Here is a 72,089-nt window from a genome sequence, read left to right as displayed (position 1 = left end):
AACGAAAGAGAAAAGAAAAAAAAGAAGAAAAAGAAAGAAAGAAAAAGAAAAAAAAAAAAAAAGAAAAGAAACGCAAAAAGCCAAACCAAAAAACACCAAAAACGCCAACAAAAATGAACAAAAACAAACTACATAGCACTTCACCACACCACAAGGCAGAAAGATACACAAATCTGAAGTATATAATTCAGCGACTCAATGTTTTTTTGTTTGTTTGTTTGTTTGTTTTACGCCTTAGCACAGCTCTGCCCCTTCACTTCCGCTCGGCTGGGTCTGGAGCGGCCATTAGATGTTTTTGTTTTTACGCCTTAGCACAGCTCCGCCCCTTCACGCCCGCCCGGCTGGGTCCCGGGCGGTTTCGCAGTGGATTTCAAGATGACGTCTGCGCGCCCGCACAGCTCCGAGGGTGGTGGGGATCCAACCTCCGTGCTCAAAAAGGCGCGGCAGCCAGAGGGCCAGAGGGCAAAGGTGCCCGCCGAGGCTGTCCGCCGCCGGAAAAAAAAAAGAAAAAGAAAAGAAAAGGAAAGAAAAAAAAGAAAAAACCCCCCCAAAACAAAAACAAACACAAACACAAACAAACAAAACCCAGAAGAAATTTACCAAGAATAAAATATACAGTTCGGCGAGCCTATTCTTCTTGTTCGTGTTTTTTTTTTTTTTTTTTTTTTTGCCTTAGCGCAGCTCTGCCCCTTCACCCCGAGCACGGCCCGGCATATCCCGTACTCCTGGCGTTGGTTCAGAGACCAGCGGAGGGCGCCGGGCAGAGAGAGCCGCTCGGCACTTTATGGCTCCCGAGCGGTTTCGCCCTCGCTTTCAAGATGGCGCCTACAGAGCTCCGGGGCTGGAGGAGACCGGCTCCTCGGCAGGCAGAGACCACCACTGCCCGGGGGCTGGCGAGCAAGAACGCGCACCAGGGGGTCACCGGCTGGAGAACCGCCGAAAAAGGCAGCACGGGCAGAAAGAGCCGCTGGGCACTTTTTGGCTCCCGAGCGGTTTACAAAAAGTTTTTCATTTCAACAAAGTCCAATACTTACTTTTTATATGTTTTGTTTTTCATGTTAGAGCTAAAAATGAATTACCAAATTAAGGTCACATAGTTTTTCTCATATATTTTCTTCTAGAATCTTTTTTGTCAGAAAAAGATATTGCTTTACATTGAAATGTCACAAAATTTTTAAGAAAAGACAAATGATACCATAGAAACATAAGCAAATGATGTAAAATGAGTCACAGAAGTAAAAAAGCAAAAGATAGATGAATACTTCAAAAAAAGTTCATTGTCACTAGAAACCAAAATAATTAAATTAATAATACAATTATGACAGAAGGATAAGTTAAAATGTTCTTTTTTTTTTTTTTACATATTCCCTGAATCTTATGTTAAAGAATCTTGGAGTCCTGTTAGTCAATATTTCTTTCTATTCACTAACATTTATATTTGTCCTGCCCCAAGGTGGGTAGGAGGGGCAAGAATAAAATGATCTTGCCCAATTTTGTCAAACATTCTTCCTAAAGCTGCTTTTAATTTTCACACTTTTATATATTTTTAAAATTATAAAGTTTTTCAAACATAAAGAAAAGTATTGGATAATAACTTTATAAGCATCTATGAATACCCCATGCAGAATTAACAGATATCAACATTTTGTTATAATTGAATTCTTATATATGGTTGGTGGGAGTGCAAATGTATATAGGCATTTTGGTAAATTGTTTGATAATGTCTACTAAAGCTGATCATATGCATATCCTGCAATCTCACAATTCCTCTTCTAGGTATATACCCACCCAGTAGAAATGTACACATATGTTCATTAGAGACATGAACAAAAATGCTTATAATGGTGTTCATAATAGTTCAAAACTGGAACCCACTAAATGTCTATAAAAAGAAGAAAGTATAATGAATTGTAGTATGTTCATACAATGGAGTGCTAAATAGCAATGAAAATAATGAACTATTTTATACTCACAATTAGTGAATCATCTCATACCTTGTGTGATTCCGTTGATACAAACAACAGGCAAATAATAAATGGTGATATAATTTAAAATGTTACTCTTATGAGGTATTGGAAATGTTCTATATCTTTATGTGGGTGGTGGTTACATGGGTGTATATACTGTGCAAAGATATCATTGAGCTCTATGCTTAAAATTTGTATACTTTATATTATATATGTTATATTAATACTTTAAAAGTTCACCAAAAAAACCCCAATAAGATGAATGACTTTGGGCTTCAGGGATTTTTAAGTTTTTTTTTGTTTTTTGGTTTTTTTTTTTGAGACAGAGTCTCACTCTGTTGGCCGGGCTAGAGTGCTCTGGCATCAGCCTAGCTCACAGCAACCTCAAACTCCTGGGCTCAAGTGATCCTACTGCCTCAGCCTCCCGAGTAGCTGGGACTACAGGCACACGCCACCATGCCTGGCTAATTTTTTCCATATGTCTTTAGTTGTCCATATAATTTCTTTCTACTTTTAGTAGAGACGGGATCTTGCTCTTGCTCAGGGTGGTCTCGAACTCCTGAGCTCAAAGGATCCACCCGCCTTGACCTCCCAGAGTGCTAGGATTACAGGCGTGAGCCACCACGCCCCGCCGATTTTTAAGTTTTAAAGAGAGTAAATAAAGAGAAGTCCAAACTTAACCACATAATAAAGAAACTTAAACACACAAAAAAATAATTAATCATACAAAGCAAAGCAACTTTTTACATCAAGTTGCCTAAGATATTTCCAAGCCATAGGATAATGGTTAAGTAAACTATGAAATATGCCAAACAACAGAATACTATATGGGTATTATTTTACTTTAACAAAGTCTTCTACATTTATGTAGAAGTTCTCAAAAAATATTAAATTATATTTACATAGAAATTAGAAATAGAGGTCAAAGGATATAATAATTTTGGAGCTTTTGATACATATAACTGAATAGCCTACAAAAAGATATATTTTAATTTACTTTATCAGCAGAAAATGAGCTAGAAATAGCACAGCAGCCAAGGAATGAGCTGAATTAGACGCAGGCTGTGTCCTGGTCTAGGCTAACCTGAACTAGTTAAGACCAAAACTCTGACGTATCCCCCTCCCCATGGTTCTGGTAACTGTAAGAACTGAACTATGCCTCACCTTGGTGTTATGAGACCCTGGAGTTCCAGTGTTTCACATGCTTCTCATGCCTCAGGGTGCAGATATCTTTGGGTCTTTGGTGAAACTGATGGCCCTTGAAATCTTAGGATGATTTTTTGAGATGGTTCCATAGGGAGGAAGGGCAGAAAGCAGGGGTCAGTTGTACATGGCATACTTTCAAATCCTTAGATGCCATAATGTTTGAGATGCAATAGTGTAACAAGGGTTTTATGCTAAATTTGTGTCTTTTATAAAGTAACTTGATTTGATCATGTAAACTAAAATTCCTTTGTTTTTGTTCAAATCATACTTAAACAATTGATAACAGGAAACCAGATTGCTGGACTCCTTGGAAACCACAGCACAGTTACGAGAAATGCAGGTGGGCGAGCATGGCGGACACTTTAAAAACTAGATTTATTACACGGCCAATTTTAAGGCTGAAGTATTCTCCCTTGGGTTGAAATTCAGTTTTTGTTTATTAAAAACCCATTTATCTAGGTTTCCCGCAAATCTGAAATGTGAGCACTTGCAAGAGATTTTGGCATTCTAAAACCCAGGCTGCATAGGAATTGGTATTTTTATTTTCAGAAGTTCCCTTGGTCTAGACCTCCTTAGGAGGAAAATAAGTATATAATACAGACAACATAAAGCCCACGTTAGCCTCTGAGAAGATGAATAATTTTTGAGGCAAGGGTATATCACCATACTAATAAATCCTATCCTAAATTATTTTACCGTGGATGTTTGAAAGCAGTAGAATATTATGATAAATTAAAGCTCCGACACCAGATTTAAGAGTTTGTGTCTCAGTTCCAAAAATGACTAGATCATTGATCTTGTATAAGTTACTTAATCTCTCTGTGCTTCATTTTTCTAACTTATATGTAATCATAGTGAGTCTAATACTGCCTCTGCTCACAGGAAAATACCTCACTGGTTTAATTCAGTGCTACCTTGGTAGGTGTGAGAGTCTTCCTTCAGCACTGTTTTAATCAGGGTGTCCAAATTCCCTGCTGTCTCTTCAGGGGGAGCTTACAAGCATCCAGGACTGTTGAAGATCGGGTTGTTCACCACTGAGGGACTGGGGGAGGGTGGTCTACAACTCAGCGCAGTTTCAATTTGGAGGTTGCTCCAAACCAGCCAGTCTTTTCTGTTTGATCTTAAGTGTGACATTCTTTTTTTCCTCCTCATTTCCACAGATCAGTTTTATTTAATAAAAAGTCTGTCTATGCAAAGAAATCATCTTCTTCTCTTTAGCTTGGCAATTTATTTCAATCTTTTTTCTTGACTGTAAAATGGAAGGAGGAAAAAGGACCTTTGGGTTACAAGTCTGAGAGAAGAGGGCTACATAGAAAATTAGAAAAAAAATAGATTAATTAATACCTTAATATATAATTCCACTGTAGGTATAATGCACAGAGCCCAGTGGCTGGCACATAGTAAGAGTTCAATAGACTCATATTACTACCTGATCATAGTCACCATTATGATAACCTCAAAATTTCCCTAATTTTGAAGTTCAGAAAAGATCATAAGTAAGAGCTACTGGTTGGAGAGACAAAAAAATGGAAAACTGTCCTGACCATTGGAAACAGCAACCAATAATAAAGAAACCAAAACGGAGAGTGAAACAAGGGATGGAAGGAAGGAAAGGAGTCAGGATTTTTCTGAATGCATCCTTTGACTGACTTATATTTCACACTAAATAGCAGTACCTTGATCTCTCGTCCAGGAAAAATCAAACTAGCTCTTTTCAGGAACCCACATACATTTTCGCAAGTGTCCCTGGAATGTTGTTTGATGAATAGCAAGATAGCAACTTACATCTTTACATCAATTTTGACATTGGGTGTTGGTTTCTCCAGAGCCTGGAGCTGCTTCTGGATGTTCCAGAAGGTGCCTAGTCAAGGGCTTACTGCAGGAAACAGGTGAGGTAGCCTCTAACATGTTTCCTTTCAGCACAAATGATTTTCACGTCACTTGTGGGTAGAGCAAATTTAATAAAGGAGAGAGAAACTCTCTCACCTATTAGCTAATGTTTTTTAACAAGAAAAATAATGTAGCTAGAAGAATGCTCCCCACTCAGGAATTTAATCAATTTAGGAAGTAATCTATTTCTTTAAACCATACTTGGGTAAGTTTTACATATTGTGTCCATAAACTAGAGTTATTCTTTTTATTAAGCAAATTTTCAAACCCATGCCTTTTCCTTCAATTTTTATGAACCTCTGGGATATCTCTAAAGCTACCTTGAGGATATAGTGACTTAATCATATTTTTTATTTGTTTTCACTAAACATGCAGATTTTTAGCACTGAAACTCAGCTTGACTTTTACATAATAATAGTATATTTGCATATGCTTTACATGTTAATTATTATACCATTATTCTCTTGCTATTCTCTTTTCTATAATTAAAGTTAGCATTTTAGTATAAAATCCTATTTTATAAGTTTTATAGCATGATAGTAAATATTCACTGAAGCTAATATTAAAATATTCAATTATTTGCATTCATTTTTTATATATTGAAGTATATATTTGTTTCTTTCTGTGTGTGTGTGTGAGTGTGTGTGTGTGTATGTGTGTGTGTGTATTTGTATCCATGTGTATTTTCCTCCAAGTATGAGGACGGTGAGAAATTTAGAAGTTTTGTATTTTTGTTTAATTTTCATTTCTCAGCCTCAAGTTGAAATTATTAAACATTTTTAATAACAGTTATTTTATATTTACTGAAAGTAGTTTGGGTCACATATATCTGAAGCAATATTTTCTGTAATAAAACCCGTCATGTTAAATCATCTCTACCATCTTAAGATTTGTGTGGGTTCTGAATAATTCAACTAGTTCTGAGGAGTCTTCTTGCAATGGAAATAGACCTTATCAGAACTTTAAGGCCCAATACCAGAATTCACTCAGTCTTAATAATTCTACAGACTCAAGGAGAACTCCAATGCACAGATATTTCTTATTTTCCAAAACACAAACCATGTCCACTCTCTCTTCTAAATCCACCTTCCTTACTTTTGAAGGAAATATTTTAAGAAACATTTATGACAAAATGAATTGGTTGTCAAGAGACTTAAGTCTTAGCTGGCAGTCTGACCTTCTCTGGTATTCAGTTCATAATAGGGTTTTAAGAGATCATATCTAGAGTCTAGTATTGTTTTAAAATTTTGTTATTCTGAGAGATGACATTTCAATGTCAAAATACCTGTGCCTAAACCTAAAATTTACTCTGATTAATTCTGTAAACTGGCAAATTAGGTTTCTCATCTCTGAACAAGAAAGAGTATTAGATTTCCATAGGTTTTTCTAGGTATAACATTAAAGGATTATAAGTTATTAACTTTATATATGATAGCATCAAAGTAAAGAATAAAACCACAAATAATGACAAGTCAAATGCATATATTATGTTCTGCTCCTTCCTAAAATCCTGTTAAATGACACCAAAAGAAAGTTTATAAGGTAGAAAATAACAAGGACGAAGAGAATAGAAGAAAACACAAAAGCAATGAAATTTGGAAGGGGTGACTGACTTGGTAATCCCAAGTAAACTGAACCCTAAGCCAACAGTGGGCAAACTAGAGAAACAATCATGTTTATACCATAGATCCTTCAAAAGGCTCCTGAATGCAGTTTAATAGTAACCCTTGGAAATGGGGCAGAAGGTAGGACTATAAAAAGCTGATTGGAAATCTCTCTGAGGTTCATGTAGACATCCACATTCCCTTTCCACTCTTGCAAGCTGGGTAATGGCTTTTGCTCTATTCAGAGTAAGAATGAGTTCCTAAGTTTTTGGATTGGGTCAAACTAAGAGTTTCTGCACCGGGAGAAAGCAGACCAAGTTGAAGGTCAGGGTACATACAGAAAACAGGAAGTAGGTAAAAGTGCACATACTGAGTGTGGAGTCCCCAAACTTACTTTCTCACATGGCCCCTAAAAACTACCAGCCAGGTAAGAAATTGAAAGAATCTTCAAGTCTTTTAAGGATAGCCTGACATTTTAGGGCTGCATTTCATATGAAAGACAGAGGCCAAAATAAACACAAAAAACAGAGTGAAAAGATTACTTAGAGAAAATGAACACTAAATTATGAGAAAAACCCTTCATAATGACTATTTTTAAACTCTTTAGAGAAATGCAAAAAGGATACAATGTTCAGTAAATAAGAAAAGGATGCTGTAAAAAAGGAGTTTGCAGAGGAAGAAAGAGTTCTTAAAAATTAAAAAGTAAATAGAAGATAAAATCTTAATGAAAAAATTGGAATTTAAAATGTAGGTCATATATTAAGATATAGAGCAAAAGGGCTAAGAATTATAAAGAGACAAAAGATATAAAAATTAGATACCCCAGGAGTTTTGACATTTAGCTAATGGGAATTCTAGAAAGAAAGAGCAGAAAGAAAGCAGCATCAACAACATAAAACAAACAAACAAAAAAAGAAGAAATCATCAAAGAGATAAATCAAAATAATTACAGAACAGAGATACAGAATTTCCTTTAGAAATGGATCATACAGGATTTATCACAATGAATAAAATGACTAACACCAAGACACATGATTGTGAAACTTTAGAATCCTGAAAACAAAGAAAATTTTACCAGTTTCTAAAAGAGGAACAACAAAAACCAAATAACAACCAACCTAAGATAAAACCAAAGCAGATTTCATAGAAGAATCAAAATAGTATTGGACTTTTCAATAGTAACAAGGGAAACTAGAAGAAAAGTAATGCTTTCAAAGTAGTGTAGAAAAGAATATTTCTAACCAAGAAGTCTATGTTCAGATAAAATTTCAGTCAGCAGGAAGCATGTTTGAATGGGTGGAAGCAGGGAGAGTGACAGCTAAACTATCTTCTATAATGAGAGTCAACTAATGATGCCTAAAACTGATAAAATTAACAAGTTGCAATATATGCATGCTGTTTTGAGATTTAGAAGTAAATTCAAAGAAAATCAGTTAAAAGATTTAAAAGTAGTTGTTTATAGTGTAAAAGAAATTAGGTGGGAAGGGAACAAAGTTTTTATATAAAAAACTTGATATAATAGAACTATTTAATTCTTTAAATCATGTGCATGCTTAACTTTTATAATTTAAAAAATGACTAAATTCTTTTTAAAAAGTAAGATGATAAAGTTATCAAAAATATTCAGAAAGATGAGGGGGAAATATAGAATGGAGGAATGCAAAGGGAGAAGAAAAAGGAGAAACAAAGAAAGGGAAAAGAGAGAAAAGAGAAGGAAAAGAAGCAGGAAGAGCAGGAGGAAGAGGAGGAAGAGGAGGAGAAAGACTAGGGCTGGTCTCTGGAGTAACTGCTGTAGTAAACTGGGCCTAATTTCCATCAACCAATAGCCCAAAAAGAAAACTTTCTCAGTTTTTAATCAACTCTAGATGTTATGTCTTTCTTCAATATGAAGAAAGCAACAATCAATATAACTAGGAAAGTAAAATTCAACCTTAAGGAAAATTCGGGAAACTCCTAAAACAAGATGTTATAATGAACTTTTATCAAACAGCCTCGTTTGGTTATGGTTATTTGTATTCATGGCCTCACTTTTCTGTTCAATTTTACTAGCAGAATTCTGGCTGCCGTGGCATCAATATGCTGAATTCTTTCTTCTTTGCTTGTTTTGGGATACAGAGGAAAGCCCCACATAACCCTCTTATATCTCTAGAAATCCCGGATCTGCAAGGGTGATCCCTGAGGCTAGAGCCACAACTATAATGGAGCCGTCACTGATGCACTGCGTGTCATTTGCAGATCACTATGGTGAGGGAAGGGGACATGTTGGATGTGTGAAGTCAGCAGAGGTTGTGGCAGATCTTTCCGAGATAACAGTATAGTCACTGACGGCAAGGAGGAATGGTAGGGGGAGATTCACTCCAAGAGTGGAACCTCAGCAGGAAGACTCTAGCTGTGCTTATCACAACAGCCCTGTGTTTGAGCTTCTTCTCTGTGGCATTATCCATGGGAGCCAGGTCCCATGCCCAGCTCAACACTCGCCAATCTTCCTTTAATACAGGCCCCTGCTAAGTGTGTGCAGGTCCACAAGCTGAATTGTTAACATCCCTGTCTACTTTGTCAATACTCGTTTTCCAAATTTTGAGTCAGTGCTTGGTTAGGTCCAGCAGCCCCCAGGTTGGTGGAGGAAGGAAGGCTCTGCTTTTGTGAAGTAGATTTCAGAACAGTAGAAGAGGCAGGGGATAGCTATTCTAATATATTTTGTGAAAAAAGGGAATCAATACCTTTCCTATGTTAGTTTCTCTGCCACTGGTTTTTGATTAGTATGCAGGAAGGTAATTATTCTTTCTTAAAATACCAAGTTTTAATTGATGGGTCTTTATCTGATATTTTTAGTTGTGGAAATACTGTTTAGCTATATAGCTTGGCCCTGATGTCTCCTTTTGTTCCAACATTTCCTACTCACTTCACAGAGGTGGAAGAGATGGTTACATTTCAATGAAGCATCCTTCATAAACTACAAGTGCTAGTTTGAGAAAGCTGACATTTGAGAAGCCATGCTGTGTTTCCATGGAAACTACTTGCAGTTATAAGAGCAACTCTTAGTGCCAGATTTTAATCTCAAATGCAAGAAACACAGTACTATGCTTTCCAAATGGAAAAGAGGAGTGGGGTAATGGAGGAAATGTTGATTTGAAGACACAGAGTACTTTTTTTTTGTAAATTTAAAGCCTTATTTTAAAGTTATATGTATTCTTTATGTATGTAGATTATAAATAGTGTGTTCAAGTTTGATTTTATCAGAGGTCCAGGAATACTGAAAATAAAGCATTTTTAATTAGAGACTCTCATCTTCATTTTTAGAGGGAATTTGAGAAAGCCAATTAAAAGTAAGACTACAAAGAGACAATTTCACGTTTAACTTATGTGCAGTGGACTTATGAAAGCTTGGCACAGACTCATCTTTGCAGAAGCATAACACCATTCCTGGGCACTTAATGATAAATTGGCTGTGTATTAAAAACTTATAATGAGGATGACTGGTATTTGAGAAGTATATTAAACAAAGACTCAGAATAAATGAATAGGAGTCTTTTGTAATATTTATAATGAAAAAGCAATGGAAGAAAAGGGGAAGTCTTTATGATAGTCTCAGAAACATTCTTGGGTGAGTTGGCACATTTAAAAATTAAGTTGGAAGGAGGTAGGAGGTATTGCTAGCTGGCACACAAAAAAAAAGTTCTTTAAAAAGTTTTGAAAGATCTTTTTAATGTTTTCACCATCTGGGAAAGATCAAAGCCAACTAGAGGATTACTGATTAGGTAATGAATTTTACAAAATTTTCTAACAATTATTTTTCTTCAGTGAAAGTCCTGGAGCACAAAAGGATCAATTGATGACAATTTTTTAATAGCCCTGATATATACAACTGTGATAGTTTGCTGAATTAAATGAAAGGTTATTCTAAGTGAATTGTGGTGGTCAGAGACAAGCAGAATGGAGACATGGCCTCTTTTTTCCAGAAGACAAAAATGGAATTATCAGAAATGTGATACAATCATGAGAACTACATAGATAGCTACAAATAAATTGTGACACTTAGGTGATGGATCTATTGCAGAGCAGCAAATCCTTCATCAAGCTATAAAAATTTTAAAAGAAAACTATTTTTTCTATAACTCAACAGATGATAGTATTTTGATATTTCCATTTTCATGATTTGCCTCCATGCTCATGTGTCACCTACCCCCATGAACTTGTCTTTATTGTGATACAGCGGTGAGTAAAGAGGGGACCCAGAAAGACATGGAGGTAACATTCCAGAGGAGATGACAGACTCTAAAAATGTAGCTATATAATATTTTCATTTGATGAAAATCATCTTGAAGAAAAGTGAAGTAGTGCAAAGGAAGAAAGAGCAACAGTGCTGCTACTTTACATTGCATACCTGGGGAAGGAACGCCAAGACTTTCGAGTAGAGTCCTACATGAAATAAGGGAGCAGCAAGCCTTGCAAATATCTTGGAGAAGATCATTCTGCAAATGGGGAACAGCCAGAACAATGGAAAGAGGAATTTAAGGAACATCTGCCTAGGAATGTTCTAGGGACAGCAAGAAGGTCTATGTGGCTGGGGTAGAGTGAGCAAAGGAAGAATGAAGGGAAAATGATCAGGACAGAAGCAAGCTCCAGCTCACGTGGGCTTTGTCATTTATTGTAAATACATTGAATATTATTTCTGGTGTTGAGGGGAGTCATTGGATGGTTTTAAAACATGAAATATCATGATGTAACTTAAGATTTTAGAAAGGATTACACAGCTGCTAAGATGAGGAGGAGCTCTAAGCATCCAAAAATAGAAACAAGTTGAGAAGCTATTACTACAGCCAGAGAAGAGAAGATGGTGGCTAGAACCAAAGTGGTGCTAGTGAATGGAATGAAGAAGGTTCATATTTAGGACACATTCTGAAGGCAGAACTGAAAGATTTTAACACAAAGTAGATGTGAGATGTGAAATAAAGAGGGGTATTGAGATTGATTCCAAGGATTTTGGTACGAGGAACAGAAAATATGCTCATGCCACTTTCCTTGGAAAGCAAATATTTATGGGATGTGTAAATTGAAGTTAACAGTTTGATTTTTAAAAACTAAACTTGAGTTACCTATTAGAAACCTAAGTGCAGATTAGATAATGAGCCTGCAGTTCAGGCGAAAAGTCAGGGCTATAGATATAGTTTTGGAAGTTAAATGCATATCCATGGGCCGGGCGCAGTGGCTCACGCCTGTAATCCTAGCACTCTGGGAGGCCGAGGTGGGAGGATTGCTCGAGGTCAGGAGTTTGAGACCAGCCTGAGCAAGAGCAAGACCCCATCTCTACTAAAAATAGAAAGAAATGATTTGGACAGTTAAAAAATATATATATAGAAAAAATTAGCCGGGCATGGTGGCGTGTGCCTGTAGTCCCAGCTACTCGGGAGGCTGAGGCAGTAGGATCGCTTGAGCCCAGGAGTTTGAGGTTGCTATGAGCTAGGCAGATGCCACGGCACTCTAGCCTGGGCAACAGAGTGAGACTATGTCTCAAAAAAAATAAAAAAATAAAAAAATAAAAATGTATATCCATGATAGTTAAAGCCATGGAATTAGACAAGATCATCTAGGGAGGAAGTGTGGGTAGAGAAAAGGTGTACAATAACAAAGTCCTGGAGCATTGCCAGCTTCAGTGGTTAAGAAAGGCAGGAGGATGCAGCAAGGAAGACTGAAAAGAAGCAGTAAGTCTCGGAAGGAAGACTGAAAGTGGGTGGTGTCATCAAAAGTAAGGAAGGAAAGTGCTTGGAGTGGGGAGCACGTGATTGTGTCCCCACTTAGAGTTTCAATAGGTGTAGAATGAGAATTACCTTTTGAATTTGGCAATTTGGAGGTCATTAGGAATTCCAATAAGAACATTTTTAGTGGCGTGGGAGGAAAGAAAGATCAGAAAGAGAATGGCAGGAGAAATTGAGAAAAGAGTACACACTACTCTTTTGAGAGATTTGCTGTAAAAGGGAGGAGAGAGTTGTATCTGGTGGGAGATGCAGTTAGGAAAGATTCTGTTGTTGTTTTATAAGAATTTTACACATGCTTCTATTCAAATGGAAAATATTCCATAGGGAAACATGTACTACGGTGAGGATGATGGTGAGGAAACAAATAATTCCAGGAGCAAAGTCTTTCATAAGGAGAGCAGTAATCGGATCAAATGCACAATTCAGAAGATGGTCTTAGGAGCATGGAAAGTTCACCCACTGTAACAGAGAGATGGTTGAATAGTTAAGAACAGAAAATGTTGGGAGATTGGAATACTTGCTGATGGGAGGATGTTGAAATTCTCTTCGGATTACTTCTGTTTCCTCAGTAAATTCCAGTGGGCATAGATGGAGTTTCAGAGTGTATGAGTTTTATGTCACTAGGTAACAATATTATCACAAATTTAGCAGTTTAAAATAATATATATTGGCCAGGCATGGTGGCTCACTCCTGTAATCCTAGCACTCTGGGAGGCTGAGGCGGGAGGATTGTTTAAGCTCACGAGTTCGAGACCAGTCTGAGCAAGTGCGAGACCCCGTCTCTATTGAAAATAGAAAGAAATTAGCTGGACAACTAAAAATACATAGAAAAATTAGCCAGGCATGGGGGCGCATACCTGTAGTAGCAGATACTCGGGAGGCTGAGGCAGAAGGATCGCTTGAGCCCAGGAGTTTGAGGTTGCTGTGAGCTAGGCTGACACCACGGCACTCTAGCCCGGGCAACAGAGTGAGACTCTGTCTCAAAAAAACCAAAAACAACAACAAGAAAAAAATATACACTTACTATCTCCCAATTTCTGTGGGCCAGGAGTCCAGGCATGGCTTATCTGGTTTGTTACAAGGCTGCAATCAAAATTTCAGCCAAAGATATGTTCTCAAAAGTTGACTGGGAAAAGATTCACGTCTAAACTCATGCGGTGGTTGTCACGATTCAGATCCTTGTAGACTGCTTTCCTTAGTTTCTTACTGGCTGTTAACTGGAGGTCACCATCAGTTCTTTGCCATGTAGGTCTCTCCAGTAAGGCTGTTAGTGTTACCAAATACAGCAAGGGAGAGAATCTTCTAGCAAAATAAACACCACAATGTTATGTATTATAATCACAGATGTGACACACAGTTACCTTTGCAGTATTGTGTTGGTTAGAAGCAAGTCACAGGACATGTTCACAGTGAAGGGGAAGAAATTACACAAGAAATTGAGTACCAGGTTCAGATAATTGGGGGTTATTGTAGAGTTATTGCCTGCATGAAAGAATGATTAAGATTATGGATTGTTCAGTGCCATTTGGAGATAAATTGAAGAGGGATGTGTGGGTTCTGACCTCTTGTCGGGGGCTAAGGTAAACAGGATTATATAACAGGACACAATGGTATTAGTCTTGATGGTAGCGAACATAAATGACATTACCAAATTAATTTTTACATTTTATAATCTGCCTTCAACTTTGTCAGTTTTGCAAGTAAACTGTAGTTTTATGGTATTAATATATTAATATCACATATTTTCATAAATTACAAACTCTAAATAAGATAATAGCTTGAAAGTACATCATTCCCTATATATATTTTGATTAGAGCATGTTGATTACTGACTCATTATAGATGCAGATGAAATTCATGACTAATATTTTTTGAGTACCTATTAACTTATAACTTTATTATTTCTTTGGCCTTCAAAACATCCTATAAGGCAAGAGAGTTATTAATTTATAAATTGAATAGAAAATTTTAAAAGATACAACATCCTGTTTTGCATTCCAACTGCTCTGCCTATAAAAAATCTGTTCTGAAGAAATGTCATTCATAATACTATGCTTTTTTAAAGAAAGAAATAGAGGAAACTGGGTAAGCAGAAAAGGGAGAGAAGAAGAGAAGAAGGGGGGAGGCAAAGAAAAAGACAGAAAGCAAGGAAGGAATGAAGAGAAAGATGGAAGGAAAAGAAAAAGAACCCTAGAGAGTTTTTAGTTTGAAATAAAGTGCATTTAAACCTATTCCCATGGTGTATATCATTTTTTAGGTGAAGTGTCACTGCTAAATTATCAGCTCACTCGAAGCTAGTTAGGTAAAATAGAATGTTTCTCAAATTCGTACTTTAAAATGTTTTATTTCTTACAGCAGAGTAATTAAGAAGACGTGACGCTTCTAAATGGTGAATAAAAACACATTTCTCTAGAGTTCTTGAAAATTTGTGCACAATAAAGAAGAAATATTTCGGCTTGGGAATTCTTGGACTAGCGCCTACAAAAGTTAAAATTTGAAAAAGACCAAAATGTTATAGGACATAATTAAAGAAAATCAATATTTTGTCAGTTATCTTAATAATATATGATGATGCTATAATGCTGAACAACAAAAGAATAGTTGTCAATTAGTGAAATATACCTTAATTAAAGAAAACATTTTGGGTGTTTCATTAATATAAAGAGGTGACTGAGATCGATCCATGGTGCTATAATCACATCTGTAGCAAATCAGTTATTATTTGAATAAAACGAATGGCTTATTTTGTAAGAGGAATAGTTACAGAGGAAAAGTTAAAGAAGCCACAAGAGGCTGCAGCATATAGAAAAAATCTATAGCAACTGGTATTAGATGTCACTAGATTTTGTGAGAAAATAAAAGAAATATGAAGTTCTTTCAAAACTGTCAGTTCTAATAGTAGTATTCATACATCTTCAAAAATATTTGCCACTTTTCTTTATAGAAATTAATATTATTTTGTAAAAATATTCTGTTATCACTCAAACTATGTAAAAAGTATCACCCTAAAGTTTCTCAAAATTTTTTTCTTTGTTTGACTAAGTTGCACTCGTGGTCAGAAACCCCACTAACACATCCAAGCGGTTTTTGTCAGCTCCACGTGACTCAATATTTCAGCCACACTAGAGAAAATGCTTGATTCCCATAAAAAATTTGACATGATTGCACATGCTCAGCAATAACTGCTCCAATCAGGGCTTAGAAGCACACATGTCGCAGACCATCGTCAATTAACTGATAATTTTTCTCTCCTTAACTATGCAACATTTCTGTTGTACCCATTGGTCTTCAGTATATTCATCACCTTAATTAAATGACAGTTAAATAGCTTCTGTTCTCAAATAATCTGCCTTATAGGAAATCTCAATTCATGATAAAGTTTTTGTGTACTAGTTTAATGATTTATCAGAACTCAAGGGCAAACCTTTAAAAACTACATATCATAGAACTTGTTTTCATGGATAGAACACCCTATAGAATTCAGTTGATTAGAATTTAATTCTCAGGTATAAACTTAGACAAATTCACTGACCTGTCTTCTCCCTCAATTAGTAAACTGATGAGAATAATAGCATCTATTTCATAATGTGTCTCACGTATACTTGAAACATTTCCTGGCATGTACTATATTAAGAACTCAATAGTTCAATCAGGTTGTTGCTGTGCTTGTCCATATGTTCTTATTGGGACTTTAAAACTTGAGGGTGGCTCCTCTTTGAGTATTTTTTTTTTTTTTTTGAAGCTTCCAAGAGTACTGACTCTCTCTTTCTTATGCCTCTATAATATTTACCTCTGTTTGAGACATAACACTATAGGCAATTTTATTAATAAGGACTCTTTCAGTTCCATGACATAAATCCAACTTAAATTAGCTTAATCAAAAAGGAATGTATGCTGGGTAATGGATTGGAGAAGCCAAAAGGATGACAAGGTTTAGGTTAGAATTTGAGGGTTCAAAATATGTCATCAGGGGTCTTTGCCCATCTCTTGCTTTTGCTTCCCTCTGTGTGTTGGTTTTATTCTCAGAAACTTTCCATGTAGGATAAACTCACGAGGAATGTTCCCTTATTTCTCTATATTATGGTAGATGCATTTGTAATATCAAAGTAATTAATTTTTAATGAAATATGTTATTTCTTCAGTTTCTAATTTCAACATTTAATGGTTCTTTTCTCTGGTCAATGAACATTTTTTCTTATTTTCTGTATCTCTCAAGATAGAAATAAATAATTAAAATAGCATGTGTCATCCTTCATACTAATTTGTTTTTACATATATAAAAGTAAATGCACCATATTGCTATTTCTTTTGAAATTGTACTCCCATTTGGTTTCTGACCTTAAAAAAATTAATTGTACAAGGAAAAGAATAATATTTCAAGAAGCTTTTCTCTTGAAATATTTTTAAGTGCAATTTTAATGAAGAAATATTTTTATTTATCAAAGGTAGGCATGAGTAGTCAACACAATTCCATTGTGTTAAAAATTATATAAGAATAATTTATTTGGCATTTTCTTAATTTTTCAGTCTTACAAGATTAAGGGTTTCTGTTAAATTTGTTTCCTAATTCCTAAGAGATGCACAGTATTTTAACAGAGTGAAAAAACTGAACATCTTATCTAATATCTTCTTTTTAACAATTGTGACATGATACTCTTCTAGGTGACTGTGCTCAAACATATAAATTTATGAAGTTTGCTGCATGCATTTCAGCTGAATTTCTTCCATATAGTTTTTTTTAATTTGATATTTTCAAGATCAGGGGAAAGATTGTATTACATTAGACTTTATTATCAAATTAACATAGCAATGTAGTGTTTTGATAATGGTTTTCGGTAAAACGGACTCAAAAACACATTTATGCATGGATATAATTATAAAATTAATGTATTTATTTTAAATGTGATTGAGTGGCTGATGATTTCCACTTTGTGTTGTTTATGATGATCTTTACTTAGATTTTTAACCTATTGTTTTTAAAAACCAAAATGACAAAACCGTAACTATACAATCATGTAAGTTGAACTGTATATACTATTACTAACCATGGTACATCATTGTTTTTTGTCATGAAATATTTATTTCAATAGGATAGTTTCGAAAGACTTTTAACTTTATGGTTAAATTTATAGATAATTTTATATAAGTTGAGAAAACTGAAATTCAGTATAAAAGATGCTTTTAAATGAAATCTAGAACATTCTACATATAAAAGTGCCACTGTTTTGATTTTCATAAATTTTACACCTATGACAATTTGCTTATTAGCCTTAAATTATTTTGTCTTGATAAATTAATCATAATAAATAATCATTTTTAAAAACGCCCTTTGCTTCATTGATAGATGCAATATAACAGTACTACTATTCACTTCTCTGATATGACTAAGGATGAATGAGTCTCTATATAGTAATTAGGCCAAAGTAGTACGTAAATTATCAAGAATAATCTTATGATAAGCACACAATAACATTTAGCCTTTACGCGGACATATAACAAAGTAATATAAAATTTAATTTGGAGTACATTTTTATAAAGGAGTATTCTGAGCCATAAAGCTCTTTTGCTTGTGGCTATGTCAATTTTTCATTTAGAAACTATAAATATTTATGAAAATAACTGATATTTTGCTGGTCATAAATTAAGTATTGCTTTTCTACACTATGGGATGAAGAAGTGTTTGACCGTAATTAAAAATTTAGACATAGATTTTTAAGAACTGTTTCTGTAGGCACTATAGAGTTTAGGAGCAGTCGTGTTTAAATTGGGTAACTGACCAGTATGAAAAAGCGCAGGTTGTGAACTTGGTAGGCTGTCCGATGGCTTGTTACTTTGCTGTTTTAGGAGAAGCTCAATTTCCTAATGGATGTCAGAGCTAATATACGATTATATCCAAAGAAGAAAATAATGGAAAAACATCTCTTATATTTTTAAAAACTTTGTGTGGGGGAGTATATATGTATATATAACACAAATTCACAGATTTAAAAAGGATGTACACTTAAAGTATGTACTTTGTAACTGCTACATATCTCAACAGAGAAAATATATAAAGAATAATGACTAAATATTACTTTTTGTCTGTTAACCAGGAATGAAATAAAACATATTTCATAAAAAGAAATGAATAGATTTTAATATCTAAGATACAATGTATTTCATGTATGCTTTTATTAGATAAAAATTAACTACTCCATGTAACAAAATAGTCATTTCTTAAATTACAGTCTTAAAACAGAAAATGTTAACATACAACTCAGATAAATATTAATAGTAGTTTTTGACAATATTAGTTCTTAAGGAAGCAATAAAAGATTTGGTTTATATATAGTCAAAACAATTAGACTGATTAAACCATAAAAAATGAATAACTTATAAACGAATCCTTTATGATTCAAGCATTGCATACATTAAATCACTTTGTGTTTTAACAGTTATTGTAGTTTGTTGAATTCAAGCATGTACAATAGTTTTTCGAATTAAGAAATCAATTCTTTGCTCTTATTTACTTGTCATCATAACAATCTAAACTGTGTTACAAGTCAAATGGTAAAGGCAGCTGTAATGAATACCTGAGGAAGATTTTTAAAGCATTCCTAAGAATTAACAAAATTATTAGAGATAATTCCTAATGCATGGTCCTCTGTATCTGTGGGTTCTGAATCTGCAGATTCAAGCAACTGCAAATTGAAAATATTTGAAAAAAAATTGTCTGTACTAAACTTGTGAAGCATGTATAGACTTTTTTCTTGCCATTATTCCCAACAACACAGCATAACTATTTATAGTATTTACATTGTATTAGATATTATAAGTAATCTAGAGATAATTTAATGCGTATGGAAGGATGTGCATAAGTTACATGCAACTGCTATGCCATTTTATATTGTGGCCTTGAGTATCAGCAGATTTTGGTATCCACAGGAGTTCATGGAACCAATCAATCCTCCAGAGATACTGAGGGATGACTAGAATTATTTTTTTTCAAAAGGAGAAAAGAAATAGACATTCATATATTAATAATTATAATCTAGTAAACAGTGATCAGATTCTGCACATCCTTCCTTTGAGAATAACATTCTGGAATGAAGACAGATTCTGTTTTATCTTACTTTGAAATCTGAGTGCTACTGGCAGGTTGGAGTAACATACTGGGGAATTACAACAAAGCTCACAGGTAAAGTATGCAGTAGTGAATTATCTCCATCTACAATGGGAACAAGATAGAAAGTGGTGGTATCTGTGTTGAGGATTTGTTGACCTTGTTTTTATAGACTTTCCCTTAATCTAGGAACTACTTCATAAAATTTATTTTGTATCATGGTGGGTTCAAATATACTCCATAAGCAATGAGAAAAAGTCATGTCTAACAACACTTTAACAAAACATGGTATTTTACAAGAGATTATTAGGTATGACCTATTTATAATTTACCCACAAAATATCATATAGTGGTTAACTGGATATAAGAGAAAAATCCACAGGTTATATCTGTATGGTTGTTCCTTGGAGGCTCTTGGTTATATTAAAATATCATTATAGTGATTTATTCTTTTGGTTTCCCCTAGAAAATAATAGTATTATTACTATTGTACTAATTTCCTGTGGCCTGATCATTCTCTGAGAAATAGCAATTTCTTAAGTTATAAATAACATTAATGATGTCTCTTTTCAAAAACACGGTATTTTACTTCAAAATCATTGTTTAAAAGTAACTTTTATCATCTGATGGGTTATTTTATAACAAATTTCCATGCTAATTTATGTTTCTGAATGGCTGTCTTTATATGCTGAAGATTTATATGCATTGCTTTTTAGCATTACCCTATTGTTCCTTTTAATAGGATTAAATATCTAAGAAATGACATTTATGTAATAGGATATGTGTTAGATTTTTTACTGTCATTATATTAACTATAAGAACAGAGTGTATTTTGTTATTTAGTTTTTAAAGTAAAGGGATTTATTTTTAGCATATAAGTAATCAGTCAGTCACAATGTGACAGCTATTAATCACATGTATTTTAACCTACAAGTACAATAAAAGTATAACATTTTAAAATGAAGATATTATTATTTAATATATACAAAAATTTATAATAGTGACTTTTAGAAATATTATTTTCATCATTGTTATAAAGTGTTAAACTTAATGTAAAGCCAAACTTCAGGACTTATTTTAGATACAAAAGAATTCTCATTTCCATGTTTCTAAAATCTAAAATGATAAGTAAATTTTCCCTATTACTTTTGGTAAAATTTTTTTTTAACTTAAAATATTAAAAGACAATCCAATGATAGTATTAACTTTCTGATTTCTTATATGATAGCTGATCTCTGATTAAATTTAAAGACATGAATAATAGAAACAAGTTAAAGACTGACAAATGACAAAGTATCTTAATAATATTAATATTTTGGGCATCATATCTTCATAATAATTGTGAAACAACTCCTAATAATTGAGAAGTAATCATTAACTTTTATAAAAGTATTTTCCCTAGGTTCTAAAATCTGGAATTCAGCATAGTAAAGCAGAAACAGTATACATGCAAAACACTTAGCATGCTTTAGGTAACCAAAAATCTACAAATGATGATGCATATTGTGCTGAAGAAAACAGGCCTTCCTAACACAATGTGGTCACAGTAAGGCTTATGGTATCTGATTTTTTTTTTTAATTTTTAAAAATGAACTATTATTTAAAATAGTTTTAGGTTTATAGCAAAATTGAGAGAAGGTAAAGAGATTTTATTATTCATAAGAATTTCATGATTATTGGAAAGTTATTCAGAGTCTGAATACTAATACAATAAAGCTGATTGAAGCACTGAAAAAAATTAGAACTGAAACATGTACATTATCTTTTAAAGTTTTTTTTTTTTCAATAGATATGCCAAATACATGCAGCAGTTCTATTTCTTTGGGCTTAGGATGCAAGTATGATTTAACTGTATACTAACTGCTTTATGTAACAAAAACATTTATCTACTGTGAAATGACATTAAATTGCCATCAAATCAGAATTTCACTTTCAGTCAGAAATGTAGTAAATTATGCCACAAGGAATCTTATTCGCACAACTTTTCTCTCAGATATTTTCTGAGTGCAGTATTGTGAAGTGTGGCAATGATACTATTATCTCTAAAAAAGTAAAAAATTTTTTTTCTTAAAGATAACAGTAATAGTGCATACTAATTTTGGCAGTTTTTTTTGCCATAACTCAAAACAAAGGCATTTATTAAAATTAGTTGATTTGCTAATTGTTAAATTTGAATCAACGCATTAAGAAATAGGCAGCTAGTGATCAACTGTGTAAGTTGCTCTTTCCTTAATGAATTTTTCAGACCATTTACGAGTCAGTTCCAGATAAAGACCTGGTTTATGAGGGCGGTAATCTAGGTACACTGTATTACTGGTTCTTTTGGGAACAGCTTTTTCAATCTGAGTTCCTTCATGCCACTCATTAAAAGAGGTGATAGAAATTAAACTGGGGTGGGCCTGAAGTGCATCACTCAGAGCAATTTCATAGTACTTCCCATTGATTCGGTTCCGAGTGTTTTGAGTATTCCATGGACGGATGCTGGTATCTATGTATCCTGGGCCCACACTTGGGATAAATATTAAGTTGTGCTTATCACAAAAGAATTTTAGGCTAGCCCAATTCTGATGGGATGAGCCATAAGTAAAGCCATTTGTGGCAAAATATGTGTAAATTCCATCAAAACCACTTTGAAGAATATCGTGTTTATGTTTTTCTTCTACTAGAAGTGCAATAAACAGTCCATCATAAGGCGAATTGCGAATACTCTGAGACCCTGAGGTGGTTAACAGATTGGCCCATGTTTCAGGCTTGGTGATGTAAGAATCATAGACATAAAACACAGGAAGAGCATTGCCGGTCCTCGTCTTGTACCTGTAAAAGGCTGGATGATTTCCATACCTGAAACACAAGCATATGTAAAAGTGAAATGAATATTCCTACCTCATCTGCCATAGACAAAAACTGTTTGTTTAGGTACTGAAAATGAAGGATCAGTGTGTTTTAAGCACGTTGCTCCATTTCTTCAGGGAATCCATTATATAATTAAAAATGCATTTTTAATTTTACACATTACAAAATTAGATATGGGATACTTTACCAAACAAGAGATTAATTATCTCATATTCAGATTTACAAATGATGACTAATGCCATAAAAATCCTATTATTTTCTATATGAATACATAAACTGCTTTTTTGTATCAGTAATACGTGTCTCAGTGAGATTGACAAGTTTCTTTGTAAGAGTATGGCATCTGTCACAGACTATTATCAGTAAAATTCTTTAACAAAATGAAACCATATTAACAAATTCTTTGTAATCAGACTAGATATAAATCAAAATATTAGCCATGGGTCCAGTGTTATAAAAGTAGTTCACATTTCATAATCTGAACCTTCTGTTTAAAAGATACAACTCTGTATTTCTAAGTTTTAAAAAATAATATCAATTTTAAATTTTAATGTGATAGAAATCCTAAAAAGCCTATAAACATATAAAACAGTAAAAATATGAATCTTTATTCATACAGAAACTGAACTGTAAGGGATTTCAGAAATGTTTCTCAAAATGATTATGATGTTCATTCCAAAGAGTTTAATTTTATTAAAAATGTCATTATCATAAATCATTCAAATCTCTCAAAAATAATTTAATGTACTCTTCTTATAACAATAATTATTAGTGGATCATATAATGGTATTTATAAACATTGAAGAAACTCACTTGTCTATAATATACTTGACATTTTTGTACATGCTTTGATCATCTCGATTGCTATATGGTTCTATGTGAAAAGTGACCTAAAACAACAAAAAAATCAATTAGAGAAAAAACTTTCTATAATGTAGAAATAATGAAAATATATTCTACACATTTAATAAAGTGATTCATTTAATAACCTTAATTTAAGATGAATATTTATTGAACACAGACATTACCAGAGAATTCTTAGTAATAACATTTACTAAGAGTTTCTTCACCTAAATAATATACTAAACATTTTATACTTATCACCTCAGTTAATCTCTGCAACTCTAAAAGGTGGTTACTGTAACTATTTCCATTTTATAAATGAGGCAATCAAAATTAAACTAGGTTCAGTAACTTGACAGGTTAGAAGCAATACAGGCAATCATGCTCAACCACTGTGCAATGTTTTTGTTTATATGTTTATTCCTTATAAAATATACCTTATTTATTTATATTCTATATAAGATATATAAGGATCTACTCTATATTCAAACATATTCTTTTCAAAAAGTGTAAAAAAAAATATGGTCCAGAAAAATCTGGATTCTTTTTTCAGGTGTGTGACCATTAAGTTTTATACTTAAATAGAGTTAATAGCAAATTTCTTTAAATGACAAATTCTTCTACTTAATTAAAATAGCATTTTACAAAATAATCTGCATTTAATTTGTAATATTATTCAAGGAATAAGTAATGAAATTACTGAAAAAATAATATACACTAGTGCTATGAAGAACAATAATTTCCATAATGCCTAAATTACTGATGGGGGTTTATATGTCTCTAAGACAATAGTAGAAAACAGTAACTAAAAATATTTTTAAAATGCTGTGCACAGATTAAAGTTTTTTAACTAAAAAGGTCAGCTGTACATAAATCAAGAAAAACTAATTACGGCTGTTAAAACCATTTTGTATGCCATTTCTAAATAGTAATGTAGATAGTACAGATGATAACTCCCATGAATGAAAATCTATTTAAGACTTCTAAACAAAGATTATGAGGATTTTCACTTTTATTCTTAATTTCACTGACTTATCAATGGTAATTAAAATATTTATGGAAATTAATTTATTGATAATGTTTTAATTTTAGGTTTCAGGCTCTATGAAGTACTTCTGGAACTAGAGACTTCTAGTGCAATATAAAACTGTGTTCAATTACCCATTTAAAGCAAAAGGTATTTTACGTTAATCAGTGTTACTTGTTTTCACAGATCAATTTTAAAGTCAGATAATATTTAGTGAAAATATAATTCCCTACTTTTAATAAAATGAGATTACAGTTTAACATTATAAAGGAAGATTTTTGTCAGTAATAAACTAAGGTCAATTATATTTTTGCAGTATATTGTTAGTATTGCTAGTGTAGTAACTACCAGGGCAGTTTGATTTTTCAGTAACTTTGGTATTTGCTTTTTAATTTAAGTTGAAAAAACATTGTCAAGTGTACAGGTATTTTTATACTCTTATATAATGTTACTTTGGGTAATTCCTCCTTCAGATACAACATTGTATTTTCTAAATTTCCATTTTATATTTATAAATGATGCCATATTTAAGAAAATACCCTATATCGAAATGAATTTAACTTTAAAGCTCAAAACTATAAATGGCATGCTTCTTTTGTAAAGTACAGATTAACATATTTGCAGTAAATGCAAAAAGCCAAAACATTCCTCCAATTCATGCTTCTAATTTTGACCTTGCCAGTCTCTTCTCTACCTTGTAGCCAAAGCGAACTTTCTAAAGTGAAAATCTGACATTCTTCTCCTTCTCCAACACCTCCATTCCCTACCTTCACCCCTACACACCCTCCAACCTCCACCACAACAATAATGAGGTAGGCCTTCCTACTCCTATGTGGTACCATAATACTTTGTACTTTTCCCTTCATGCAATTTACTTGTCTTTGTGTCTGATCTCCAATAGATTGCAAGGTCTCTTAAGAACAGAGGTAGTATCTTCTCAATATTGCCAGCATCTGGAACAGTATCTGGCACATAGCAGGCAAGGAATGAATGAATGCATGCATAAATAAATGGATGAATGATTTTCATGCAAAAAGGGATAATTGTCAAATTAGACTGTAAGCCTTCCATTTATACCCAATTTAGGTAAGATTCACTAAGTTTTCACCATAAATTTACCATATTAATTTAGGAATAAGAAAAAGGAAAAAGGAGCGGTCATGGATAATATGTTTCAAATGGATCTGAAAAATCATTTTAAAAAGAATCATGGACATCTTTGTGTGCAAACTTCACATAGTCAAAAATCTGTATAAGTCTTAAAATCAGATATAATGATGGCTCTAGAGCCATATGTAAATAAATAATGGATGCTGATACACCGTAACATGTGATTTATGCATATAGCAGAATGAAAATTTGCTACTTTAACATAAAATACTAAATTTATTAAAATGCAAGACCATAAATGACTGAGTTGGTTCTTTCCCCTACAATACTGAGCAAAGGGAAAGGACAATTGGATCTCCCTGATTTTCTTTTACCTAAATGGATGATGTGATTCAGTTGGGTTTTGATGTCATGATGCTGTATAACAAACAAGTCAACAATCTCAGTGGCTTGCAAAGACAAAACATTTGTTTCTTGAACATAAAGGTATGAATTGGCTGTGATGGCTATACTCTAGGATGCGGATCATGTTGAAATCAACTCCATGTATCTGTCACTCTGGGTACTTGGCAGAAAGGGGCACGATCTTCTCCGGTAAAAGAACAGGAGCACAACCACACAAGCACATGGTATACATTATGTTTTCTCACATCTTGTTAACCAAAGCAAGCCATGAGGCCAAACCCAACATCAATGGGACAGGAAGTATACTCTTTCCATGGAGTGGAAGTAGAACAGAATATTTGCTAAAAAATGACAGAATCTACCAAACATCTCTATCATGTTTCACTCAAAAGATTATTTCATTGCTGTGTTCTTACTGGTATAGGATAGACAGGATACAGTGGAAAGGATCCAGCTCTGATTTTTATATTCTTTGCAAAACCAGCCTACTCAATAACAGTATAAGTAAGTGCTCTAGTGAATATGCAGACAAGTATATAAAAGAACAGATAATCTAAATCTCTCTGAAAAATCATGATTTAGATTTTAGTTTTACTCATTTACATTTCCAAAAAAACAACAGTCCAGATTTGTTAAGGATAATGCAAAACAAGTAACCAAAGCACCAACCATTTGTCATTCGTGCTTGTTTGTTTATAATCTAAAAAGCATTCACCCAAAATGACTCTTGGTTTAAGTTAATCAAAATTGAAATTACAAAGTAATTAGTGACTAGTACTAGTTAAAATATTGTTGAACATTGAACAACTAAGCCCAAGCAAAGAATGAGGAACACATCAACGAAAATTAAAGTAGAATTAATATATTAGAGCCATTAGAATATTTTAAAAATAAAACTGATACATGGAAAAGGTTTTTTGGGGGGGAAGGGCTAAGCAAATTAATATTAATCAAACTGGGGGAACAGGGCAGATTATTTCCTTGCTTTAAAGAAAAGAAAAAAAGAAAAAGAAAAAAGACATGTTACTAATTTTAGACTTAAGAGTTTAGTGGTCAGTTATGTGCATTTTAGACTTAAGAGTTTAGTGATCAGTTATGTGCATTGTAAGCCTCAATTTATTTGCACCAAATTCACCAGCACATTAATTTTTTTGTATCATATTGCCTTAGCACTTTATAGATTTCTAGTAATGCACTGTCATTAATTCAACATCTTAACATTCCTTTACATTAGCAAGCAAAAGGAAAGTTTTCCATTCTTTAAAAAAAATTACATTTTAATTATAAAACATATCTGTTCCCCAATAACACAACAGAAATCACAGAAAAATATAATAAATAAAACTATCTTATGGTTTCATCCTGTCATTTTATAAATGAGGGGGACAATCCGAGAAGATCAAGGAATTACTATCAGATTCCAGAGGTACTCAGCTGAGACGAGCTCCAGTCTCATGGTTCCAGGTCTATTCTTCTTTGTACTATAAAGAGTTCCTCCCCAGACACGAAGCCAAGAAATTGTTCTAAAAATTTTGGAAAACATTAGTCTATCAACTTCCAAATTTTTCTGATCATTAGATATAAAATCTGAAACAAATACTGTTGGGAACATTTACATAGGCAATTAGCCATTGAGATCTTTTCCATAGTCTCCTACACAAACTTCAAACAGGAGAAAAAACAATCTATCCTCATGCACCAGAACATTTTCACTTTACCTTTAAACCTCCTGAAAGAACTAAAATAGCCAGTTTCTGGAGCTCCCATCTCCCAGGATTATAGCAGGGCCGGGACAGAAGAGTGGCCCTTGGACCTGTTTTGTAGAAGATAAATCAATCATTTATCCAGACTCAGACTGGGTGAAAGAACCTGGAGGCTTGCCTGTTTGCAGATTTCAAATGCCAATGGAAACTCACTGAATGGCACTGAGGGACATGGCAGGTGACAGCTCTTGCCAGTCAGCTAATTTGAGAGATGCTGTCTTAACAGTTTCAGGATTGTAAAGTAGAAAGAGGAGGCAGCTTTATGGACAGAAATAAAAAAGGCTGCCTATTTAGCTATTTCTCTCTCCCTAGAGTTCCATTTCTATTCCCCAATAACTACTGAATCTCAAAGTTGCAAAAGAAAAATTAAAAGTACTTTATCATATTTTTATTTGAAACAAAATATTTCAGCAGTGATCCACATCATCTCTTACAGAGCTCAATTACCAGTATTGGAAAAACCAGACTGTTTTCCATTAGGGTATATAAACCAAGAAATTATAGAACAAATAAAAAGCTCCAGCAATTTTTAAGAGTAGCAGCAATCTGAGAACTCAGAGTAAATGATCCCTAGTTAAAAGACACTATAATTTACATTTTCATTAAGATTTGCAAACACATTGTATTGAATAAGAATAAACGCTAAGAAACATAAGCAATCAGAGGATAAGTAAGGGATATTAGATATGAAATATGAATACCTAAGGACATAGGACAGAGTGGAGAATGCAAAATAAAAAAAAAAAACTATTGTAGATTTGCAGATTTCAAGTCTAGTATCACAAGGACAAGATCATGAATAAACATTCCTTTTATACTTGATTTTAAATGATTCTTGAATTACATATTAGATCCCCATATTGTCTTGTTTCCAGACTGTCTTCTGTTTCACTGATCTCTTTCTCCATGCTGAGAATATAATGTCATATCCTTTATTTTAATTACCACCATTTTTAGTATATATTGTTATCTAGAAATACAAGTTTTCTACTCATTAAAAAAAAGTTTTACTTTATTCCAACATATTTATAAACTTTTGGGGATAAAGTCTGTCAAATTCTGTATTTAAAATTGCATTGGAATTGTGCTATCATTATAGGATAAATATGTTGGTTTTCTGTAGTTGCTAGTCTCCAAGATGGCCTGGATTCCCATCTCCTGGTATTCACAACTTTGCAGTTCTCTCCCTCTTTGTGCCAGGCCTGATTTATCAGTAAATAAAACAAAAGAACAGAGCAACAGTGATAGTGTGTCATTTCTAAGATTAGGTAAACAAACAAACAAACAAACAAAAAAAAAAACGCTGTAGCTTCTATATTGGAGACTGTCTCTCAGATCTTTCACTCTGGGAAAACCCACATGGAGAAGAACTGAAGCTCCCAGTTCAGCAGCTGCAAGGAGCTTGAGGCCTGTCAACACCACATGAGAAAGCTTAGATGACTGGAGCACCAGCCAACAACTCCCTGAGAGACTGTGATTGAACCAGATCCATCCAGCTAAGCCACTTCTAGATTCTCGACCCTTAGAAATTATGAGATAATAAATGTTTGTTGTTTTAAGCTACCAAGTTTTGATGCAATTTGTTATGCAGCAATAGATAATGAGTATGATTTACACTGTATTTCAGTCACAGCAATCAACTACTTCTCAAAGGTTGAATAGAATTACCAGGTATATCTGGTGCTTTGGGGAAGACATTTTTCAATTACCTTTTATTTTTTTTTTCTAGGACAATTAGTAAATTCAGATTTTTTTAAATCTCTGTCTGCACCAAACAATTAACTTTTTAAAACATTTTCCTAGAAAACTACCCATTTCTTATAAATTTCAAATATGCTGATTAAAAAAATCTTAAACTCTCTTCTGCACCCCCTTTTAATTTTTGATATTATGTTTTCTCCATTTTTTTTCTTTTTTAGTCTCACCAGTGGTTTGCCTATTTTTGTCTTTTCACCAAAAGTAGAAAAAAAAATTAAGATTAATTTATCTAGGTTACTGATTTTGTAGGTTTTCTATTTAATTAATTAATCTCATACTTCATTCTTATTAGCTCTTTCTCCTACTTTGTTTTATTAAATATTATCCATGTCCCATTGGTATTGATAATACAATAATCTCAGTGCTGTTTATTTTTATATCATCTTAAATTTCAGTTTTTACTTTTTCTTTAAAACAAGTGTTATTTTTAATTATAATATAATTAAAATTTTAAATAATTTATACTTTTTAAATGGTTTGGACTTAATCATTAACTCTCAGTAGTATTGAATGTGGTCAGAGAATGCAGACTCTATGGTTATAATTTTTAGAAATTTATTAAAATTAATGTTGTCACCTACTACATGGCTAATTTTTGAATATTTTAAAAACACAGTTTATTTTTTACTCAATATAAAATTATCCTCTGTAGTGCTATTTAAATCTTTTAATGATCATTCATATTTGTTTCCATGATTCATTAATTTCTTAAATAAATAAATAAAATCTTACGCCACGAGAAATTTTTTTCATTTGTAACACACCTTAGGATCTGGGTACAATATACTTGATCTTTCAGCTGTCTTCAGACTTTGACCTGCATTCTATGCGTACATAGGTGTGTGTATATATATGGTAAATAAAGTTAAAATGAAAATCAGATTTTGAAAAATATTTGAGCAATAGCTTATTTTCTAAATATTTTATATGTATGTAAAGTCACACGGTTAACAACATTTGATTTTAGTAGATCTTTGACATCTAAGAAATTTAGACACATAAATCTTCCCTAATTTCTGTATTATCTTCACAAAAGAACCTTTCAATCCTCTTTTTCTGCTAAAACAATAGGTTAATAAAAAAACATGGTTAAAAAATAATAAAGAATATCTAAAATATAATTTCAACAAGGTTTGGAACTCATATTAATTACAAAAATTTTCTTTATGAAATGAATATAGTACTATTAACAAAATCCTGTCATTAGTTTCACATTGGTTTTAATTAAAATGACTGCTCCAAACATTGTTTTTACTATTCTCTTATCCAAAAAAAACCTTATGTATAGCTTGAAAATAAAACAAAATACCTTCAGATTATATTTATGAGCTTTATCCAAAATAGTTGGTACCAAGTTATCAGTAGGTTCTCCATTCTCATCATTTGACTCAGGTGGGTACCAAGACAGGGCTAGTACACCTAATAGAAATGATCAAAAAGAAAAGAAAAAAAAAAGACAGGAACATGAATGACTGCACGTATTCTGAAAAAGGCAGAGTTAGTACCAAACAGTTAACAACAAAAAAGAAACATATTCTCACAAGAGGTTGTTTTGTTATGTTCCTTCAGAATACATATGATTATTTGATTACTTTGTAGAGTCAATATCTACAACTTCTTTATCAGATATTCATACATTTTTATAAAATTAATAGGCTATAATTTTTAGAATAAGTTTTAGGTTTACAGAAATATAGAAAAGAAAGTATGGAGTTCTCATATTCTCACCCTCCAACCCCTCCATCCTCCACACAGTTTCTCTATTACTGATATCTTGCATTGGTGTGGTACAATTGCTACACTTGATGAACCAACATTGATAGATCATTATTAACTAAAGCCCATAGTTTATATTAGGTTTACCCTTTGTGTTGTAGTACAGTTTTATGGCTTTTGTTAATCTATTCTATCATATGCCCACAATTACCGTACCAGACAGACTAGTTTTACTGCTCTATAAACCTCCTATGTTCCACCTATTCATCCTTCCTCCCTCTCCCCCTTCCCCTGGCAATAACTGATATTTTTATGTCCATAATTTTGCCTTTTCCAGAATGCCATATAGTTGGAATCATGAAGTATGTAGCTTTTTAGAATGGGCTTCATTCATTTAGCAATTTGCCTTTTAGGTTCCTTCATGTCTTTTTATAACTTGATAGCTCATTTATTTTTACTGCTACATAATATGCCATTGTAAGGATGTGTATCCATTCACCTACTGAAGGATATCTTAGTAGCTTTCAATTTTTGGCAATTATGAATAAAACTGTGATGAACATTTATATGCTGCTTTTTGTGTGGATCAATATATTTTAACAGAAGATTTAAAAATAGTAAAATAATTACAGTTCCTCTCTGTAGTACCTACTTATTTTTAGACTAATACATTACAAAATAAGTGTTAGAAACATAAATTAGCATAACTGGAGACAGAATATTTAAAATCAACTAATTCAAAGCATCACTACATATATAAAAAAAAAATGGAAGGTCATTAGAAAGATGGCACTCATTTCTGGATCAATCAACAGATTCTTTAAGACAGAGAAAGAAATAACAATGGTGCCAAAAGAGAAGCATGTGGAAATTAGGAAATGGAAGGTCAAAAACTGCTAGAGAACTAAATTTTAAGACCTAAATTTTGTGGTAGCCCTGCTATATACAGATAAGTCCCATCTAGAGAAACAAAATAGGACTTTCACCAAAGTTAATAGAAAGGAGATAACTATGTCCTATCAACACTGAAAATACGAATAGCAACAAGAACATGAGAGATAGAAAAAAGAATCTATAATATAATGGGCCTCAAGAAAGCTCTGGCTAGCTAAGCAAGGAGTCATAACTTAGAGAAGAATGTTTGAAAAAAGCGTCTGGAGACAATTAATCCAACATTCAAGCTGCCTACTAGCTGAGCTTATAAGCAGAATGCCACCAATGAAAAGAAGAATGACAATAAAAATTTTCACAACATGGGAACCTATAAAAATTTTATTTTATGTAAAAAATAAATGAAAAGAACATGAGAAAAAATAAAAAAGAAAGAACACACAACAGAAAGAAAATTATGAGCAAAGCATTCTTCCATCAAATTAAAAACAAGATTCCTATTTCTAATCATAGTGGACTAGTCCTTAATAACAGTTGGTCTAATAGTAGACAAAACACTCCTCATGAAAATAACCAAAATTATTAAATAAAACATGGAGAACAAAAAATTTCTTAAAGCCAAAGAGCTGAAAAAAGAGTAAGGAATTACCTGACCAAACTGAAGGGAAAATATGAAGCCAGATAGAAAAGTGAGCCAGGAAGTTGATTTGCCCCAAGCATAACTGGCAGAAGTAAATCAACTCTCAAAACCAGTGGATCACATCCCAGGTTCACAATGCTTGTGCAGTCCTCTAGCTTTAAACTTAATTTAAGGTGATCCAGGACTGGTATTCTCAAATGTTACCAAGCAAAAAGCAAAAGCACTTCTTCTCTGGAAGAAGGCACCTTCTCTAGGCCTCAAACTATGCAAAATATTTTTTTAAAAAATAATGAATAGTGACAGAAAATTATCACTTTTGCCCTTTTCCTAATTCATCTATTATTCTTGTATCTCTTTTTTCTGAAAGGCAGAGTAGTATAGCAGAATAAGCATGGGCTTTGAAAATGTATTCAAATATATCATCACATATTAGCTATATGAACTAAAGGCAAGTTAACGTCTTGCTTCTGTGGCCACACCATCAAAACACAGATAATTCTTACCTTTCAGGATATGTCCAAAGTATCCACATAAAATTCCATTACCTAGACTACCACGTTCAATAAATGTTGGTTCCTACCATGCTCTCTGTGCTTTCCTCACATTTTGCCCTCTCTCCAACCATACCCACCTCCTAGCATGTGCACACACATGTACACACATACATGATTTTTTGCATCTTAATACTATGATCTTCATTCTGCCCTTTCTTTACTCTTTCTTCAGCTTCATTACATTCCAGTCTCATGTTGCCAAAATGATACTCATACCAGTTATATAAATTAATATTAAAATGAATTTTAAAAGTTCTGTTCCTTATTCAACTGGCTACATTTCAAATGCTCAATGGCTACACATGGCCAGTATAATCCATTGTACTGGCACAGATAGCATTTTCATCATCACAAAAAGCTCTACTGGACAGCATTGCCACATTATTCTGATTATCCTAACACACTAACCACCTCATTCTAATCTAGTGATTTCTTTTCCTCTCTTATCCTCTCTGTGGGTATACTCTAAGGTTTATTGAGAGTGTTCTTTCTTCTCTTTTGCCCTGTTATCATACTTCAGCTTCTTTATTGCATCAATTGTGACTTCCATATATCTAGTTCTATTCCCATACTGTGCTCCACAGTCAAATTTATCTTTATACTGTGTCTTGTGCACTATACCACTCATCAGTTCTGAACCAAAATAATGATGGTCCTACTCCTGAAGAAGACTGGGTCATTTACAATTGTAGTGAATCCTTGATAGTAACCAGAAAGTTTTCTCTAAGATAAGCCAACAGAGTATCATTTATAAGTAAAATCTACTACTCTGAATTTCTATCATTCTATTATAATTGCTTAGCAAACTAGGATACTTTTAAAAGTCCATTCTTGGAATGCTAGCACACTAAATGCAAAAAGAAAATGTCATATCACTCATTGCATCCCTTTATAGCAATAATTGCAGGATCTACAATATAACTGATACCCAATAATATTTTGTTCAGTGAAGTGATGTATTTAAATAGGGTAACGGTTAAGAATACAGGGTGTAAAATAAGATAGGCCTGGGGAATAAAGTCCTAATTCTGTCATTTGATTGATGTGTATCCCTAGGTAAATTATTTTATTTAAGTTTTCACACTAGTAAAATGGGGACTAAAGTCAGTTCATAATTCAAAAGTCTGTTTTAAAAATTACAAATGAGAGAATGCATCACACAGAGTAATAGCTCCCAAAAGTTGAATACAAATAAGATTTAATAACACTAAGACAGTATAATGGTAAAAAAATTTGGATACCTTTAACTCCACAGAGATTGTAATGGGTTCTCATATATATAGAAAACTTACTTAGTGCCTTTATCAAACATTCTTTCAAATTTAAGATTCAACATAAAGAAAGGCGAGTCCATTTCTTGACATAAAACGCTATAATCACTGTCCTACTCAGGGTGACACACTTTCAACAAAAAATTACAAGGCACATATAAAAGCAAGAAAAACAATGCACTGCCAAGAGACAAAGCAACCAACAGAACCAGATTCATATATGAAACAGATATTGGAATCACCAAAGAAAGAATTTAAAACTACTGAGATTAATGTGTTAAAGGATTTAATGGGAAAGGTAGTCAACATGCAAAATCTGGTGGGAAATATCAGCAGAGATGGAAACTATAGGAAAGAACCAAAAAGAAATGCCAGAAATGAAAAACACATTAAAAGAAATGAATAATACTTTCCATAGGCTCATCAACAGAGCTGAAGAATCAAGAAAATTTAAGGCAAATAAAAAAAATGACTCTACCCAAATTACCATAATGAGAAAAAAATTTGGAAAAAAAACAGAATGATGCATCCAACAGTTGTGAGATAAATATTAAAGTTCTAGCACACATGTAATTGGAAACCCAGAAGACGTATAAGGTTTACTTGAAGAAATAATCACTAAAAACTTTGCAAATTAATGATAAATACAAAGCAGCAGATTCAAGGAGCTCAGTGAACACAAAGAAGGATAAATACCAAAGAACAACAAGAATAACAACTAAGCATATCATTTTCAGATTGCTGAAAACCCATAAAAAGAAAAAAGAAAAAAATTGAATGGGGCCAGAAAAAAAAAAAACCAATATGCACAGAAAAATGAAAATATAAAAAGATTTTTAAAAATTATGGCAGACTTCTCATTAAAAAGTATAAAAGACTAAAGACAAAAAAAAAAAAAAAAAAAGGAGTAACACTGTCAAAGTTCCAAAAGAAAACAAACACCAAAAACCCCCAAGCCTGCCCAATTCTATAGTGGATGAAATATCCTTCAAAATAAAGGATATAAATAAAACTTGAAATAATTCATCACAAGCAGATTAGTACTGTAAGATACTAATACAGTAAAATAAATTTTTGAGATAGAAAGAATATGATATCAGACATATGCCTGGTCTGTACTAAAATATGGGGAGCACTAGAATGGAATAAATAATTGTAACAAAAAAATTTCTTACTTTTCTAATAACAATAAAAGTCACCAGATAGTTAAAAAATGGTAGCCAGCAAACTATAACCCATAGGCCAAATCTTGCCCTCTGCAGGCCAAATGATCTATAACTTTGTTTACATATTGTTTATGGTCAGTTTCATATTATAACCATACACTTGAGAAGTTGCAAAGACGGCAGTGGGTGGGGGTGGGGGGCGCAAAACCAAAAATATTCATTAGCTGGTCCTTTACAGAAAATATTTGCCAACCTCTGGTGTAAAGTAAAAATAGCAGTAATGTATACTTTCTTATCTAATAGGAATTATGACAACAACAGCAAAAAATATTGGAGGGAAAACTTGGGAATATTAGTGGTGAGGACTTTATATTACACATGAAGTGTACGTCATTTGTAAGTAGACTGTGATTATACAAAGGTATATTTGGTAAATTCTGATCTGTGACTATAAATAATATGCAAATATCTCAGACTAAATGGTATCATAAAAATTGTTCAGTTAATCCAAAAGAAAACAGAAAAAGAGAAAAAAAAGGAAACAATACATAGAACAAGAAGCTGCTAACAAGAGAGCAGATTTTAATCAATCCATCCACATCAATAATCATATTAAGTGAAATGGTCTAATCACACCAATTTAAAGGGAAAATTTTCAGGTTAGATTAAAAAAAAAGCAAGACTCAATCCTATGGTGTATGCAAGAAAACCACTTAAAGTGTAAAGAGATACCTCTTCTTTCCCATTTGGATATCCCTAATTTCCTTCTCTTGCCTGATTGCTCTAAGTCAAACTATCACTCTTTGCTGATGATATGCTCTTGTATCTAGAAAACCCCAAAGATTCCACCAAGAGACTGCTAGAATTAATAAATGTAATAAATTCAGTAAAGTCTGAAGTTATAAAATCAATGTACACAAATCAGTAGCATTCATATACACCAACAACAGTCAAGCTGAGAACCAAATCAGAGACTTGATACCTTTCACAATAATTAGAAAGAAATGAAAATATCTAAGAATATATTTAACCTAGCTCTCTACAAGGAGAGCTAGGAATAACTGAGGAAGGAAACTGCAGATGATGTAAACAAATGGAAAAACATATCATGCTCATGGAACAGCAGAATCAACATTGGTAAAGTGTTCACACTACCTAAAGTGATTTACAAATTCAGTGCAATCCCCATCAAAATACCAACATCACCTTTTGCATATCTAGAAAAAATAATTATATGTTTTGTTTGGAACCAGAAAAGAGTCCAAATAGCCAAAGTAACCTTAAGGAAAAAGGACAAATCTGGAGGCATCACTTTACCAGACTATACTACAAGGCTATTGTAACCAAAACAATATGGTACTGGCGCAAAAATAAAGACATAGACGAATAGAACAGAATAGAGCACCCAGATATAAAATAACCCATATATTGCCATCTGATCTTTGACAAAGTAGATAGCAATATACACTGGGGAAAAGAATCCCTATTCAATAAATGGTGCTGGGAAAACTGGATAGCCACGTGTAGAAGATTGAAACAGGGTCCGTATCTCTCACCACTCACTAAAATTAATTCAAGGTGCATAACAGACTTAAATCTAAGACATGAAACCGTAAGAATTATAGAAGAAAATGTTAGAAAAACTCTTCTAGATATCAGCCTTGGCAAAGAATTCTTGGAGACCCCAAAGACAATCACAGCAACAACAAAAATAAATAAATGGAATTTGATTAAATTAAAAAGCTTCTGCACAGTCAAGGAAACAATCAACGTAGCAAATAGACAACCTACAGAATGGGAGAAAATATTCACATGCTATACCCCAGAATCTACAAAGAACTCAGGCAAATAAGCAAGGAAAAAAAAATCAAACAACCCCATTAAAAAGTGGGCAAAAGACATGAACAGAAGCTTTTCAAAAGAAGATAGACTAATGGCCAATAAACATATGAAAAAATGCTCAACATCACTAATCATCAGAGAAATGCAAATCAAAACCACAATGAGATACCACCTAACCCCAGTGAGAATGGCCTTTATCAAAAAGTCTCGAAACAATAGATGCTGGCGTAGATGTGGAGAGATAGGAACACTTATACACTCTTGGTGGGACTGCAAATTAGTGCAACCTCTATTGAAAATAGTATGGAGATGCCTCAAAGAACCAAAAGTAGACATAACCATTTGATCCAGCAATATCACTACTGAGTATTTACACAAAGGAAACAAAAAGTCATTTTTATCAAAAAGACTCTTGCACTAGAATGTTTATTGTAGCGCAATTCACAATCTCAAAGATGAGGAATCAACCCAAGTACCCATCAATTAATGAGTGGATTAATAAAATGTGGTATATGTACACAATGGAGTACTACTCAGCCCCCAAAAGAAAACAAACTACTACCTTTTTCAACAATCTGGATGGAACTGGAGACCATTATCTTAAGTGAAGTATTGCAGAATGGAAAAACAAACACCACATGTACTCACTATTAAATTGTAACTAACCAGTCAGCACTCATGTGCACAGATGGAAGTCAAACTCAACATAAATCATTGCAGGTGGGGGAGGGGGGTGCAATCATACCTAATGGGTACAATGTACACTATCTGGGTGATGGGCATACATAACTTTGGCTCAAGAGATACAAAAGCAATCTATATAACCAAGAAATTTGTACCCCCATAATATTCTGTAAAATAAATAAATAAATAAATAAAAGCCAAAAAAAAAAAAATTTGCAAGGATAGAGAGGACCTGAATAATACTACCAAGCACTTGAACATTTATAAGATACTTCATTCAAACAGGTGCGTACCTTTAAGAAAAATCATTGATCCGTAAACTTAAAGTGGGAGAATTCATTGTACTTTATGCAAATCAAAATTTAATAAAATTAAGATGGAGAATTAAATTAGAAATCAATAAAAGTAATATATCCAGAAATGCTCCAAAATTTAGAAAATAAATATACATTAAAGACAGTGTTAAAAGGTGATGGACTGGATGTTTAATTTGGAGGTATAAATTTAACAATATAATATAATGTGAAGGCCAACTGGTATTAATAACAGTATTACACAAAAATTGTTTATATACACACACACACATACAAACACACATACATAGAATAAAATAATTACCAATGGAAGCAGAACGCATTTGTCTCATGTGAGTTTCTATAACAGAAGGATCCCGAGAACTGTAACTTCCCAACTCAGGATAAAAGCTGGAGCCAATGTCATCCGGAGGGTTGTGTCTCCCTTGTGGATAATTCTTGGCTATTCTAGGGTCCCAATGCTCCAACACTGGATGGTTCCAATGTATATATTTACCATCAAATTGTGGATTTCCATACCAACTGTAATAAAATACATGTAAATAATAATTCAGAGGTGGTAGTTCTTCCAGGTTAAGTTCAGAGGCTTTGGAAGGTTTCATAGTGATTTCAACACTTTTTAAGTTCTTGCTATTTGTTTCACTGTTGATTCTGTCGCTCTTTTGGGAATCAAAATTTTTCCCCAAATGATTAGTTCGCTGATGAAGTTCTGGAAGAAGGTCAAGTCCGAAAGGAGCTCCAAAAGTAGCTGTATTTGGTCTCAGCAATTTTAAACCCATCATCAGAGAAAAAATAAATAGAATAAAAAGTGACAAAATGATGCAAGTCCTTCTCCGAAACTTTGCCATGATGACATACTTTAAACTCCAAAATAGTAAATGTTTTGCTGCAATTTATTGAAAAAAGATAATTAGTCAGTGGTATCAGCAATATTTTCCGATATATTCAAAATGAAAATTAAAATCCATAAAGTTCATTACATTGAAAAATTAAGAAAGTACCTTGTGATATTAATTATGTCATCAAATACTGATGCCTGCAAAAGAATCTATATATGGCTAAAGTAAATGGCAATATTGATTTGGAAATATCATCCTTTGCATGCCAATTGCAAATAGAGAAACCTTTTGGAATTTTAAGAAAATGAAATATTTTTCATCATTTCAACAGATTTTGTGTATACTGAATATAGAAAAAGAACACTCTGAGTATATGACCTAAAATTTTCTACAGCTAAGTGTAAAATTTAAAAATCACAGTTAATAAAAGAAAATGCTTATGAGTAAATTAAAAGCCTGGCCATTAAATGGATTTTCAAAAAACTATTTTTTTAAATAACAATTTCACAAGAAAGGAATAATCATATATTTTCAATGACATTTTAAAATGTAATAGAATTGGACAAAATTAAAAACATGACAGTAGAGAAAAAAAGAATATTCATTCACAAGTTAGATATTCCCACTCTTTTAAAAAGTCATTAATTTATAACTTTGAAAATCTTCTTGAACAGAGGTTATAAACATTGCACAGGATAGGAATAAAGGGATGATAACCATTTTGGTCTGCCACTATAATTTGTTGCCCTGAAATTTCCAAATTATTTACATAACAATAAATCCTTCCCTTTGCTTAAAGTAAGTGAGAATTTTGACAAAACATGAAGCAGAAAAAAAATTTTTGTGGATGCAATATGATCTCAACTAGATTAAAGATACAAAGTAAAGAAATATACTTAAATGTGTAATATTAATAGTTACCTTTAGGTGAGAAAACACAGTCATACCTTCTTACTCTGTCTTCTAAAATTAGAGCATAATTTTCCTTCATAAGGAAAAAAGTTTGGGTAGGTATTCAATAAGGAAATAATAGTAATTAATGCTGAAGAGTCACAGAGAATGGGAAAAATAACTAATGGATTTACAAATTATTAAGACATTGATTTTTGAGATGTTGACTTCAGCTGAGTAGTAAGATATATGAAGATCAGGATGCATGATGAAAAGAATATTGATCTTGAAATCTGAAGATGTAAGTTCAAATTGTCCACATTGACCTAGTTATATGATCTTGGATAAGTCACTTATCCTCTTCTTTAAAAAGAGCATAATATCTATTTTGCCTACTAACAAAGTTGTTCTGTGAATCATGCAGGATAACATTTGAGAAAGAAAATTTTTAAGAGCAATATTTTAATCAAACAGTAAATACTAATTGAATTTAAGAGTAAATGAAAAGTAGAGAAATATAGGAAACAACTCTGAAACTTTTCAAAATTTGTTAGGTTCATTTCTCAGATCTATACATGAATACAAAGTACATGTCCATTTATGAAAGCTCCCTTCTCTTTTTTTCCTCCTGCTGCCTATAAATGTGATTTGTTAAGATGTTCCCTCCCCTTTCTTTTCTTTTTACATTATTTCATTCATTCACCTAAAATGTTTATCAATCATTATAGCTGATCCACCAGCTCAATCTTAAGAGATGATCCACTGGCTCTATCCCAGCCTCCCTATTTCAATTAACAATAAGTCATCCCAACCTAAAAAAAAGCCAACTAGAATTTGATTTAATATATGGGCTTTCTAGTTCAAATACCTGAGTTCAAATTCCAGCTGTGCCATTTTTTTAGTTATTTGACCTATACAAGTGACCTGATCTTTCTGTGCTTCTTTCCTCATCTATAAAATGAGTTAGTACCTCACTCATAGGATTTTTGAGAGGATGAAATGAGTTAGTATTGTAAAAATCTCAGAATCATGCCTAGTTTAGTGTAACACTAAATAAATGTGAACAATTATTTATGACAATGATGGTGATTATTAAAGATGGTGTCTGACAAGCTATTAAAAACCAATCAATTTTATTCTAAATGCCTATTCTCTATAAGGCCAACTTTTAAAATACCACTCACCTTTCAAGTCACCTTTCAAGGCTGAAATGCTGCCTTTTCTTGATACCTACTTACTCTCTCATATATTCTATAGTTACAATATTATCTAGTTTTTAAACTTTTATTTTTCTTACATTATATATATATCATGCTATACAGTTACATGTTTTATATCCCCTACTAGATTGCTCCTTAAGCATCAGAAATAGTCTTTATCTTCATACTTTAGTAGAGTCCAACATATCTTATACATAGTGTTCATTAAGTGTTCAGCTTACACAACTGAATTTCCGGTCCTTTTGTTTTTGATATTGGTATATATTTGGGCAGTATACATATAAACAGATTCTATTGACTATATACACATTTGATATGTTTATAGTCTATATTGACTATACTATATAGGGAGAATCATATATATATGTAAAGGTCCAATAATTTTAAAAATCCATTTTAATAAGTTATCTTCAACATTACAAAAACACGATAGCCCTTGAGACGGCTAAAACGTCTGATCTTGCAGGAAAGAGGATGTTATTTTGCCTCAACAAAAGAAAGATGCTTTTGAAGTCAACATAAGGAAAAAAATTACAAGTTAATTGCAGATGTACAGGTTTCCAAAGCAGGAACCTACTCAAGGTATTGGCTATTGAAAATCTGCTCTCTTTTCAAAAGACATTTTACATAACTCAGAAGTCATACACCATATGCTCTTTTGTAGCTATTGTTTCTATTTTTGAGTTTTTGTGCTTTTCATCTTTTGAAATGCTAGTTGACTTGGAGGTTGAGTGAGGTCTAATAAAAAAAAAACAAACTATTAGACATATCCAGCTAGCTAAGAAATTCAAGAGATCCAGAAACAGGGTTATATCAATTATTATTTCAAAAAACATTTGCTGTTATCATGTAACTCAGAAAGCCAAACAGATTTTATGCTTTATTATTAACTAAATTACAGAGACTTTTGGTGCTTTTTATTTTTTTATATTGTTTTTTCCTAATTTTATTCTGTATGAAGCCACTGGAGATAAATATAACTAATACTTGAAGACACACCTGCAAGTTTCAAAATCAGTTTCTATACCAAGGCTTCCTTGCCCAGGTCAGTTTTATTGTAAACACTTGTACCTGCTGGTTAAGAGAAATTCAGTTAGCATAATCTTATCCTTCCATTTTAATCTTCACAACCTACAACGTAGAACTTCTTTTTAACATCATGTTACAGATAATGAAACTGAACAGTTAGTTGATAACTTTTTAAAAGTCTCTGGGCTAGCCAATGGCTACGTAACCTGTCAGAGGTTAGGGAACTAGCAAGGGGCAGACCAAATTTGGCTCTTGAACTCAAGTTCTTGTTTTCATGCTATTCTGTCTTCCTCTTAGTACAAAGTATTAGTCAAACCAAGTTTAGAAAATATATCACAGTAATTTCTGTGATATGGATGAAAGCGGCTGACATGTGGTCATGTTTTCATTTAGATTTATGGAATTAGACAACAATGATTAACTGATACCTACTCCATAAACTTAATCTAAAGACAGCTTATTTCACTTATTTTCTGACCATACTCTCATTAATCACACAAATAACAGCAGCAATTCTGCAAACGTTTTTTGTAAAGAGCATGAAGAATCTACAAACTCACAGCACTCCAGCGTTTTTTTCAGGTGAGCTACATAAAGCTCAATATGAATGGAGTATTGCCATCAAAGTGATTTGCACACAACTTAGTATCAATATCTAGATTTTATTTTGTATTTTTCTTTCAAATTACTGCAAAAATACTTTAACGTAAACAGCCCATTCCAGTGCCATTTGTCGTTTTATCAAGATCATATAATTAACATTATCTTCCTTTATTTCATTTTTTAAAGCACTTTCACATATTCCCCTAACACATCCGTAGGGTCTTGCAACAATTAAACAAAACAGTGTAACTGCCTGTACTTCAAGTTGCGTCACTGGAAAACGGAAAAACAAAACACTAGTCCAAAATAGTTGCATCCTGAGACTTAGCAAAGGATAAGTCTACGATGACAGTGCCAAACACGTTTACAGGAGAGTGGAAAAACCATCTCCGCGGTGGCCTCCGCTTCTGGTTTTCTTCTCCCAGTGCCCAAAGGAGCCGGGAGACAGGCGACAGCGACCTTCCTGCCGCACCCTGACCCCAGTAGGCCTCGATCCTTTCACTTTCCCAGTCGGCTCAAGGCTGAGACGCAGTTTGGGAGTACAAGGTACAGGCTTTGAAAAGGTTTTCACCTGTCTCCAAATTTCCCACTTATTGGGGAGGGAAGGAAAAACTGAAGCGACAGGAGGTTCTGCTCCAAAGAGGAGGAGAGACGAGCCTTGTGGGGCCGGGATAAAGCAGGGTAACAGGCAATAAAACTAACTAACCTAGACAAAAATAGGGGATAAGAGCGGCAAGGTGGGGTCGTTAGGGGTCTCCAGACTCCCCGCTCCGCACCTCCCGCTGTCCGCCGGAGGGGCGCCAGGTCAAGCGCAGGGTCAAAGGGCGTCTGCAGAATGCGGGCAGTAGATTGGCTGGCGGGCGAGCGCGCAGGCGCTCGATGTAGAACTCGTGTCCACTGCAGCCGAGCTGCGGAGCCCCGAATCCTGCAGCTACTCACCCGGGTCTGGGGATCGGCCACCATCGGGGACTCGGCCGGCAGAGCGGTTGAAGCTGGGACTACAGAGAAAGCCACGGGCACCACGCTGCGAGCCCAGCCAGCCCCACCTCCCCTAGGGCGCGCGCAGGGCGTTCCGGGAGACCTGAGGGGCGGGGACCGAGCGGGCTCGCCGAGTGGGCGGGGCTCGGTGTCTCCCAGCGCGGGTCCCGGACTCCGCAGGCAGGAGGCACGGGCCGTAAGAGGGCTCGGCCATCGGGGCATTCTTTACACGTGGTTGGAGTCAGGCTGGACTGCCGTCCTGTTTCTGCAGCTAGAGATCACTCACCCCTCTCTTGGAAACAGTCTTCTAAGGCTCAGCCGGAAAGCTCTAATAGAGCACAGTGTTTTGGTTTTTGTTTTGGCTTGTTTTTGATGCGAGGCATTCAAAAGTTGCTTTTAACTCAGGGACACTGGTGGTTTTCAAACTTTGAGGAACCATTTTGGTTTTTTTTTTGTTTCTTTTTTTAATGGAACTTTACTTGGAAGCCCAAGGAAGACAGATGAAAGATGGCATTTTAAATTTGCAAATGTATAACATCACATTTGTACTGAAATACTTAATATAAGTTATTGAGAATAAGTTGGATGTCAAGAACAAGAACTTTTGAAATAAGGGTTACAGTTGAAGGGTCCATTTTACATCAGCCTTAGAAGCCAAGAAATTCTGTGTTTTGTTTGGCTACATAGTAACAAGGTAATCCTGACTCACAGGCTAGAGATTGCTAATGTGAACAATTTTGTAAGGGGTCTCCTTAAAATTTCACTAGATTTTTTACATCAATTTTAATTGGGAAATATACATATATGAGTATATCCCGTGTGTGCACATTTTAAAGAATAAAAAATACCCAGGTACCCACTACAGAGCTCAAGAAACAAAAAAATACGAGTTTTTAAGCCTTCTAGGAAGGCCTCTCCAAAATCATCTCCGTCCTTCCCATCACCATTCCGCTGGATTTTATAATACACATTCTCTTGCTTTTTTGAAAGTGGTTATATATGTACAGTTCCCTAAAAATATTCTTTTCCTAGCTTTCTATTGTCTTATGTATGTGAATCATACTCCATCCCCCCACTGTAACTTCCTTTTTTACTACACATTCAGGTTTTGAGATTCACCGATATACAAATCCATTTCACATGGACTAGTCTGGCACATCATTATCCATAACATCTGCTATTGTCAGACTTTAACATTTTTGCCTGGCTATAGGATCTGATTGCTCTTTTAATTTGCATTTCCCCCTTTGTTAATGAAGAGTGGATCTTTTTGTTGTTGTTGTTTTTGTTGAGACAGAGTCTCACTTTGTTGCCCAGGCTAGAGTGAGTGCCCTGGCGTCAGCTTAGCTCACAGCAACCTTATCCTCGGCTTAGGCGATCCTACTGCCTCAGCCTCCCGAGTAGCTGGGACTACAGGCATGCGTCACTATGCCCGGCTAATTTTTTTCTATATAGATTTTTAGTTGTCCATATAATTTCTTTCTATTTTTAGTAGAGAAGGGGTCTCGCTCTTGCTCAGGCTGGTCTCGAACTCCTGACCTCCAGCGATCCACCTGCCTCGGCCTCCCAGAGTGCTAAGATTACAGGCGTGAGCCACCGCGCCCGGCCAAGAGTGGATCTTTTTATATACTTACGGCTGTTAGGGTTTCTGTGAAGTGCCTGTTCTCAATATTGACTCATTTTTTATCGGATTGTTTGCTTTTGAAAATTATTTTGTAAATAATCTTTATTTTTATGGCTTACATATTTCTTCTTGTCAGTTATATGTGTTGCAAAGATTATCTTTTAGTTTTTGGATTGTCTTTTCAGTTTTTATGGTGTCTTGATGATCAAAAGCTTTATAAATTAGGATACAGCTCATTGAATTTAATAATTTATATTATAATTTCATGCCTTTTTTCTTTATTGCTTACAAGATTCTTTTCAACCTAAAATCATAAACTATTGTCTTTTACTTTCTTCTAAAAGTTTGAAAGTTTAATTATAAAATATTTAAGACATAGAAAAGGACAAATAACAGCATAATGAGCACCTATGCCGTCAACTTTATGCATTCAAACATTTTGCAAGCCCCTCTTCCTTATAATTTTTCTTCAAAATTGCTTTAACTCTTCTTAGCTTTTCAGTCTTTCATATAAATTTTAGGATGAGCCAGCCAAGATCCATTTTAAAAAGCCCATTTGGATTTTGATTGGGTTTTTCATTCAATTTGAAAATTGAATTTATAGTTTATTTTAGGGAAATGTCTTATTTTCTATGGCATATTAATCTATTTATTCTGGTCTTTTATGTTCTTCAATACTTAGTAATTCCATTTATTAAAATTGTGAACATTTTCCATTATGTTAGCTACTAGTTTTAGTACCAAAATTAAAGATATCTTTCTTTAAACTATATTTTCACATTGGTTACTGATGTATAAAAAGGGCATCGATTTTATACATTGGTCTCATCTCCAGAAGCTTTGCAGAATTTTTTGTTTGTTTGCTTTATTTCTTTGTTATGTCTATATAGGATGTTCTATATAGGTAATCCTATCTTTTGTATATAGGAATAGTTGCTCCCTTCTTTCTCACTTTTTAAACCACTTATTCATTTTTCTCTTAATATAACATCCAGTATAATGTTTAATGAAAGTAATGATAGCACTCTTATCTCATTCCTGCCTTTACTGCAGTACTGCTAAAGTTTTATCATGAATTGCAATGTTTGCTGTGGGTTTTCGGTAGATACCTTATCAGGGTTATTAAGTGTTCTGTTTCCAGTTCCTAATGTTTTGTTATTGTACCATGAGTGACTGTTTAATTGATTTAATGCTTTTTCTGCATCTATTACAATAATCATGGCTTCCTATTCTAATATGTTTATGGGGATTATTAATAGATTTTCCCATGTTGAATGAGAGAAGGGGATTTTATTTTATAAACATGTTAATGCATGCCCACTTGCTTAAAAACTGGGTTCTTTATGACTGCCAGTGTAAATAATTAGGATAAGTAGATTCTCATTGCATTGCTCTCTGTATCTGTCAGATTCACTGCATAATAGTGTTTATAAACTCGATTGGGATTGCTGGTAATGCTACATTTTGTAACTGACTACTCTCTGCTGGTCCCCTGCTACTGGCAAAAACTGTTGAGATGGCACTGATAAAAGGCAGTGTTACCAATATTCTTTTTTTCTTTCCACATCACTTTTTTTTCCAAAGTGTTTTTGTGTAGATTGTTTTTTTTTCTTCTATGTCTCTGGAAGGTAGGCAAACAATGTTTTATTGTAATGATCACATAGATAACATTTTACATGCTGAATCTTGACAACTTTTTCAGATGTGATATGGCCATAATTACTGCTCAGGACAATTTTCTATTTCTCATATATATATTTTAATTACTTAAATAGTTTCCTGAATGAAAACAGTATAGAATTTGGAAGATTTATAAGGATTGGAAAGGCCTGCAAGATAAATGTGTACGTTATTAGTATGTTAATACTTATTGGAAAAGTCCATTTATATAAATTTATAAATATATGTGCACATATAATTATATAAAATATCTAAAAGACTATATGCATTGTTACCTATAGTGATCTAAGGAAAGGGGAATGAAGGAGAATTTTCTTTTTTACTTTAACTCTGTAATGTTTCTTTTCTTCTTTTTTTTTAATTATAAGCACATATTTATGTATTTTTAATTAAAAATATAGCACTGGAGGAATATGCCATTCATCTAATAGATGGGTTTCTGGAAAGAAAAAGAGCTGCATGTAAATTGATTTTGTATAGTAAATAGACATTTTGAATGTGTCGCATCAAAGGGCGATCAGTCACTGAAAGTCCAAAGGAAAAAAATGATCCAAAGAGAGACGAGTGGAGATAAAACCCACAGATTTTTCTTGTGGCATACTTGTCAAGAACAATTCTAACACAGTAAATTAATAGTAGCCTTTGGTTTCTCCTAATTATCACTTATTAATATAATAATCCCCAGCCCACAGTATCCTTAAGGTTGATCTTATGAAAAAAGCAGCAAGCATTTATTTTTCTTTTGACATTAGCAACGAAGATACTTCCCCTTATTCCCTAGACCTAGGCAAACATTTATACCTTCAGCCATCTTTTTCCTGTTTCTGTTTCAGTGAGTTTCACTGTCTCCTAAATATTTCACTCTACTTGTTTTCCTCTAGCCCTAGATGTTTCATTAGAAGTTTCAAGACATCATGCTATTTTATACCTTTATTCATTACTTCACTCACCTGAGTGTCTATATCCTAAAGGATATGTCTATATCCTTTCCAATTGCATTGATCAGAGTTATTTTTTGTAAACAATAGAAACAATCTGGCAGACCTAAACACAAGTAGACTATGTGAAAAGTTTTAGAATATAGTGGGGCATGAAGGTGAAGGCTAGTTCATTAGGCAATGGCAATGGATAGGAACCAAGAGAGACTGGGAAAGTGAGAACGCAGCCTCCTACAACAGTACAGATTAGGGCCCTGCTATTAATACTTTCAAGGCTGCACTGAGCTCTCCATGCTGTTGACATCACCATGAATAACTTCTCAACTCTGCTTGCATTCTCTGCCTCATTTCCTTAAGATTCAAATTTTTGGTTGAGATAATCTAATTAGCTAACCCTACGTGTCTGTGTTTAGCATCCTTGAAGTGGAACCCAGCCCTTTTGGCTTTTTTAATGGAAAACTGTGCACAAGACACATAATATGGTATTCTTCCAAAACCTGAAGGATTTTTGGATTCTAAGTAGCAGCAAAACAAAACAAAAACAAAACAAATAAACATAATAAATTGCAGAACAAAAGTCCAGTTATCCATCATGGTATACTTCTATGTTCATGTCAAGTCTGCTTTCTCCATGGTTATTCTATACATAATGTTTGTTTTATTCCTTTAATCTCTATTACATTTACAGGGAGTAATATGAAGCATAGAAATAATTTCTTCATTAATTAAATTGTTGTTTTGTTCTTTATATTATATCTTGCTCCATGAAGGTGGAACTAGGGTATTCCATGACACAGTTTAGGATGGAAATAATATAATTCCAAGAAGTGCTATGAGTAGAACACTAAAGCCTCCATCAGTTTATAGCAGCAGATAATTCAGAGATTCTACTTTCACCTTTCCTCCTAATGCTCTAAACTTTTTCCCATCTCTATCCAGATCTCTTGAGTACCTACCATCATCCTGACAAGGAATCCAGTCTAACTCCTCTCTACATAAATTCATGAACTGTGATGCAGATCAAAGAAGCTGGCCTTAGCAGATCACAACAAAAATGCAGGAGCTGTGTAAATGCACTGACCTTACAGTGGTCACAGGAGCTAGGGTGACTTCTTGATCCATTGGTTAAGGCTTTTCTAAGAATTGACCCACACCCCAGCATTAAACTTGGTGTGGGTAACTCTCCACTAAACAGGCCACACTCCTGTGGTGAAAACTCTTCTCATACTGTAATTTAGGCACTTGCCCAGGTTATGGAATTCCCAAGTGATGGAGGTAAAGGAGAAGTCCAATGTCATTACCTTCGCATACAAAGATGGCAGAAAGTTCACCTCTAGTTGAATGGTGCTGTTGCACCAATGATGCTAATGCACCAATGATTAGGTATGGGCCATCTGTCTTGAGGGAGACCCTGTTCTATTCATAGGCATGGTAACAGCTGAGGCACATGCATGTCTGTAGTAGCAAGTTGAGTTAGCAGGGAGTTGTAGCACTTTCTGAATGGTAAAACAACTCTACTTATTGATACAAAGCCTCTCAATGTTTTGAAGGAAGGAAGTTCCATATATTATGATTCAGCATTAATAGTATATCATAATCAGGCACACGCCAAATATTACACCACTCAAAGTCCAATTTTTATAGTAATTTCCTAAAGCATTAAGGGTGGGATTTCTTCCTTCCCAGGATGGGTTCTCTAACCAAATTGACCTAACCTTTCTTCTGCCTTAACACTACCTTCTCCTGCCATGATAAAAGGAAAATTTTGCAAAGTTTGTGAAAGAAAAAAAAAAGCCTCGTTATTTCTCAAAATAGATGAGCTGACTTGTGTTCTGCTTGTATGAGACCACAAATCTTCTCAACAGTACCTGTTATAAGGTGATTTTCTATGCCTGCTTATTTTAAGAAGTAGCTGTCAATTCCTCTCGTTAAAAGAGAAAAAGAAAAAGCCACATAGTTATTCTCTGCTAAAACATTCCTGTTAGAGAACCCAATTAAAAGGTAGGTATGTATTGTATACATCCTTTATACCCCCCATAATGTGAAGCTCCATGAGGGCAGATCTGGAGATTGGTTTTCTGATTCTCTGCTAGGTCTCCAATACCCAACACATAATTGCTGCTAAACATATTGAGGTTTTTTATGGCCTGAACCTGTGAATGTTACTTTATATGGCAAAAGGAACTTTGCAGATCTGATTAAGGATCTTGAGATGAGGATTGGCTGGGAGGGCCCTAAATATAATCACAAGTGTCCTTATTGGCAGGGAGGCGGAGGGGGATTTGACAGTGAAGAAGGCAATGGGACTACTAAAGCAAAAGGCTGGGCCACTGGCTTTGAAGATTAGAGGCCGCAAGTCAAAAAATAAAAGGATTGTGTTCTAGCTCTAGAAGCTGGAAAAGATAAGAAAATAGATTTACCCCAGAGCTTCTGAACATATAGAGTGACCTGACATCACTTCAGTTTCAGACCAGTGAAACTGACTTCAGATTCTAGCCTCCCAAACAGTAAGAGAATAAATGTATGTTTTTCAAGCCACCAAATTTGTAGCAATTTTTCTAGCAGCCATAGGAAACTAATGTAGTATTTAACAAATATGTGTTAAATGAATGAAGCAATGAACAGTAGGGATTCAGTAAATATTACATTAAATATAAGAAGCCCAGATTGGATATCTCTTTGAATGTGAGAGAAACATCATTTTTTAAATACTTAATATATGTAAAGAGTTAAAACTCATTGCACTGATATAACCTGAGTTTTTATTTACCAATTTTTATTCTGGTTGTTTTGGGTGTAGAGATGTACCAATATGTTAGTTGCTTAATAATTGCATTCATTCACAATTCTGTGGTGTACCTATTGTCAGATTACATCAATTCATGAAAAATCTCTACCTTTTAGAGCTTGCCATCTATTGAGAGATACAAAGGTATACACTGTGTAGTTTAAGTTAATTATCCACTTACCACTATTTGGGTTACTTGAATTATATTTGCATATGTCTATATCTCAAAGAGTTTGTGCTCCTGTAAGGCAGTATTTCTTCCTTCATCTATACATTTTTATATCATCTAGCACAAGGCTTCTCACATAGCAAGACTTCAGAAATGTTTGATTAATTGTATTCTAGTGGCCAGAAATTCATTAATTACTCATCTGTTATTTACTGAGTATGGAATGAAGAAAGCAAAGTGTGAGTGTGTATATGGCAGGTGGAGGTTATACATGTGTGTGATAACTTGGAGGTAACATTTTTCTGTTCCTACTTCTCTCAAAATAACTTCCCTGAATATGATGTCTACTTATCTTTTAAAATGAAAAAATTGCAACCTTAAAAGCAGAACTTGCCAAGTTATTTATAATCTCACAGTAGAGAAAACATTTATATATATATATATATATATATATATACTGTAAATATGCTATCTCTCAATAATATTTTATTGTTCATTAGAAAAATATAATGTGCTTCCAAAAAGATGTACTAAAAATACAGTTTCATATATACATTTTTACTATTTGTGTGGGTATAAAATTCATTGCAAAATACAAAGTACTTTTATCCCATAATATTAAATTTTTATATTTCATACAACTTGTTCAGGAAAAGTATAGGGAGGAATATCAAAAGAATGAGAAAATATTGACTTCAAAAATATTTTTCAAGTGAATATCAATATTATTATATTATTACATTAAAAACACAGGATGAGAAAATTTTAGATTGAGTTTACTAAGGAACAAAATGTTTTTGGCTTCCCCCAACTATTTCTCCTTCAATTTTGATCCCTTCCTACATATATTCAAGCTCCCCAGACAATTCTCGTCTTCCTAGTTGTCCCTGTGGCATTTTTGCCTCCAAACCTGAGATTTCTTTTCCCTCAAGCTCCTACTGTGGCCAGCTCAGTATTATTCCTATATTAACCTATATTAACCTGCAGCTCTGAACACTATTACTGACTGGAGGCACCTGACTTAGGCTTATTAACTCTGTCTTTAATTACCTCAGGCTTGCATGTGCTGGGACTTTGTTGGAGTTATGGCAACTCATAAAATTTTAAAATGTCAAGAGACATTAAATTCCAGCTGGACAGTGTTTATCTTAGTAGAATGATCTCCTCTACAACATGCCAAACAGGTGGTTGCCATGCTTTTTTCTGAACAGCCAAGAATAGGTGACTGATTTTCATAAAGTCAGGACAAATTGCCGCAAAATTCTCTTCAAAAGAAGTCTAAATAAGTTTCCTTATTCCTTCCATGTGGTAGTCCTAGATCTCTTTATGGAGCAATACAAAATACTGTAATCCCGCTTCTACAAAAAGAGCCCTACAAATAAATGAACACATTTTTAGTTTTCTTTCTAAATATTTAGAGTATTTTGACCCCTTTAAAAATTCTCTGTGCAGCTTTGTGAAACATCTTAATAATACCTTTAAGTGTGGCAACCAGGACAGAATAAAGGAATGAGTTGCCAGTGTAGAATACAATCAATTTCAGAAAGTATTCTTTGTCAATGCAACCTGAGGTGCCAGTATCAGGAGGAAAGAAAAAGTGCTAATTCTTCATATGAACCTTACTTTAAATTTCAAGGGAAAACTTCCGGTGAAAACAATAATGAGTGGACTAGATCAGTAGATCTCCTTTCCCCCAACACAAAGAAATGATGAATAAAGTGTAATTTTAAAGTCTTTGGTTTTAATATATAGCAGAGATGGGGTGGGAGAGAGAGAATGAGAGAGAGAAACTCTAAGTGTCAAAAACAAACACAGAATTTAAAGCCAATGGCATCAAGAGATGAGATTTAGATAACGATTCTTATCCTAAATTCTGAGGCATCCACCCAAGGAAATCAGACAACATAGTCTTGCATCATAAGATTTTTTTTTTGACTTGACAGAATTGAGAACTTGCAAAGTTAATGATCATAGTGAGATTTTTAATATGCCTCTCCCAGAAATAATAGGTGAAGCATACAAATATCAGAATATTTACTGTTTGAACTAAACATTTAATGGGATTGATTTCCTGAGAATACATAGTATCCTCTACCTAAAAAATAACTCAGTTTATTTTAAGGCAAATGTTAGTATATACAAAACTTTACCACATTCTAGGCCACAAAAGATTGTTCTAAAAATACCAAATAATCAATAACATATAAACTGTATTCTTTGACAAAAATTCAATGAAATTAGAAATCAGTAACAAAATGGAAGCCACCCAACAGATATGGGAATTAAACAACACAGCCCAATGATTCTGAATAAAACACTAAAAATAGAAATGAAAGCATATTTAGTATAATGTGATTTTAAAAGTCTTGCCATATTAAAATGTGAATGTAGTATAAACCCAAAAAGTCAAAGAAAAGAAGTAATAGTGATAGCAGAAATTAATAAAATAGAAAACAAAGGTACAGTAGTCTTTTTTGAAAAAAAATAAACTGTTAAAAATAAATAGGCCTTTGGCAAGAATGAGGAAGGGCATGAAGAAAAAAGGAACAAATAAATAACATCAGAAATAGAAAAGAAGTAGCACAAGTACCATAAGCTTTTAAAATATCATCAGAGAATGCTAAGAATAACTTAATGCCTGCACATTTGAAAATTTAGGTATTAAATTTTTTAAAATGTATAAATAATCAAAGCAAACTTAGGAATAGGAAACCTGAACAGACCAATAACTATTAAAGATTTGAGTCATTAATCAAAAATATACTCACACAAACCAAAATAGTAATAATAATGGCATCAACTACAAAAGCAATGATGCAAATAGTAATAGCAACAACATTAGACACACAAAGTTTTAGAAGAGGTACAAAAAATGTTTAAGGAAACAAACAACAAAGCTTATATCTCGGGCAAATATGACTAAATTTTAACTAGGTAGTAGGGTATATATATTTCATAATTTTCTTTTAGTGTATTAGAAATATTTCACAATTTAAAAACTAAAGAAGAATCCAGGGAGAATTTGGTAATACTTGGTAAGCAAGTGTAATTTTAAGTAAATTCTCCCTAAAAAGCCTTTTCTGAGTCAAACTTGACTGGACACTTACCTTAACTCATTGCATATTAGCTTTTATGTGTTCATAAAATATTCCAAGACAGCTCTCTGTTTTCCTTTAGATTACTTAAAAACTAGTAATCTCAGAATGTGAAGTGGAAAGAGTAATAATGGTAATGAGAGCCTCGAGAATTAAATTTTACTGGAGATAAGTTCAGATAACATCATTAACTGTGGCATAGAAAGTGCCCAGTCGAACGTGTACAGTTAGCTGCCCAGTACTGGGACTCAGGAGTATGGACATTTGTATTAAAAATTGTCTTTAAATATTTTCTGAGATAATTTTTATATTGCCAATTCATCATAGTAAGAAAATCTATCAGGACAAGAGGACATTCTTATAAAATCTTGTGTGGATCTCTAATGTGTTGCATTAGGATATGTGTGAGATTCAGAAAAAGAAGAAATAATGGCATTTAATAGTTATAAAAGTAATTTTGATTCCTGGAAAGGGCAAAGATCATGGTATTAAGATAACTGATAATATCACATTTTGGCAAGAATATGGAATATGGGCACTCTCACATATATTATTGGTGGTAATATTAAATGGTAGAACCTTCTTGAAGGAAAATTTGGTAGATATTTGGAAGGAAAATTTGGTAGGAAAACTAGATAAAAGGCATCTACTGTTTTAATGAGTTATTCTATTTTTAGCAATTTCTCCTGTAAAACTGTACTCATACTGTACAAAACTGTACACATAAGTGAGATCTTTGTAAATGACTTAAAAAGGTGTCCATGTATATTTTTAAGAAAAATGAAGTTGCAACATTATGTTGATAGCTATGTAAAGATATTTATATTTATCTTATTTTCCTATAGCAGGCTTAATAAATTACCACAAATTTAGTGGCTTAAGCAACACAGTTTATTATCTCACAGTTCTGTGGGTCAGAAGTGAGACCTGGGTCTCCCTCGGCTAATATCAACATATATATTAATACAAGCAGAGTTGCCTTGCTTACTGAAGACCCTAGGGGAGATTTCGTTTCCTTGCATATTTAATTTGTTGGCAGAATTTAGTGCTTTCCAGATTTATAACTGAGGTCTGTGTGTTCCTCCTGGCTATAAACTTAGGGCAGTTTCCAATTTCTAGAGGCCTCGATATTATCTGGCTCATGGCCCGCTTCCTCCAGTGGCAAAGCCAACAATGGCAGATCTAATTCTTCTCATATCACATTTATCTTGCCCACTCTTCCGGTTTCCTCTTTCATATTTAAGGATATGAGATTTATTGTGCCCAACTGAATAATCCAGGATAATCACCCCATCTCAATATCCTAAACCTTAATCATATATGGAAATTCCTGTTGTCACGTAAGGCAATATTGCCACTGGTTACGGGTAATAGGGTGTGAACATCTTTGGGGGCCCATTATTTTGCCTACCACAATAGTTGTATGTACATTTAATATGTGTAAGTTCTATTATGTGAATATACAGGCATCCACACATGTACACATACATAAGGGTTAGGAAAGAGAAAGTTATAGAAAGAGAACAACATCAGCAACAAAAACGAATATGTGTGTGTAGAATAAATTTCTAGAAATAAATATACCACTTTAACTGTTATTTCTAGGAATTGAGATTTTAGTTTTTATATATACATTTAAGAATGGTTTCTATTTGTACAATAAGCACACATTAATTTTGTACTTAAAAAAAAATAAAAATAAATAAATAAATAAATAAATTGATCAGTTATGCTCAGGCACTTGATCTAACTCACTTGCCACATTTCCTAGTATAAACGTCTAGGGAAAGAAGCAGTCTCTATAAAATATATGTTCTTTGAATTATTCATCAAAATAAATCAGCAGACTTCACCAGGTGTTGGATGCTCTGAATTGAAGAAATTAACCTTTAAACTAGTGATTGGCTGAATTGCTGCATGTCTAAATAGAGTGGCAATTGTCAGTACAGAATAATCATAATATCACTACTAACACTAATAATGACAACCCCTGAAATCATAGCATAAATATAAATAAGTTGTTTTATATTTTACCTATTTTCAAAACATTTTCAAATATATTACTTTTTTCTAATTCTGAAAACCACCTTGAATATTAAGTAGGAAAATAGATAATATTATCACTTTTTGGAAGGAAAAATATTCAGAAAACCTAGGTAAGACTTGCTCAAGGTCCAGTAGCTCATAATTATGCAGAACCAAAATAAGTACTTAGATGGTTCAGTTGTCAAAAGTAATACTAAATTAATGAGTAATGATTTATGGAAAACATTGTTTCTTTTAAATGAGGCTAATCCTATACATAGGTGGCTTCTTTAGTGACAAAATTTGGTGACTTCAAGCTATAGGATGCTGTGGTCAACTGCAGAGAATAGGCAGCCAGATGAAAATCCTGCAAAACTGATGCTGATTGTTTTAAATGTATTTTCTGTAAATAATCTATATAAGGAGTTGCTCCTGTGATTTTCAAAAATTCAGATATTTAGGCTCTGGTTCAGAATTACTAAATCTAATTTTCTTGGGTAAGACCCAGAAATCTGCATTTTTGCCAAACCTTACCAAATCCTTCAAGTAGTCTTCTACATTAGCATCTGAGAACTGCTGCCTACAGAGTCAGAGGCAGGAACCTACCAGAGGGGAAAGGAAAATCATGGAGGACTAGGTTAGTCCATCTGGTTCTTTGACGGCAGCTGACTTCAGATGTCTCTTATGCCATTCTGCATAACTCCAGGTTCTTTGGAGAAGGCACAAGGAGAGATGAAAGGACATTTAGGTGCACAGAATAGGGTGAGGGCTGAGGGTGCAGAAACCTGCTTTATCAGCAGTTTTGCTGACAAAATTTAGGATGGAATGTTAAGACTCTTACTTATATTCTTACCTGTTACATGGATTTTGGAGAACAATATTTTTAATCTATTTCACCATTAGCTATAAAGGAATAAAAATAATGGTTGCACCCTTCCATCCTCAAATACATATTTATATGAACAACTAAGAAATGTTTCAAAGAATTTTGATACATCTCCAGAACTGACACTTTCTTAAACTGACCTACTACTTGTCACTAAATTGGTTCCATTCGCTGAACTGCGTCCCACCCGCCCTCCTTTTTATCTGTATGTGAACAAAATACTGAAAGATTTTCTCATAAACTAACATTATTTTCACATAATACCTAGCATTGTCACTAGGCATATAACATCAATAAGCAATATTTAATATAATTGGTAAATTACTAATATTTCATTTCCATTTCATGTTCACCCAAAGTTTTTCGTCATTGATCAAATATGTTTGAGTCTTTGCTTATGCAAGACTCTGTTAGGCCCTGGTCAAGAAGTGATGAACCAAGTAGACATCACACAAAGTTTACAGAATAACAGAGAAAACAAACATCAGACAACTATTAAAACAAATACATTTTTTAAAAAGTTAGTAATGCTACCAAGAAAAAGTATAAGGTGCTCTCAGGGAATACAACAGTGTAATCGAATAGGGAGGTCAGTAAGGGCCCTTTTGAAGGTGTACCGTTTGAGGAGGTGCTGCGCCGTAAAGGATAAATTCATTGGCATTTATCTATAAGAATAAAGTTGAAAGTTTTCCAAACAGAAACGAATATAAATAGTACTTTCAAAATCCTGAAAGCAGTCCAGTGTGGGTGGAGCATATTAACAGAGAGAGAAGCTGCAAAGGGAGCTGAAGTTGAAGGTGTGAGTCAGGGCGTAAGTTTGAAGATATGCAAAGGAAATGGGAAGCTCCTAAGGGTTTTAAGCAGGGGAGAGAGTGGATCCTGTTGGCTGACCGTCGGAAAAAGGACGGGAGCAGAAGTAGAAATAAACATGGCCAGGATGTTGGAAGCTATTTTATTCTCAGTAAAAGATAATGGTGAGTTGATGTCTTCTAGTGAAATTTGGGGAAATTAGTCAGCTTTAAAATAAATTTTGGATATGAAACCACTTACAGCAGTGATTGATTTGCTATAAGGGTAGCTGGAATGTGAGAGAAGAAACTGCCTAGCATGACCCAGAGATAAGAATATCTTGGTTACCTGGCATTTTCTTATTTTTTAATATGATGAGGTATGGCCCAGCAAATAGAGGTTTGGATAATTCTAGAGTAATCTTGAGCTAGAGGTAGGTCTGATCATAATAGTGAGATAGAACTTACTTACTGCCAGGAGTTAGGAAAAGTCATTTCAGGATGTAGAGCACAATGTTGGGAGAAAAAAAAAAATCACAACAGATGTTAGTTTTGGAAGCTGTGTTGTCATAAGAAACCTACCAAGAGGGATACATTTAGAAGCCCTGGCAGGGAGGCAGAGAGGCAGCCAAGAAGAGAAAAGCATCTGAGTGTCCCCCTCAGATCAGGCAGCAGCAGGCTTTGAATTTCAAATACTAAGATCATTCCCTTTGTCCCAGGAGGGGTAAACCCAGAGGATATGAAGTACTGGTAGGTAACCAAGGGAGGGATTTGAATCCCCAGAGAGAAAGGCAGGGGCCCACCAGTCTTCAGAACTCGCATGTGCGAATGAAACCAAGGCAAGGTTTTACTTTTTCTTTTTTTTTTAATTTTCTTCTTACCATCCATAGGACTCCGCTTGATTTTGTTGTTGTTTGTTTTGTTTTTGTTTTTGTTTTTGAGATAGGATCTCACTCTGTTGCCCAGGCTGGAGTGTACTGACTAATTTTTTTTAAATATTTTGTAGAGATGGGGTCTCCCTATGTTGCTCAGGTTGGTCTCAAACTACTGGCCTCATGCAATCCACCCACCTCAGCCTCCCAAAGTGCTAGTATTACAGACATGAGCCACCACGCCCAGCCCAAACAAAGGCAAATTTTTCAAAATCATAGCAAGACCAGTGGCAAGGTGACAATGCTCAGAGTCAGAAGGTTGGGCTAGATAGAACTGGGTAGACAAAGCTTGTTATAGAAGCTGCAGGGCTGTGGGTAGGAGTTAGAAAACATTAGCTGTGGAACTACAGGGAACAGAGGCCAGGTAGGTATCTACAAGTAAATACTACATCCTGTTTTAAATCACTGGATGGGTGATAGTGCAATGTGCATTATGGAATAAATGTTACTACAGAAACTAAAATGCATTAAGGAGATGTGCTGCATATTTAAAGTGATGAGTACAAGCAACAGAATCACCTCTGTTAGCAGTACTTGACCACATGTTTCCCAACTTCCAACTATAACACTTATAAAAATATTAAACCATGAACATTCATTATGCCCAAAATCAAGACAACCAGTATTATCCACAGCAATTACAAGTTTCTTTGAACTGAAGAGGAACTATAATTATCAGGTGACGCTGTAACTTACTTTGTTTGCCTCTTGAGAGATAGTAAACGTGTAAACCTAAAGGTCATTAGTCTTCATTGTTCTTCCACAGACAGCTTCTTGGCCTCAGTGCCCAATGTCTGTACTTGGCACAGCACCGACCTCTTTATCCTTTAACGTGGAGGAAGGATCTGTTTTCTAAAGCACCTAAGACCACTTTATCCTCCAATTTCTCCCATTTGTAGCTCTTTCTGTTCATTCAGGAAATACAGTTATCATTATGATATTCCTGCCAGTGACAGACAAGGAAGGGCACCGGTGCTCTCTGCTCAGGGCTGTGGCAGTAGTGGTGAGAAGGTATTGAGAGTGGAAAGCCCTGGAGCTCTGTATTCTGGGTGCCTTGTGTCTAGCAAGGGAAGATCCAAAGAATATTGCCAATCATGAAGGTATAACTCATCCTTTTCAAAAGGCAATCAGATAGCCAAGAAAGATAAATGTCTGCTGGACATTAGAAAGTTTGAAAGAAGCTCTGCACATCTATAAATTCTCTGGATGTGTTTAGAGGAGGCTGTAATAGAGTCAGATGGCTAATAAATTCACCCAGAATGTTTATGGACAAATATCTTCTTTGGATATATTTTTCCTTATCAGGATAAGCAGATATAAAAGATATGTGAGTGTATTAACAATGCTACATAAAAGAAATATAACTGCATTCAAGCTGCAAGGACATACTTTTGGAAAAGGTTTATTATCAGAAATTTGAAGCACATTTTAAAATACCTGCTTGAGTCCTTAATGCAATTTTTTAAAAATATAGTCTCTGGTGCAAAAGATAAACATATGAAATGAGATGTCAATAGATTGACAAGGGGAAGATGTTTATTGAGAGAAAGATAAAAATTTAAATGAAAAATGCAATAACAAGGACAGTCCATGGGAAAAAAATTTACTCAAAGACATTAATAAATACAGCTAAGAGACCAGTTCAAATAAAAGACTAAAGAATGCCTGGCATTAGGCATTAAAAACAGTGAAACAGAATAAGTTGAATTAAATGTTATAAATAGGTCATGAAATAAAATACAGAAGTAGTTTTTGAGATAGGACATATAACATATAAAAATAATAATCTGGGCCTCAAATTCTAGATTATAACAATCTCGTTTCATCCAACTGAGAATTGAATGAGGGATCAAGGAAGCAAAGTAAAATAAAACAAATACTCAGAATTATATCAAGTGGTATCAAAGCACTATTTGGCTGGTGAAATTGATCACTGAAATTTATTTTTGACTTGTATATATCTATAATATTTTAAAATAAGATGTTTGTTTTACAAAGCATTGGCAATAATGGTGATAAAATCATATTCCGTGAAGAATCAGATAAAAAAGAGAGAAAGCATAAAAAGGCATTAAAAAATAATAAAAAGAAACAGTTGAAACTGAAAGGGGCAAATGAATAAGCTTTTCAGGCATAACAATTTAGAAGTTTTGAAATTGAATGGGTTAAGCTCTCCTATTATAGACAAAGTGCGATTATATGTTATTTCCAATAGACATACCTAGGAGAATATAAACTAGAAAAGTTAAAAAGAAAATGAAAAGAAAAATGGAGAAAAAGGCTGGCAAAGATATATCATGTAAGGCAAACAAAAGAAAGAGCATAACATTAAAATCAGCTAAATCAGATTTTGAGGAAAATAAATCATCATACCATCATAAAAAAATGACTGTCATTTTATATTGAAAAAATGATACATTCACAATGAAGATATTAGAGTCATAAACCTTTATATGACAAATAATATAGCTACAAAATATTTAAAGTAAAAACTAGGCTATAAAACTTTACAAAGAAAAGTTAGAAATGAAAAAATATAGTTTTGAAGATACATCTCTCAGGTTTCGAAGAAGCATGTAAGAAAAAAATAACTATATAAAGGCTATTTAATATTCTAATTTATAATTTATTTAATAAAGAGCCTGAGTATATTCCAAATAAACAGGATATACACTTTCTTATAAAAACCAATGGATCTTTCACAAAACTGGCCATCTAATAGACCATAAAAAAGTTAAATCAATTACCAAAAGCTGAAATTATGCATGCCATGTTACTAGATCACAGTACAAAGTAGCCATTAATAACAAAAGTGGAAAATTAATTATTTGGAAATAAACAATGTGTGGCTCATTAACTTGGATCAAGGGGGATTACTGACTATTTACAAAGCAATACAAATGATAATACTGTATTAAATTTTGATAAAAGCTTTATGTCCATAAAGCCTCTGGCTCAAAATCAGGGAGGTGGGATGCATTAGTAATAGGTGGAGAGTAAATACACAAAGGCGATAATGTTTATGACCAAATATCAAATGTGAACATACTTTTTCTCATGGAGGGTAAACAGATATTAAAATATAAAAATGTACATGGACATAGTAAAAAATATAGCACTCACTCTGCAGCCAAACCATGTGCAGAGAAGTTATTTTTAAAAATGCTGTCAATACAAAAGTAAGAAAGGAAAAGAAAAATTTAAGAGAAAAAATTTGAACAAAAATTTATCAATCATTCAGATCATCTGGTCGGTTTAAAATGTAGGTTTCATTGTTATTCAGGTATTGTGAGGCCAACAGATCAGGAGACAATTGCTATTGTAAAGACAGTTTGTTACTTAACAGTTCCCAAGAGGTGGGGGCATGTCATGCTACACGAGGCACCAGGGTCAGTCAGGAGGCAGAGGGTAGGAGAACGGGGGAGAACGTGTCCAGGAAGCTTTACTGTGGTTTTCGCAGCAAGATAAATAGTTTAGGATTGGCTAGTTTAAATAATTTCAGCTCCTGGGGTGGAGGAGCTGTCCAGAGTTGTCTGGTTCCTAAGTCTGGGGTGATTAGAGCAGGGAGTTAGTGTGCCTGAGTGTGAGAGCCTGACAGAGGAAGGGGTGGGGTGTGAGGGCTCTGGGTTGTTGGTTTGCATACAAAAGGCACATTCCTAGGCTAGTCATTTGCTAACTCTAGGAGATAGCTAACCTTGGAAGGGGCAGTCTTCCAGGGTCAGCAAAGCCCCAAGATATTAAAGCATCAGAATTACAGAAAATGAACCAGCATGATTAATACACTGTTGATCCCAGCAGGTGTAGGGACCCATCTGCCAAACTTCCTTATTTCCCTCTCATTACCATGGCAGATGCTGTGATGCACGGCTGCATTCCTAGTTAGGGATAAAGAACTTATTGCCCCAGCTGCTGTGAGTGCTGTCAGCAGACACCTCTTAGCTGTAGAGTTTCCTCGCCCACATCAATCTCCCTTCCTAGGTGGGCTTACATCCAGTGATTGATCTGTGTAGGCTAGGGTTTCTCAATCTTGGTACTATTGACATTTTGAACAGGATAATTTTTTGTTGTGAGGGGCTGTCCTGTGCCCTGTAGGATGATTAGCAGCATTCCTGGCCTCTACCCACTAGACAACAATAGCAGCCATGCCCAGTCATGACAAACAAAAACGTCTCCAAACATTGCCAAATGTCTCCTGGGAGTGGGGGCGGGGGGGGGGGGGGTGGTGACAGGGGCGGAGAGGCACTGACATACGTGCACTTTCATACATTCATTGATATGTAAATATTTTCAGATCCATATATCTGGGCTGAATCTCTTGCCAAAGCATCAAATCTGTATAATCAACTGTCTATTGCCCATGACCTTTTATCAATAAATATTATATGTTTGTTCTTAAGGACGTGGGCTCTAGAAGCAGCTGCCTATGGAAGTACCTTGACTCATCAACTAGCTTTTTGACATTGGGATACCACTGAGTCTGATTTTGCCTCAGTTTCTTCATCTATGAAGTGGGCATAATGATAGGTAGGCTGTACCTCATAGGTTTGTTGTGAGAATGAAATGAGTTAAGGCATGTAAAGGGTTTAGAACAATACTTGGCATGTTGTAAGTTTTCAATAAATGTTAGCTATTACTATTAGTCACCAGAGTGCCTTGCCAGTATCAAATGCAGTATGTTCAAGTCTGAAATAAATTCCCCATCTGCCAGCCCTGGTCTTTTTTTTGTATCTTGTATTTCAGTAAATGACACCACCAACCACCATTCCAGCCAGGCGCTTAATCAATGTTACCACTGATTTTCCCATCTCCTTCAACAGCTACCTCAAATTAATCACCAAATCACGGTGAATCTCTATTTTTAGAATTGGTTGAATTTGTCCATTTTCGTCATCTCAATTGTCACTATTTTAGTTTAATTTCATATCTCTTATTGTAAGAACTTAGTGAAGAAATTAAGAACATGGGCTCTGGAGTCACAGAGAGCTGGATTTAAAGCCCAATTTTATTGGCTAAATGATATTGGCTAAATTACATTTCCTCTTTCTATCCATCATTTTCTTTGTCCAAAAAAGTGATAATGATAGTGTTAAACACAGAGAAATGCAAAGAATATTGCAAGAGAAGCACTGTCTGTGTTACCCCAACTTGAAAGAACACAAATGTCCATTAATAAGAGACTGAATTAAATAAATTGTGGTTTATTTTTATATCATAGAATACTGCATAGTAGTGAAAATAGGCAAATGGCCACTGCACACTAACAACATGGTTGAATCTTAGAAAGATAATATTGAGCAAAAAATAAACATGGCAAGACACAAAATCTATATGAAATATCTACATAAAATTTAAAACAGGAAAAACTATTGTTCAGCAATGTGTACCCAGTGATAAAACTGTAAAGAAACACAAAGTTGGGAATATTATAAAAGTAAAGCACGTGCATAGGACTATGGAATATTGAGGGAGCTTATTTTGGGAAGTTACAACCTAAAGGCTTTGAGGTCTTAGCAATGTTCAGTTTCTCAATCCGGGGGATTGGTGCATGGGTATTTAGATAGAAATACTATTGATTATACTTTAATAATATTTTATGCACCTTTCTGTATGTACCATATTTCACAAATTAAAAAGGTTAAACAAAGGAATGTGATAAACGAAAACTAAATGTAAGTACAGAAATTTTAAAAAGCGAATAACACATTGACATTTAATCATATGTATACACATTTATATGCAGGAAGCTTTTGTGAGGAAAGGGTTACTGTCAGGCTTGCATATCAGGAATGCTTCAGAAAGAGCTTAGATTCTCATAGGACTGTTTCCTTGGAAACAGTAAATTTAAGATAAATGAGAAATATTTTGACTGCCTCATTTGTTTTGTGGAATACAACATCTGCCTCAGATTAGGGAGGCTATGAGTTGGCCTGGGCATTGAGCCTACGTGATGACTATGTTATAAAAAGTTGGTGGGAAATAAAGGCCGTGGATGCCATGTGTCAAGGTCACCCGTGCATCTTGGCTTTTCTTTGTGGCAGCCATACATGTGTATGTAGGTTAAGATGCAAAAAAAGCCATCTCTTTTAAGTACTTTTGTGTACTTGGGTAGTTGCTGAGATGAGATGAGGATGAGATGAAGATGCTGCACCTGCTGCATGTCCTGCCTTATTTCCTTCTATGATGCTAAGTAAGCATGGTATTATGATAAAGCCTGCCTGTGTCTCCTGAGTTGGCTTGCCAGATGAAGACTATTGCTGTGCTAGAGAATGGTGTCAGAAGTAGTCTTGGCTTTCAAGCACTTGAGTCAAATCCCTGTAATGCAGGAAGCATGGACGGGTAGGCTTGAGAAGGAGACTCTGATGAGAATTTGATGCCTGGGTGGCTGAGTCACATAGATTTATCTCCTGGTGAACTGGTAAAATGGATAGTCAAGGAAAGGCAAGGGTGGGGCAGCTAAAGACATAAGGAAAGGTGAATCAGATAGAGCTGTTATTAGGTGACTATGAGGATGAAAAGAGAAGAAACTTACTGAATTCTCTCAAAAGATTTACTGGCTCATTATCGCTAATTGGAAAGAGGAACATTTGCTATGTATCTGTCAGCTGTCTTCCTCCATGAATCCCATGAGGTGTGCTCAGTTTAACCCAGCCTGGATGAATTTAAATCCAATGATGCTGTTGGGGAACAGTAACAGAAGGTGCTGACTCAGTGTGTTATATGTACTCCACAGGTTGGAGCAATGGAAACCAGTGAGCACTGACTATTAGGATATTTTGCCTTAGCCCACAGGGGAAATTACAAGACCATGTGCTTTGGTTAAAGTGTAATATCCTAGGGTTGGTGAACAAAACTTTTTGAGATAAGTAGATATTGGTATACAGCATACTATAATATTTGTGGGGAACAAGAAGACAATATTAAGAAGCCAACAAAGGTTGAGGGGGGTGGATGGAGATACTATGATAAATGGTAGCAAAGTTCTAGTAAAACTTTAGGTAGGAATACAAAAAGGGAAGATATATTCAGTGTTGCTATCCTCTTTGCTTGAATATATAACTGGAAAGGATGTGAAGCAAGAACCAAAAATCTAGCACTTATTGGCCAGTAGCTGAATGTTGGGGACATCTGCCCTTTGCCAGATTTTAATTGGATTTGCTAAAATAGAGGCTTTGCAGTTGCCCTATTCTGTAGTAAAAACTAAACTGCACATCTTCTAGGAGGACAAGAAGAAATCTCAAGTCCTGATTAAAGAGGTTGTGGAAGCAGGTGTGCTCATCTCCACCAATTCTCTGCATCTTAGTCTTGTATGGCTTGTGAGAAAATCCAGAGTTAACTAAAACAATTTTCCCAAAGTCTCTGCTGTGCGAGGAATGGTACACACTACTGCGATGTTCAGCAGGCAATAGTGATAGTATGTTGTGATAGACTCAGAATCTGGAAAACATGTCAAGCACTGTCTGTGTTGCACCAGACATACTCCCTTATGTATACTTTTACAGTTTTCCTTTAAGGTTATACGCATTCTCCAGGATTTAGTTATTGCCCTGTAAGACAAGATTCTGGTCTCTTCATTTTCAAAAGCCCTTTGATTCATGAAGTTAATAATATAATGATAATAATTATACTTTCCCTCTCAGAAAGTAAGCTGGGTGTGGATGGAGCAAAGATTTAAAAACTATAGTTGCAGTGAGAATAGCCAAGGATGCCTGAATAATCTGGCAAAGATTCAGGAACCAGTTTAGTCAGTCTTTTTTCAGGGAATAATCTGAGCTAGGGTCACTAGACGTATTTCACAAACAGTAAAAAACAATTTGCCATCCCAACAAGTTTTTACTTATAATAGAGAGGCACAAAGCCTCAAAGGGCTGTTTGGACTGGAGGATACATATACCATATTTGGGAACCCTATTGGAAATCCTATTGACCTCAATATCCAAAGTAACTAGAAAAGGAAATGGATTTGAATGGAGTCCAGAGAAGAGGGTAGCCCAAGCTGTCCCTCTGAGATCTTATAATCCTGACATAGCTAGTGCTTTTAGAGAAATCCATTACTAAAACACACTTAGACCCAAGTCCCTGGCAAAAGTCTTAGAATGCTGCTTAAAGGTGATTGCTAGACTTCTGGACAAAAAAACAAAAAACCTCCCTGATATTGTGTTGTAGAAGAGCCCATTCGAAAGAGAAGCGCTGGTGTGCTTTTTGGCTCTAGTAAGAAACAGCCCTAACATGCAAGGAGGATCAGAATATGTTGAGTTACCTACAGTGACTTGAGGCTCGAGTTACCTATGATGTCATGGGTGATATCAAAAAGAAATTCCAAAATGCTCAACATGACTAATCATCAGGGAAATGCAAATGAAAACTACAATGAAGTATCATTTTACTCCAGTTAGAATGGCTATCATTAGAAAGATAATGACAAATGCTGGATACTATGTGGAGAAAAGGGAACTCATATACTATTAGTGAGAATGTAAATTAGTGTGGCTACTATGGAAAACAGTGTCGAGATTTCTCAAAAAAACTAAAAATAAAACTATCATAAGATCCAGCAATCCTGCTAGTACGTATTTATCCAAACGAAAAGTAATCAATACATCAAAGATGTAAATGCACTAGCATGTTTATTGTAGCACTATTCATAATAACAAAGATATGGAATCAACCTAAGTGTCCATCAATGGATGAATGGCTGAAGAAAGCATGGTACATATACACAGTGGGATACTATTCAGCCATAAAAAAGAATGAAATCATGTCATTTGCAGCAATATAGATGGAGCTGGAGGTCATCATGTTAAATGAAATAAGCTAGACACAGAAAGACGAATATCACATGTTCTCACTCATATGTTGGGAGCTAAAAACATTGATCTCATGGAGGTTGAGAGTAGATAGATACTAGAAGCTGGGAAGAGTGGGCAGGTGGGAGGAAGGATGAAGAGAGGCAGGCTAACTGGTCCAAACATACAGTGAGATAAAAGGTATAAGTTCTATGGTTCAACAGCAGAGTAGAGTGACTCAAGTTAACAGTAACATATTGTATATTTCAAAGTAGCTAGAAGAGAGGACTTGAAGTGTTCTCAACACATAGAAATGATAAATACTCAAAGTGATAGAAACCTCAAATACCCTGATCCTTATGCATTCTATGCATGTAACAAAATATTACATGTTCTCCATAAACATGTAAAACATTATATATAAATAAAAAAGAAAGATTTCAATAAAAAGGAGATGTACAACAAGTTTCCTGATAAGATGTGAATTGTATACTTAAGAACATACTGAAGAGATCGGCTCTGAGGGCATGCATTCTATCCATGAGCAGGGAGCATCCCTGCCTCTACAGTGGAACTCCTGAAGAGCTACCTACCCAGTCTTATTGCCAAAGTATATGAACCCTGCTAAGGCAAAACATCTGTCCAATTTGCTGATAAAGTTCGTGTATTGAATGATGGGACTCCATATGCAAGGCTACAACTATCTGTCAGTATATTTTTAAAAATCTTAGCTGAGGAAGGCAGTGATAAGTACACAGCACGGGCTGAATTGAGAGCAGTATGTGCAACAGTGCAGGGAGAACCTTGTTGCTGGCCTCAGGGTAATGTCTGAATACATAAAAGCTCCGGAGCCATCCCCATGACTGCTGCATGAGTGGGCAGGCAAATGGTTCCTTGCTGCATGGATACATAAGAATATTCTGGTGTGAAAAGGTGTAGTTGTGAAAGTCCCTATGGAAACTCCTAGGGAGAAGGACATCTGCAGATGCCTACTAGGAGAACCCACTCATGGAAAGGCAAAGCAGATGCCCTGGTGTTCCCATGGAGTAAAACAGTTGGGTACATACAATAAGCTGTCATGATGGTGCTCAGTCCATGACTTGGCAATTGGAAGCAATGGTATATACTCAACCAGAAAAGCTACTAGTGTGGTTACAGACTGTTCTAACACCATCAAGAAAAAAGAACAATGTCCAAAAATGGCACTGGGGAGACTTTCACTAAGTCAATGGCCAGCACATCACTGGCAAATGGATTACATGGAACACCATTCATGGCTTCTGCAGCATTTCAATGGGTCTTTTCAGGAATAGACAGATGTTTTGGGTCCCCATTTAACCATGGCCAGTTTACCAACAAAATGAACATCATATAATGGACATATATTCCTATCAGCCATATAGAAGTGGCTTAATTGAAAATTGGAATGGTAGCTAAAACATTCATTTCGTATGACAGAGAATGATAAGGATGTTAATGATGAGAAGAGCTGGCTAGGAAAACTCAGTAGGCGTGTGCCCCATCTAAATATGAGGGGCACTGAGAGAAACAGCCTTAAGAAAGATTCTTGTGTACTGGGAATAAAGCATCAGAAAATAATGCTGTGACATAAATCTTTGTCTTTTATACCTTACAAAGCTTTTCTTTTAGATTATTAGATCAAGTGGTTTAGATGAGGGTTGCATTTGCCCTTGTTCCAGGTAAAGGGAGCACTCTACTTAGGATACTGCATTCCCTTGAACTTGATTGTATATATTCCTAAGAACACTCCATATCAGATAGTCACTTCACCCAATATGACCTAGTTAGAGTTGATGCTAAGTGTTTCTTAACTGCCTAGTGGTAGAGAAGAACTTACTATCCTTTACCTCTGCAAATCTACCATATATTTCTTTTTAATTTCAGAACACTACGGGGGTACAAACTCTTTGGTTACATATATTGCCTTTGCACCACCTGAGTCAGAGCTACAAGCGTGTTTATCCCTCAGTGCACACTGCACCTGTTAGGTGTGAATTTACTCATCTCCTCCTCCTCCCTCCCACCTGGTGAATGTTACTTCCATATGTGCACATAAGTGTTGATCAATTAGTACCAATTTAATGGTGAGTACATGTGGTGCTTGTTTTTCCATTCTTATGATACCTCACTTAGAAGAATGGGTTCCAGCTCCACCCATCTATTTCAAAGAATGGGAAAAGAAGGACCTGGTGAGACTCTATTGTTACCTGGAGGTAAGGAAAAGCCATTTAGAACAATGTGCTGTGCAAAAACTCTGGGAAAGAGCCCGTATCCTCACCCGGGAAGGGCTCTCTGCTATGCTTTATTGCTATTGTGTTTAAAGGAAAAAGCCTGGGTGTTTTAGAAGCCCAAGCCAGAGAGATGCGCCTATTGATATACTAAGGACTGCCTAATTATAGGAGGATGTCACGGGGACATGTGATTCTTACTATTGTTCCCTTACAGCATATGTGCCAGGAATTTAAAAGGAGCAACTATTTCTTGCAATGCAGTTATGGGCAGAAAAAAAGACTAACTCTATGTCCTCCCTCTATGATAAATGGGTTGTGGTCTACATTAATATGTGGGACCCAGTGTCAATAAAATCTCATCCCTTCATAGTTGAGGTATGATTAGGCCCCAAGCCAGAAAGAATCCTGAATTTACTGAACACTCTGGTGACCATGCCTGTCATTAAACATGTATGGCATATGGGTAAGGGATGGTTCTGTTGGGAAGAATGGGGAAATTACATTGTAATAAAAACAAATGTTTGATGTGCTAAGTATTACTTTATTATCTTATCTACTGCCATTGGGTATAATATTAACAAGAGGTTCATGTGCTAAACATTACTTTAATCTCTCATCTACTGCTATTTGGTGTAATACAGTATTTTATGGCCTCACATATGGAAATTAAAGAAATTGAAAGGTATACTGATGACCCCAGGATGAAAAGATATTTTGGGGACTGGTTTAAAACCCCCAATTGATGGTAACCCCATGGAAACTGATTGCCCTTAGAGAAACTAAGCACACACCTGAATATCTCTAAAAACTTTACAAAGATATACTCGACAGTGAATAAGAGGGAGACTTGCACAATTGATAAGAAAGTATCAAAAGACTTATGTAGTATGTTGGGTAAGATTAACATGTTTTGGGAAGAAGACAACTGCTCTATTAATAGCACAAATTTTGGTGGCCTCAGGTGTACTAGCTTGCTTTTTCCAGTGCATAGAATATTAGACATGTGCCTGTCAGAAAAAATATCACAGAATATTTAAGGCATACATATGTTTTGTTAAAATATTGACTGGAGGTCATGGGGGTGAAACTGTGAGAAAGAATTTAGCATTACCTTGGTCTCATATGGGCTTCTCAGAAAATGACCTCAGTTTCCCACAGCACTCTTTCCTTGGAAGGAATGAAGGTAAGAAAAATAAGAAATGACATTTCTGTTTGTTGAGTAAAGTCAGCACTGGGTTAGGAGAGCTACAAGATGGCATGCAGGTTTAAGGCCTATTGACTTGAAGAGGACAAAGGATTAGTGGAAAGTACAGCCTGTAGCTTCCACATGTCAAAGTGATGCACACACATCTTGGCTGGCATACACGGAAGCCAAGCATGGTTGCAATGAGAGAAACAAATGAACATGTGACCTTGGAAGTTGCTGAGCAAGGAGAAGGTAAGTCGAAGATGCTATAGCTTCTGGGTTTCCTGCATTGTACCCTGTCATAAAGATAAATAAATGTAGTAATAGAGTAAAGTTTATTTGTGTCTTATGAGTCTGCTTGCCACCTGGAACCTGGAATTATAACTGCGGTTCTTTAGTATTTACACCCCTAAGAAAACCCAGAAAATAATTTTATATATTAGGAAATGTCCCATTTAGTTCTTTATAATAATAGAACAAAAGTTTTCTAAATGTTATTCCCAAAATAGTTTTTTTTAAATTGCATGAGCAATTGCCACCAAGCAAGACTCATTAAATGATAGTAATTAAAAAAAATAAAAGCCTCTTAATTATATCTATGTTTGAATGCCTCCAAATATTTGCCCCCTTACAGCTAGAATAAACATACCTAAGCTCTGTCAGTGCTTTCAGGAGAGCATCCTGACTCTGTAGTGCAACTTCCATCCCTGATATGACCAGGCTTACATCTTCTCTTGTAGTTCTCAGTCATAATTTCTGTATACCTATCTATTAGTCAGTGGATAGACATATATTTTTAAACACCTGCATTTCCAGAAAAGGATTTCTCTTGCCCCTCATTCTTTACCATGTTTTTCCCATTGTTTATAATCACCCACTTTCACCTTAAACCATCCCCAACCCCAATCACCTCAGTTTGAAAGGATGTACTTTGTTATAATTATTCGGAGTTTATCATGGCATGAATGAATTATTTCCCAAGACCCTCTGCTTTTCTTTGATCTCACTTCATGGTCATTAT

At 34.5% G+C, this 72,089-nt stretch overlaps 1 protein-coding gene across 2 annotated transcripts; it reads right to left on the bottom strand.

Annotated features, from left to right (window-relative positions):
- Positions 1-21,234: 21,234 nt before the first annotated feature.
- MANEA (mannosidase endo-alpha) lies at positions 21,235-43,983 on the bottom strand. Of its 2 annotated transcripts, none has more exons than XM_069487870.1 (5): positions 43,884-43,983; positions 38,667-39,248; positions 30,594-30,703; positions 23,192-23,268; positions 21,235-22,366 (listed from the first exon to the last, which is right to left on the bottom strand). In XM_069487870.1, exons 2-5 carry the CDS (start codon positions 39,208-39,210, stop codon positions 21,724-21,726), a joined length of 1,374 nt encoding a protein of 457 aa, XP_069343971.1. In that variant the 5' UTR covers positions 39,211-39,248; positions 43,884-43,983; the 3' UTR covers positions 21,235-21,723. The 2 variants fall into 2 exon arrangements, with proteins under 2 accessions (XP_069343971.1, XP_069343972.1); XM_069487871.1 differs by having other exon boundaries at positions 38,667-38,884; positions 43,884-43,934.
- Between the last annotated feature and the right edge of the window lie 28,106 nt (positions 43,984-72,089).

Source organism: Eulemur rufifrons, chromosome 15 (genome assembly GCF_041146395.1).
Source record: "Eulemur rufifrons isolate Redbay chromosome 15, OSU_ERuf_1, whole genome shotgun sequence".
NCBI lineage: Eukaryota > Metazoa > Chordata > Mammalia > Primates > Lemuridae > Eulemur > Eulemur rufifrons.
This window is presented reverse-complemented; position numbering and strand designations above follow the sequence as displayed.

Excerpts from the sequence above, each read along its gene's own strand:
- MANEA (XM_069487870.1), bottom strand. The coding sequence starts at position 39,210 with ATGGCAAAGTTTCGGAGAAGGACTTGCATCATTTTGTCACTTTTTATT. Across the intron at positions 30,704-38,666 it reads AATGCGTTCTGCTTCCATTG|GTGTACTAGCCCTGTCTTGG; the intron begins GTAATTATTTTA and ends CATTTCTATTAG. Across the intron at positions 23,269-30,593 it reads CTCATAAATATAATCTGAAG|GTCACTTTTCACATAGAACC; the intron begins GTATTTTGTTTT and ends TTGTTGTTTTAG.